Below are 72,089 nucleotides of genomic sequence, written 5' to 3'. Positions count from 1 at the left end.
GTCTGAGTCTCCCCACCCTATCTCCAGTGGGTGGCGTCCCCGAGCTGATATGGCTTCGAAACGAAAAGGCACGGCAAAAATCTCGTATCAAAGAGCTGGTCGAGAAAATTAAGAGCGAAGCCAAAAAGTGGGACGCTCGGGCTGAGGGATGGCGCGCAAGGCATGTTCAAATGGTTGATATGCATAATCTGTATAATCATGACCGTACTTTGTTCAATGGTACGCTGCTGTGGACACGTGAGAATCTGCTGGAATCCCGTGAGCGCACTTCATTGTTGGAGTCTAGGATACATCTTCTGGAAGAGGAATTACGAAAGGCTCGCTCCCTTCCTTTTCCGGGAGTTAAGGAGAGCATGTTGTGTCTTACCAGAGAAAGGGACGATGCCAGAGCCGAAGTTGGGGCTCTAAGCAAAGCCCTTGCTGCGTCTCGCGCTGAAATAGCCCGCCAGGACGAGTCTGAGAGAAATCTCGAAGTATGTATGTACAGACTTAGCAAAGGGGTATCAAAGATAAACAACGAAGTCAACCACCTTCGTCACATGGATTCGATGAAGCAGGTAGAATTATATGCCAGTCAATTTACTCTCACCAACCTTCAACTAGATTATAAGAAATTATCCGCGGAATATGACCATCTTGATGAAGCGCGAGATGCGGTTGTTAATGAGTATGAAGAGGCTTCGGCTTGTGTCGAAGGTATAACCCTATTTCATCGAGTGTGATTGTGTCTTTTCTGTGCTAACTCTCTTGTGTTGTCTTTTTCAGAGCTCAAGGGACAACTCCGCGTTGCAAATGAAAAATTTGAAAAGGCTCAATCTTCCTTAGCGCAGCAGGAAGAACAGACTAATCATTTTAAGAGTTTGGCGGCATCCCGCGAGGAGGCCGTTGGTGCTGCTTCTAAAGAAGTGAATCGTCTATCTTCGTTGTTATCCCAAGCCCACCAGCGGACGACATTTATTATGCATAAGGCTCGGTGTCAATTGGCTGAGGAGACAAACAAGATGCTGGAGAAGATTGAGCTTGGCCTTAAGACCGAGCATGGCCTCGTGAATAGCTATCCGCGTCGTCCAATACCTGCCTCCTTGCCTGGATCCTCGGGACCCTCATCTGGTGGGAGCGTCCCTTTAACTCTTCGGAACAACCCTGCTGATGGGGCGGCATCATCTAAGTAGAGACCGCGACATCATTAGCCTTCCGTTAGATTTTGCTAGTATTTTGTAAAAAGAATATTTTTGATGTGTATTCCTTGTATTGGCCTTGCCGCTTTTTGGAACCAACCTTTATGAAATGGATCATTTTTTTGATATACCTGCAATATCAGTTTGTTGTTTATTTTAAGCATTATGAGGAAGGACACTAAAAACAAAAGAAGAGTTTTTTAAGTGTTTGGGTGCGATACCGAAGGGAGGTACCTTCGTGATCGTCTTGAGACCTGTCACCCCGCTGGCGAACCCTTGGCCAGAGGATTCCCAGAAGCTGGGGGACGAGGCAACGTTCTAGGATATGGGGTTAAAATATTTACATACACCCATTCCGTCGACCCTTTGCCTTAAGATTGGTTGGGTATCTCTTTCTGCTGGGTGCCTTCCCCCTGGTCTTACACTTATGGACACTGATGGGGGATCCCTGAGAGATTGTAGATTAACTACTTTCCCCAATATTGTTGATAGGTTTTTTTTACTTGAATTTTAGAAAGCTTGTTTGATTGATAGGTTGAGGCCTGCAATTCCTCGTCCAGAGATAGAAACATGTAGAGCGGTCACGCTGCCTTCTTCTTCTGGTCTTCTTCACGCAGATGCAAAGCTGCGTTGCTCCTATGGGTAATATGGTTTAAGACACTTAGCATTCTAAGGATGCCGGAGGACCTCGCCTTTCAGATTGCGAAGGTAGTAGGAACCGTTTCCCGCAATGTCGTGTATTATAAAAAGGTCCTCTCCACGTAGGTGCTAACTTTCCCCATCTCTTTTCTCGTTGATACTATGGGATTTTTCTCAACACATACTGCCCCTCTACAAAATTTCGAAGCTTTACCTTTTTGTTGTACTCCCTTGCTAGTCTTCGTTGATAATTTTCCATCTTCTGCAATGCTGCTTCCCTTCTTCCTTCTAGATCGTCCAATCTCTCTAACATCATGTCTGTTGTGAGATTTTTCTCCCATGCTTCGGTCTTTGTGGTTGGCATGAGGATCTTTGTTGGGATGACTGCTTCAGCTCCATAAGTGAGGAGAAACAGGGATTCCCCAGTGGCAGATCTTCGTGTTGTTCTGTATGCCCATAACACATTGTGCAACTGTTCATACCATCACCCCTTATGTTCGTCTAATTGTTTTTTGAGGATAAGGGCGAGGGTATTGTTAGTGGCTTCCGCCTGTCCATTGCTTTGAGGGTATATGGGGGTGGATTTGTTCTTCCTTATTTTGAAAGTATCGAAGAGCATGTCTATGTTTTTCCCCTGTAATTGCTTACCATTATCGGACACGATTTCTGCTGGTATGCCGAACCTGCAAATGATGTTCTGGAATATGAAAGTAAACACATCCACGTATCTGATCCTGGCTAAGGCTTTAGCTTCCACCCATTTACTGAAGTAGTCCATGGATACTATCAAAAATCGTCTTTTCCCTGATCCTTCGACGAAAGGCCCGACGATATCTATGCCCCATTTTGAAAATGGCCACGGGATATCTATAGAATTTAACATTGTTGCCGGCGCGTGTATCTTTTTGGCGAAGCGCTGACATTCTTCACACCGTCGGGACATTCTTTTTCGGCTAGTGATCTCATGCCGCTATGATTCCCTGCGTCACCATAATGGATGTCGTTTAGAATTCGATGCCCCTCTTTCCGGGATAAGCAACGTAGTAACGGTCCGAGGAAGGATTTCTTGTACACGATCCCATCCCGAAGATCATATTTTCCTACTTCGGAGAGTATTTTCCTAGCTTGTTTAAGGTCCGCGGGTAGGCTTCCCTTTTCGAGAAACGCATGGATCACCATTCTCCAATCATCTTCGTTGCTGAAGTCTTCGTCTTGATTTGCTCTTGACAGGATATCTTCTTCGTCAAAATCGTTATGGATGTCTTCTCCTACCTGGTCTTCGATATTTTCTTCCACTGTATCTTGATTGGTAGCGAAGGAGAATTGAGATGCAATCGAAGGCTCATATACCCTTGTTATTTTAATAGCCTCGACGCTTTTGTCCTTCAGCATGGATGATATATATGCTCGGGCATCCGCGTGCCTGAGATCCCTTCTGCATAAGTGCCGAAACTTGATGTTCGGAATTTGTGATGCCAGTGTTTGGACCAAGGCCATGTAAGCTGAGAGGGTGTCATCGTACACATTGTACTCGAGCCCTATTTGCCGTATGACAAGCTGCGAATCACTTGTCAGTCTTACATCGGTTACCCCCATCTATATTATTACACGGAGGGCATGTACGACTGCCTCGTTTTCGAAGATGTTGTTGGTATGCTTTTTGAATTCTAACCTGAGTGCCTGTACAATCCTTTCTCCGGTTGGGGTGGTGATGACAATGCCTATTACTGCTCCTTCCTTATTTTTGGAACCATCGACGAAGACTTCCCATTGTCTTTGACTCGCGGGTTCGAGGATATCCATTGGATCCTTGCTTTCTTCCTCGGCTTCTGCTATTCCCTTAATCTCTTCGTCGTTGTCCAGGGGGAGGTCTGCTAAGAAATCCGCCAAAACTTGGGATTTTCGAGAATGTTGAATTTCATGAATGATGTTGAATTGGTCCAGGTGGGTGTTCCACTTGGCTATTCTTCCCACTTTTCCCGCGCTTTTGAGGACTGCTTCCAGTGGTGCTTTGCATGGGACCCGGATGAAGTGAGTTAGGAAGTAGGTTCTCAGCTTTTGAGTAGCCCATTCCAATGCTAGGATAAGTTGTTCGATCTTTGTGTAGTCCATTTCCGCAGAATTGAGGGTCTTACTGACGTAATAGATAGGCTGTTCTATCTTCGTATTGGTTTTGACCAACACTGCGCTAACTGCGTCTTCTGTTGCTGCTATGTATAATGCCAAAACCTCATCAGGATCCGGCTTCTGCAGGATCGGAATTGAAGCTAGGTGTTCTTTGATTTTTTGGAAGGCTTCTTCGCATTCTGCGGTCCATTCAAACTTACTCCCTTTTTTGAGAATATTGAAGAAATGTTTGCATTTGTCCGAGGATCGGGCAATAAATCTGCCCAAGGCTGCTATGGACCCGTTGAGATTCTGCACTTCTTTTAAATTCTTCGGGGATGGCATTTCTACTATGGCCTGAATCTTCACTGGGTCTACCTCAATGCCCCTTTTTGTTACCACATATCCGAGGAATTTCCCCGAGGTGACACCGAAAGTACATTTCTCTGGATTCACTTTCATGTGATGTTTCCTCATTGCTTCGAAGATATCTCTCAGATCCTGGTGGTGATTTTGCGCAGCTTACTTTTGACGAGCATATCGTCAACGTAGACTTCTAAGGTACTACCAATCCATGGCCTGAAGATAGCATCGACCATTCTTTGGTATGTTGCCCCTGCGTTTCGAAGTCCGAAGGGCATTCTAGTGTAGCAATAAAGGCCATGCGGGGTGTAGAACGCTGTGTGTGGCTGATCTTCTTCTGCCAGGGCTACTTGATTGTAGCCAGAATGTCCATCCATGAATGACAGTTCTTCATATCCTTCTACGGCTTCCACCAGCTGATCTATGCTTGGCAGGGGATAGCTGTCCTTTGGACATGCCTTGTTGAGGTTAGTAAAATCGATGCATATCCTAACCCCTCCATTTTTCTTAGGAACGACGACCATGTTGGAGATCCATGTAGGGTACTTGACTTCCTTGATGAAACCTGCGTCTAGTAGTTTCCGAAGTTTTTTTCCACTGCCTTATGATACTCCGGTGCAACTTTTCTAATTTTGCCTGAACGGGGCGTGCCTGGTTTGATGCGTAGCTCGTGTTGGATTACTTTCGGGTCAATCCCCGGCATATCTCCTAGTTTCCAGGCGAATACGTCCGCGTATTCTTTAAGTAATTTGGTTAGAGAATCTTCTCTTCTTTCGTCCATTATGGTCCCTACTTTGATCATCTTCGGGTTTTCTTCCGTTCCTATGTTGATTTCTTTTACGGGCTCTACTGGCGTGAACACCGGCTTCGGGTCCCCGAGGACTGGGACGTTCTTTGATTGCTATTTGGTATGTTTCTGTCCTTCGTTGTTGGCTGCTGAAGTATTTGTCTCTGTGTTTAGGACATTATCACCTTTTGTCAAACCCCTTCCTGTAGTTTCCTTGAGGAACAGGTCTATGGCCTTCTCTTTCGCTGCTTCTTTATTTTTAATTCTTCGGGTTTTTCGCTGCTCTTCTTGTTCGTTGTTGATACGATCCTGAGTGGCTTGGCACTCTTGCAGAGACCCGATCTCCCTTGATTTCCATTACTCCCTCAGGTGTAGGGAATCTGAGATATTGGTAGTAAGTTGCTGCCACTCCCTTGAGTTTATGTACCCACTTTCTTCCAATAATGGCGTTGTAGGGGGATGGGGCGTCTACCACGCTGAATCGTGTTTCTACTTTCATGGGCCTGCGTTCACCTGCAACACGATGTCTCCCAATGGCTTTGTGGGCGCTCCGTTGAACCCGTAGATGGTGTAATAAGAGGTCATCAGCTGTTCATCATGGAGCTTCATCCGTTTGAAGGCGTCGTAGAATAGAACGTTCACTGAGCTTCCCCCGTCTATGAGGATCTTTTTAAGGTTACATCCAGCCACTGGTAGTGTGAGGACCAGGGGGTCGTTATGGTCTTCCATATCTTCTTCGATATCTTCAGCATCGAATATAATAGGTGAGTCCATCCACTCTTCGTGCTCGTCCACCTCTATCCCATCGATCTTATACAATTCGCAGCGGTCCTCGAACTGCTTCCGTAACCTCTTTCCTATCTGTGCGTTGTAAGTGAGGGCCCTGCGGCTTCAGAACACGAGATGGTGTTGATTGTGCGGTTCCCTTCTGGAAGTTGGACTGGCTTGGTTCGTTTGGATCTATCCTCGGCGACATCCTTTCGTATGTAATGTTTGAGCTCGCCAGCATCAATCAATTTTTGGATCATTATTTTGAGGTTTTTACATTTTTCGGTCTGGTGTCCGTTGAAGCAGTGATATTCACAGTAATCTTTAGACTTCTCGGTTCTTGGGGGCTGTTTTCCCTTAGACCATGGCCACTCCAGATTTTCCCTTCCTTTGATCTCTCGCAGGATCCGAGCATAGCTAGCATTGAGCTTCGTGTAAACTTGATCTTCGAATTTTCGGTCGTCTTTTCGTCGTTCATCCCTTCGTTCCTTCATGTCTTCGTGAGGCCGTTCCACTGAGCAATTCCTTTTGGCCCCATTGGTTTGTTCTGCAGAATTGGTACGGTGAGACCTCTGCGGGTACGCCCTCGGGTTTTCACGCTGGATTTCTTCAAGACGAGCGTGCTTTTCAATAATTATTCGAAGATCTCCCTCTGTCTTAGGCACGCTTCCATGAATCTCAACAAATAGTGGACTCATTCGGTCTAATCCCCACTTGTAGCAGTTGATACTTACTGGGTCCACATTTCCCATGGCTTGGCAGATCTTGTGCCATCTGTTAGTGTATTCCATCGTGGTTTCCTTGTAGCCAATTGCCAGTGAAAAGAGCTTATCCAATCCGGTGTTAACAACCTTGTTGTACATGTAAGTTCTTAAGAACTTTTCTGCGAGTTTGTCGTAGGAGTGGATGGAGTCTGGCGGTATATTATCAAACCAAGACAATGCCGATCCCTTCAGGCTTGATGGGAAGTATCTACAGAGTACGGCGTCGTTCTGACTCCATCTAGCTAAGACACGGTTATAATACCGAATATGTGCAGCGGGATCACTGGATCCGTCATAGCATTCGAATGTCGGGACAGGGCACTTCAGTGGAATAGGGGTGTTGGCCAGGCGATGAGTAAGGGGCGTGGAGTTAGCCTCTCTCATGACCTCTTCTAACCTTCCCCCGCCTTGTCTACTTTTTAATTGCCTGATCTCTGCCATCATTTCATCACGCATCTATTCCATCGCGCGGTGGTGCCCTACGCTATTCTGCTCGTGATAGCCTGACTCTCCGTCGTTATAATCCGGGTCGGATGCGCTACTTCCCTTAGCCGCGTTTCCATTAGCTGCTACGATGACTCTTCGGTCTCGGTTTGGTTCTGGTGCCTTTGAATTTGCTTCATCGAGTTGTTGGCTTGTCTTTGTGCTTAGGGCAATCCGGTCTTTTAAATCCTGGTTTTCTCTGGCCAGCAGAGCTACAACATCTGCGTAAACCTTCTGGCTCTTCTTCAATTCTTCGAGCTCGGCCATCAATCGATGTGATTGGTTTGACCCCTGATTGGGAGTCCCAGCTCGTGCTACTACGGCCATGGTGCCACCTTCTTCTATGGTTTGCACTAAAGGTGGGGGAGGTTCAGCTTCGATTGTTGGCATTTCCAAATCGGGCGGAGTGCCCATCTGCGGTGTTAGAGCCGCCGGCACAGTTTGATTCTGCTCGTTTGTTGATGGCATTCCGAAGGTTGGAGGGTGCACGGGTTGGTGTGTTCTGGATTCATCCACCCTTTCTTTTGGTTGGTGAAATTGATTCGCAGCAAAAGTTTTGCTGGCTTCCGCAGCCTTTGGGGCTGCCGCCGTACTATACTTTGTTGCCGCTGCTCTGAGGGCCGCGGCGCAACGGAGTTAGCGTTCATAGGCGAAGTGATTTCCGCAGTGTCCTGCCTCTGACTGGTCATTTTGGTTTTGTCTCCTTTCTGCTTGCTCCGGGTGATGACCGGGGGTCCTTGGTGCTTCCTTTGACGAGGCTTTGGATTTTCCAGCTTCCTGCATCTTTTCCATCGTGGGTCCTTTTGTCGCTTTCTTTCTGCACAAGGGAATTTCAAACAGCGAGAAACAGAAGTGTCCATGCGGATCGGGTTAGTTTACGAAATTCCTTACTCCAAGACAGGGAAAAACTGCCCGAGGGCCACAGAATTTTTTTTTTTTTTTAAAAGCGGGTTCATTGAAGGTACGCGGAAATGTGAAAGGATCCCCTTGAAAATGCACGTAGATCTTTTTGAAAATTTTCGAAAACCCATCGGAAAGACAGGTCCGTACGAGATCTAAAAAATGTAAATCCATGGATCTAAGCAATAAATCTTCTAACCAGTTTAAATTGCTTCGACAGATACTGCCAGAGCTATCGAAGATAACGGGTGCGTTTTTGAATACGGTAAAGTTAACAAAAGATAAATACTGTTAGAGCTAATGAAGTAGAGCAATCATATGCTAATTTAATATGAAATCACAGGATAAGATAAATCTTTTACCGGGACGAAGTCCCTGTTTCTAGCGCCAAATTGTGAACACATAAATCACCCAGGCATAATATGTTCACAAACAATGTTCGCACTCTAGGTACAGACTCACACGGATAATACAATTGTATTGATTCCTTGGCTCAAAACCTTCGGGTTTATCATAGCCTCATCCAATAACACCGCGAGGGGCGTTTACGCAGGGGAAGATAAAGAAAACGAAGTATAAAAATAAAACTCATGGAGCGTTAGGCGAATATAAAGTGCTGAAATGTAAATAAGACTGGGATTTACGTGGTTCAACACTAAGGCCTACATCCACGGGGTTGTTGTTTCACTATGTACTTGATGGTTACAGAGATAATCGAGTGACTTTGGAGTTTACATAGGTCTGTATATTGTAAAGGACAAACTTACACTCACAATATTTCTCTCTCCTTATCTCCCTGATTTTTCCCGATCCCCTCACTCTTGGTGGAGAGGGGGTATTTATAGGGTTAGAGTGTGGGACCCATTTCTGAGGGTCGTTGGAACCTTATCTTCTTGTGTTTTGTGTCCATCACGCGGAGATCTTCGCTCATTATTTGATCACGCAGAGTCATCCTCGTTCGTTCAACGGGTTGATCGACACGTATACTGCTCAGAGTGTTTAATGCGGGTAGTTGAGATGCATGCTCGTGTCAGACAAGTGTCTTCTGCCCCTATCACGTCCATGTCAGTTCACCTTCTCTCCACCGTTGATCTTGGATTCTTTTGGGGATGAGATAAAGTAACTCTTCGGGAGTTATTTGGTGCTCCGCAGTACATCGTGTTTTCGGTACATCTTAACTTCTGCCCTTAGATTTGTTCGGGCAAGGATCCGACGTCGACGGGATGGGCTTCTTGTCTATGGGTGTGTGTCATCATGTTTTGATGACTTTGTCCGCATGCTCTCCACGTATCTTCCTATATACACGTGTTTGATGATGAAATATGTACACACAAGAAGCATGAAGTCTTTCCCTCTCAACTACTGCTGCTACTATCATGGACATCATAGGAAAATCCAGGCCAAGACCCATCCTCTAAAGATATGTAATGCCACTGGGTTTGAAATAAACAACAAACCGATCATAAATGGGAATAAATAGAACGATGGAGAAAGAGTAAATGGTTATTAGTGATACCATTGGATGGCAACTAGTCCCCGCAGTTCAAACTACCATGAACAGTAAGGAAGTCACGATGAAAGGATCTTTTTAAATAATATTAACTAATTTAACGTTAAGCCATGTTGTTCATGTCAGTTGGAAGACTCAGCATCAACAGTTTGCATAGGTGTACACATGGTCACCAAAATCTCAATTCTTGTTATAGGAAGCATTTAGACATTTTTGCTGATCTTACAATGCTGTAATCTCGAGCTATTAATGATCCTAACAAATGAAGTATATTGACCACATATTTGTACATTGTTGTTTTGATTATGATCTTATTTCATTAGTGCTTTCTAAGAGACCAGGTGTTTTCCTCTCATGTTGATTGGGGTATGACAAATTTTTTTTTTAGCCCCCCTATTTTGAAAACCTGGTTCCGCCACTGACTTTTTCTCAAAGAAGAGAAAAACAAGGCGTTTTTTTGTTGAAAAAAATAAATTTTATATTTATGGTTCCACTTTTTTTTCTCTCTAAATTAACTAATTCACACGGGAAAATAAAAAGAAAAATTAAACCTGCGAGAGAGAGAAAGAAAAAAGACAACTAAACCTAAGTTTTCCTCTCCGCGTCCTTCTTCTACTCCTCTCCCCGTTCTACTTCTCTCTGTTTAATTCATCGTCGGTTTGTTTGTTTTTTTTTTTTTTTTTTTTTGATTATCTACAAATGGTTTCTTTTACAGATTTTGGTGCGGCTCAGGGATACGATGATTCGGAGCACTGAAATAAAAATCATTGGAACAATAATTACGTAAACCCTAATTTTTGATAAACCTATGCCTACGTCCTAAAGAATGGTTCTAGGAGAGGGATTGATTTCAGTCGTCAGTTGTGGTTCACATCCAATCAATTAAAAATTGTCGCGAAGCTCGATGAACCAAGTAAGTTTATACTGGGTATTATCCTTGGGAACCCAACGCTGACCTCTTGCAATTGATCAGTATAGTTGGCTCAGTACATTTTCCACTTTATTTTTTCGTTTAAGTTTCTTGGATTACATATGCAGTTTGTGATTGTTCAACTTTACTCACTTGAGATTTTACAGCGATGGTGATCTGTCTTATTGTTGCTACTATCTCTATCATCGGGATCATATAAGGTTATGTTATTTGATTATTTCAAAGTTATTATGGGTTAGTTGTTTGTTTGTTTGTTATGTTTTTTTTTTTTTTTTTGAATGCTAAATCAGAAAGATGTGCACCTTTTTGGGGTTTAGGGTTGTCGGACTGATGCCGCGAAAAATTTTAGGATAAATTTTTGATTAGGGTTTTTGCTACGGGATTATGCACAAATATATCAATCTTTGTTACAAATGAAGATTAGAAGCTTAACTTTTTTCAACTGGAATATGATATATGTGGTCTATAAATTGTTGCTCGGTCTGTAAAGCATTTTATATAGCTTTATTAAGATATTTATGAGTCTACAAATTTACATGATTTTGCAGATCAGCATCCTGGTAAGCCAGCTTTAGACTTTGAAGCAGTTGTTGGAGATTTTGGATTAGCAAAGCTCTTGGACCAACGTGACTTTCATGTAAGCACAGCTATTCGTGGAACTGTTGGGCACCCAACCCCTGAGTACTTATCAACTGGATAGTCATCAGATAAGACAGATGTGCTCGGTTTTGGTATCTTACTGTTAGAGCTGATCACAGGTCAAAAGGCGCTAGATTTTGGCCGAGCAGTGGACCAGAAAGGTTTAATGCTTGATTGGGTACCCTCTCCCTCTCTCTCTGCAAGTGTGCAAACGGGGCAAGCATTCTTCGTTGACATAATTAATCTTGAGTCTTTGACTCAATTATCTCAAGCACTGCTCTATTTTATCTATAACATCTTTATTAATTGTTGTATCTATTTTTTGATATTTCTCATAATCCGTTCTTTATATCGCTATTGTGTTTTATTTGTTTTCTATTTTTAGTGAGGACATCCATTGTGCTCCAAAGGAACATCAAGTGGCATACTTCGGAGGTGTACGACATTGTGTTCCAAATTCATATCAGCTAAAGGTAGTACTTGGTACACTGTTTTTGATTGTATATTCGTTCCACATTGTCTATTCTAACCCAATCCTTGACCATACCATAAGAGGAAGTTCAAAGAGGTATTCAGCGGCTTATCAAGTTGTTCCGGATAATCTGGCTGAAATTCTGTAACTTAGTATTTCCTGTTTATTATTATCTAAGGTGCATTTTGGTTCGGGGTACCGGTATCAAGAACTTATACATCAAGTGTATTCCAGCAGGCGCCTACATAAGTAAGAAGCCCCAAGGTATAAATAAATATCATCCTGTTTTACTAATAGTGTTCAACAGTTTTTAGGTGTTGTGAATATCTATATTGGCAATTCACTGAACCACAGGAATGTTTCCCATCTTTTAGTGCTACGGAATTTGAGTATAGTGAATGAAGGAAACAACTTACTTCGCTGTGTGATAAAGAAGAATAGGTATCATATATAAGGCATGGATCTTTAAAATTACAGTATTGTTTTTAATCGTTTTAGATTTTATTTGGGGTGAGTGAATATATGCAAGGCAAATGGTAGACAGGGTTAAAATAGATGGTGTGGATGATTTTGGGTGTTCACATTTTGTCAGGCTTACTAATTGAGTGCATCTTAGTAACTGAACCATTTTTTTTGTTTATCTATTCAGAGAATGTGCTTAGAAATAATTTATTGTGAAAATTAAGATTTACATTTTCATGATTTGGTTATTTTCTAACCACCGTTCACCACTGTTAGAAGCATCTTAAGAATATGCCTACAAAAGCCAATGATTTTTCCAAATCTTCTAACAATGATATGATGCCGAGAATTTCTTGGCTACTTCAAATGGGAAATTAAGCCTGCCAATTATGTTACCAGGGCTGCTGGGAGCGCAAATGTTCAGGTAGGTGTTGCTAGAGATGGAGTTCCTAAAATGAAGCGCTAAAGGTTTTCGAAAATGGTGGGTTTTGCAATACATGGTTTTCTTCAGTTTAAGATACTGGCTTTTGGTTGTTAAGTTTAGTTTTTTTCTTTGTACATGAGGGAACAATTTTACTGCTGCCTAATTACTTCCCATATTCAACTTTAAACGCTCAAATCACTAACAATGGATTGTAACAATGGTACGACCAAACATAAGGTTATAAGTTACTGTATATGACATATACATTGGATTGGGACGGGGCGAGGCGGATCCGAATAACACCAAATTAAAAACCCTAAGTGATGGGGCAGGGATTTGCCTTGCAACACCAAATGAAAAATGCATCGGAACGGGGCGAGGCGAAGTCGAGCCATACCAAATTAAAAATTCAAAACGATGGGGCGAGGCGAAGCCGAACCACACCAAATCAAAAATACATCGTGACAGGACGTGGCAAAGCCTTGCAACACCGAATGAAAAATGCATCGGAACAGGACGAGGAGAAACCGAGCCATACCAATTCAAAAATCCAAAACGACAGGGCGAGGCGAAACCGAGCCAAACCAAATCAAAAACGCATCGCGACAGGACGTGGCAAATCCGCGCGACACCATATGAAAAATGCATCGGGACAGGGCGAGGCGAAGCCGAGCCACACCAAAATCAAAAATGCATCTGAACAGGACGAGACGAAGCCGAGCAACAACAAATAAAAAATCCTAAGCGACGGGGGGAGGCGAAGCCGAGGCACACCAAAATCAAAAATGAGACTTGGCAAGACAAAGCCCCGCGATACCTAATAAAAAATGAAAAATACGGTGAAAAGAAAAAAATGCCCGGTGCGTAGCACAGGCACAAAATCTAGTCATATTTTTATTCCCAAATAAAAATAGATGGAAGCATTACGCATGGGTTATTTCTAGAGAAAAGTGTTAAATTCCGCACGATCTTAACCCAGACAATGTGGTGGGACTAATAATCTCAACAATCGGCCTCACGTGTAGCCTCGTTGGGTCTAGGACGTGGACAATAAATCGGGTGATGCGGAATAAACGTGATACCATGTTAAAATATGCGGACATCCAACTCATAACCAATTAACAATGAATGGAGTGACTTATAGGATTATAAACCGTAGGATCTTAGGTCACCCAGACAATGTGGGACTAATAACCTAGATAAGAAGTATCAGTAAAAATGGAGAGACTAAGGCGGAAAGAGGGTGAGAATCAATTTGATTTTATTATAGGGACTAGGATCCAAATAAAATCATAGGATGTTAAAGATAAATACAAATAGCAACAAATAATTAAAATATTTTAACTAATCAAATCTTGTCTCGAAATGCGAGTACATATATGATGTAATATTTAAGGGTTTACGAATGCTCCCTCACAAAAGCTATCACGAGGATGACCTCGGCACAACATGGATCCTTTGTTGTATTGTACTTGATAATTAAATCAATGCAGTTTGGTGTGACCTACCGTTTCTCCGTATAAGAGAGGAAGTGCCTCCATACACCTGTAGCGAATACAAATGCAATGGGTACCAAATTACCAAGGCCCGAGTAGATCCGTATCCGATTTGGGGTTGTAAAACTGGAACCAGTAACAAACTACATATGTTTGATTTGTGCCCGTTTTATGTATCGGTATTTTTTTTTCTTAACTTGGTGTGCACGGGGTTTCATGGCGCCCGATGGCGATGCATTTTTGATTCGGTGCTGCAGAGCGAATACATTAAATAGGTGGAGTGAAGATGAGAAATATGTACGGATTTTGTTTATTTATTTATTCCACAGGAGATCTATGTCAAGAATGTGTTTTTTCCTTTTATCACGTATAATTTCTTTCCACTTAGTGATGAGATGATGGCTAAACCCATGCAATAAATGAAAATATCTCTTGGGATATTTGATAAATGGCTAATGGGGATGTTGTTTTATGCCGGTAAACAGAGAATCTTGACAGATTTGATTGATTACAATGTATTTAAGGAAAACCAAATACTAAATCCTCTAAATTGTGAGGGTGATGTAATCTTAACTTCCTAATGAACCTAAAAGGGAATTGAGGTATTATTATTATGAAAGACATTTAGAGCTAGTCTTTCGGTGGAGTCCATGTTATTCCAAGTGTGGAAAAATTGTGGAATGTCAAGTTTAGTGGTTTCTAAGTTGTCGTTTTCCGCAGAAAATCCAAGCAGTGTTCCATGGTTTCGTGGGATGCCCCGTGGAATCCAGGGAAACGTAAAACGCTAATTAGACTAACGTAAAACGCTATTCAGAATAGTGCACCAGATGACGAAAAGTGTCAATCAAAATAGCGCTCAATGCTAATCTTAATAGCGTAAAGCGCTATTCTGAATAATATTTTTTTCTTTCTAATCCTTCGATTAAAACGAGCCGTTGAAAATCTAATGGCTGAGAGAAAAACGCTAATCTTAATAGCGTAAACCGCCATTCATTTCAACAGTTTTCTAAAGCTATTCTTATTAGCGTAAAATCCTATTTTGATTACCATTTCTACGATTCCACCACTACACTTGACCTTCCATGGACTATTCCAAATGCTGAGATGGCTTGGAAGATGGAAGATGAAATTTTTCCACTATAAGACTTGCTCTTAGTGCATTCTGGTTATCACAAATACTGGTGGGTTTTCTCTTTAAAAATATTAAACTTGGTTTACATCACATTTTTAATGATAACGGGACACGGTCCATTATAGTGGATGGGGAAATTTGCTAGATAGTCCTAAAACAAGTAGTTAGTTCGGCCAGTAAAATGTTTTAATCGCTAGTCCAAAAAGGTTTGAATACATAGATTTACCTTCTTGCCCATCACAGAAAATCCCACGTTGTTTTCTTTCAAAAACCAGAAAAAAAAACTACTCCGAGACCCAAATCGAAAACCTCAAATCAAAAAAATCAAAAGCCCCAATTGTAAAAGCTAAAATCAATCATCAAAAAATCAACTAAAACTAAAAATTTAAAATCATATTAGGGAACAAAATCAAAAATCACAGAGATTCAGTGAATAAGAAGTGAGATGAAGAAGAAGAATAAAAAGAAAAGAAGAAGATCTCTGTAAGTCACCAATAAGAATACTAATATGTATGATCCTACAGTACATACTGATATGCACTGAAGGGAAATCCCATGGTGATATATGCCGAAAGAAAATTTGTGCTAGAAGGAAAAGTTTATGATTCCACATTACATATTGATATGTAATGAAGGAATATATATATTGAAGGAAAAAATGTATAGCCCAAAGTACATATCAATGTGTACCGAAGGTAAAGAGTATAGTCCCACGATACATATTGATATGTATTGTACAATTATACAAAATCTTCATGCAAAAATATCATGCTTTTAAGAAAAAATAAAAATAAACCAAATAAATATAACATCATACTGATTAAACGGTGTCGTTCGTAGAGACACCGTCGTCTTCTAATGTTGAGTATTAGATCCAGATGACAGAAGACTAAATAAATCAAAACCAATTTTTTTGATGAATTTATATCTCCTTTAACAGTACACATTGATACATACCGAAGGTAAATATGTATCAAACGAATAAATATATGATCCCATCGTACATATTGGTCCAACAAACGTATGGAAAGAGGCTTAGTTTTGTAAATTATAAAAAAAAACAGGCCTAGATTTATAAAAAGTCCATTTTTTATTGTGTTATGGTGTTCTTGATTATCTTGTAAACATCCATGAAACCTCTATTTTACCACGAAATAAAATGATACTTGATATTGAAAAAAAAAAAAAAAACGAAAAAAAGACTAACGAATTTTTGCTGAAAGGATCAATAATATATGAATCAAGGAAATCAACGTGTACACAGGAAAAAGAACCATGCATTTTTATTGCAAACGTAAAAGTAAGTAAATTTCCAACTTAATTCAATCAAATTCATTTTTTTTACTTGGTGCATTCTTTCCCACAGTGGAAATTGTAACAATCTTTCACTTCTTGTCCGGGAAGATCATGAGGAGTGCTTTTGTTGAAACAATTCAAAACTGCACAACCTAACTTGCAGTAGTTACGAGCAGAGGTAACCTTATTATCACTGGAAGAAGCCACTCCGATATTGCAATTTCTCCAGCAAATAGATTGACAAAAAGGTGCTTGTCGTGTTTTTGTACACATTGACATGCATTTTCTGTAACACCGCTGGTAATCTTCTTCGGCAAAACTCTCCCCTACAAACATTCCTAATGTTAACATTACCATCACAAAAATCATTTTCAAATTCTTCCCTTCCATCTTCTCTTATCAGTAATTCTTCCTTCCCTTCCTACAACTCACTTTGTTTATCTTGAAATTTTGACGAGATGACTGCTCTTGCAATGGCTAATTTATGGAATTCATACAGTAGATTCATGCAATAAATTTAATATGGAAAGGGCTAATTTATAGAATTCGTATCCATGCAATAAATTTAATACTCCATATGGAATGGGAACAGAGAGAATCTTGGTTCACTATATTGATTAAATGTCAATTAAGCAAATGATATTCAGATTAAATGTCATTAAACAAATGATATTTAGAAAATATACACAATTTATTAAGCATGCACGATCGAATGCCATATATCTTATTTAAAAAAAATTAGGTAGCTAGCTCAGCTGGTCATCCCCGGTCCTCAAAATTGATGTGCTCCTGGAGGTACCAGGTTCAAATCCCAGATGACGTAAATGTTTGTACCATGAGTAAAAATACCACATATTGGGCCAGAATATTGTTTTGGGCCGCAATTTAGCTGCCACCAGCCTACCCACTGAAGTAGCTACCAGCAAGTCCAAGGATCCATGAAGTCAACGTGCAGTCAATGGTCAAAGTCAACCATCGGTCAACTGTCAAAGTCAGTTTGCAAGTCGCACCTCTAGCCAATTTTCAGACATGTTTCCAGCAGCGCTGCTAACCAATTTTCAGCTAAGTGGTTTGCCGCACTGCCAGCCAGTCTCTATCCATGCTGACAAATGTACTGCCAACCAGCCTCCATCCAATCTCCAGCTATGATTTCCAGCAGGTCGTAGCATTCAAAGCTTGACAGTCAACATCAGAAAGTAGGCATGTTGCAGATTAATGCCAGGAGCCATGCAGGGCAGTTTATGGACAAGAGGCATGCAACACATGGACAACAGGTATGCAAGCAGTTTCATGCAGAATTGATACCAGCAGGCATGCAAGCAGTTTCATGCAGAATTGATCGCAGGGCATATTAATGCCATTTATGTCTATCTCGAAATTAGATGTTAAAGCTGTATAAATAGGGATGCCTTGAAAATGTTATTGTAATTCTGATATTAATAAAACTTTACTCCCCAAGGGGATTCGTCCGTGGTTGTAGGCAAAACTTGCCGAACCACGTAAAATTGGTGTCTCTCGTCTTATGTTTGTTTATGATTTTAACCCTGTTTTCTTCATCATCACCAAAATCATCGTGTTTAGTGCTTGGAAATATTTCTGGGTGCAAACATTGGCGCCGACTAAGGGGAACTACGAAAAAAGGAATTGTGTTTTCCCATTGAGAAAGTAGTAGTACAGAATGTTTCAAAATCGTATCTGTGAAAAAGCAGTTTGAATGTCTTGAAAAATCACTGATGCAGTCCAGTTGAATGTAACTGCTGCAGTCCAGTTTGATCGCAAATGTTGCAGTCCAGCTGATCGCAGTTGCTGCAGACCATATAATTGCAGATATTGCAGTCCAGTTGATCGCAACTGTTGCAGTCCAGATTGTCAGTTCGAGATTTGCTGAAACTATTACTTTTGGAAACCACCCAAACTTTATCACTACAATGGTTGTTGATACTATTATCAGGATGTTCGGTCCATGACAAAAGATGGAGAGAAAATCACCAAGATTGTTGCTAGGATGTTCGACCCGCAACATTTTCAAGTCTAAAGTTCGAAAAAATTCGCTTCCCAAATAACGAAGTCTCCACATATTCGAGTTGCAGGGTTGTCAAGTTTCCTACATCTCTAAGCGCTGGAAAACCCTAGAGAAGACCTTCATAAAAGCATCTCGAAAAGTTCCACAAAAGGCCACAAAAGTGTAGCAAAACGGCGGTGGAAAGTCCATGAGAAACGGCAATAGTCCTCAGAACCGTTGCAAGAAGCCGTTGATAGAAAAGATAACAGTTCCGAAAACTTGTCACAAAAAGTACGAAGGCAAAGACCACATTTCTGAGAAGCATCGCGGAAATTTTCAAATACAAAAAAGAAAAAAAATCTGGAAAAAGCCGGTTGCCAACCCCGGCGGCCAACGCCGGCGACCTAGTCCAGCAGAAATTCCGTTAACCCTCATAAGGTTGCGTTCACCCACGTCAGTGGTTCGGTTCACCTATTTCTCGTTCACCCTCGTCAGGGATTCTGCTCACCCACGCTAAGAAGTTGTCACCCACGTCATAGGTCTTCTTCACCCACTTCAACCACATCAGCTGCCACACTGCCACGTCAGCTGAGACCGTCTAGTCGGTGCCACCATGTCAGCATAGCCACGTCAACAAGGTAACACAGTCAACAACGACATGTCAGCAAAGTGGTCCATCCAACAATTGTCACGTCAGCACTAATGTGCCACGTCAGCGAAACCTACCATATCAACACTAATGTGCCACGTCAGCAAAACTGACCAATGAGTGACTGCCACATCATCAGCTGATCCAGTCAGCGAGTCACAGCCAGCAGTACACTATTCGCACAAAATATTCCGTTACAGTTAGCATATTCTTGATGTTGTTGGAATATTCCTGACGCCATTGGTATATTCCTAACGCCGTCAGCATCTTACTAACGCCGTCAGCATATTCCTTTCGTTCGTCAACATCGTCATCAGTAGCAGTTGGCCGGCGACGGCGACAGCAGGAGACCACCGGCGGTACCTACCGACGGCCTACCCCGGACGGCCTGTTGGTTCTGTTGTAGTGCAGCACGCGTAACTTAATGTCGTAGCCCTGATTTAGTGCAACACGACGTAACTTAATGTCGTAACCCTGATTCAGTGCAGTCGGCGTAAGTTAATGTCGTAGTCCTGATTCAGTGCATCGCGGAGCAACTTAATTCTGTAGCCCTAATTTAATGCAGCGCGACACAACTTAATTCCATAGTCTTGGATTTTTCAGCCCCACACTGTTTGCCTAATAGATTTTCGTGCCCCACTCCGGGCTTGAGCAAATTTCCCTTATTGGACTTGACATTTCACACTAATTCTTGGGCTTGGTGGTCGATCTTATTTCTTTGGTATCTACTTCATATGACGTCCGAATTGGATGATTTTTGGCTCGTTGCGATCGTATCTCGATATCCTACATCATGAAGGTAAAATTTCTACAATTTTAGGAGAATATTTTTGGACCAACCACATCATCTACATTTTTGGAGCAAGGCGCTCACCGAGCAAAGTCATTGAAAAATGGATCACGTCATCAACATGTTAATACCGCGTCTTCAACCGGGTGCCACATCAGATAATTTCTTCCATACAAGTTGCCACATTAGCAACTTTCCATCTTGTTAGTAGAAGTTGCGCCACATCAGCTTCTCTCGCCCCAACAACAATCTATTTCTCGACCTACTCCACATGCAAATTTGTTTGTTCGATAACTTCTTCACCCTACGTCCGAATTGAGCGATTTTCCGTTCGTTGAGATCGCATGTCAATTTCCAACAACATGAGGGAGGAATTTCAACATTTAAAGAAAAATTATTTTTTAAGATTAGAGCAGCGACATTAAAGAGGGGTGCAATTTAAATCACCATATGAAGCCATAACGAAATCCTCAAAGATTGATGTTGTGTCGATTTAAGTCCACAACATGAAAAGTATGCGTTTGCTGTATAGATTTTTAAATACCAAGATGCTTATGTTCGGTGATAATCATAATTGCTACAATTCATCGAGCTGATGTAGTCCAGTTCTTCAGCAAATACTGCAGTCCAGTTGATCGAGCTGCCGCAGTCCTTTTTCGTATATTTACTATAGTCCAGTTGATTGAATTGTTGTAGTCCAGTTTTCATCACAACTGCTTCAGTCCATTTTCACGTATAACTGTTACAGTTCAGCTGATCGCAGCTGCTGAAATACAGTTCCATGACAGCTGTCTTCAATCCAGTTTTGATTCAACTGGTGCATTCCAGTCCCGCAGAAAAATCTAGTTACTGGGTCAAGCCGAGACGCTAAGGTAACTACACTAGTCATCGTCGCTGGAAAAGATCAACATAGCAAGTGGACATCCTAATCGCCTCATAAACGAAGTCGCAATAACACTTTTAATATGGTACGTATACAATTTAAATATTTTCGAATCTTTTGGTATAATCATTTATACTTTTATTCAATGGGATACCTAGAATGTGGCGAGCATTTTCTCACGAGAAGATGCACAGATCTTAATTCCGCACGCATCTGGAATAGCAGACACCATTAACATCTTAATTCTGCCCCACCGCACGAATTCCAGATAGCAGAAACCATCAACATTTCATGAGCAAGATGCAGAAAGGAAATGCACCCTTGTGCGAGCATTGAGCAGCATGATAATTACTATCTTCTGGGGACGAGTTACATATCACTTCAACATGGGTGACCATCACTTGGGGGAGAGATATGTAAAACCTCATGGTCTAAAGTAACTTTTTTGGGGCGAGCTGTGTAACACCCCACACGCTTGGGGGAGAGTTACGTAGCACCTGAATACAATGTAAAATTCAGCTGTTGGGAATCGAAACAAAAAGTAACCCGAACTTCTTAATCCTCAAATGAGTTATTAAGAGGGGGTGAGAAACATACACCATAATATTTTGATGTAATTATATCAAACAATAACATTAATAACTTCTATAGTTAAGTTGATCGAACTATTGTAGCCCAGTTCAAAAGCAACTGCTGCACTCAGCTGGACGCAACTGATGCAATCCATTTTTGCTCATCAATTCTGTACTCAGTTGGACGCAACTGATGCAGTCTGGTTTTATGTAATTGTTACATTCAGGTTTATCGAACTATTTTAGTCCAGTTCCTTGGCAACTGCTGCAGTCTAGATGATCGAAGCTACTGCAATCCAGTTATGTTCGCAGCTCCTGCAGTCCAGCTGATCGCAGCTGCTGCAGTACAGTTTTTCTCGTCGTTGCTGCATTCCAGCTAATCGAAGATGCTGCAGTCCAGCTATGTTCGCAACTCCTGCAGTCCAGCTGACCGCAGCTGCTGCAATGCAGTCTTGCTCGTCGTTGCTGCATTTCAGCTGATCGAAGCTGCTGCAGTCCAGCTATGTTCGCAACTCCTGCAGTCCAGCTGACCGTTGCTGCTGCAATGCAGTCTTGCTCGTCCCGGCTGCATTTCAGCTGATCGAAGCTGCTGCAGTCCAGCTATGTTCGCAACTCCTGTAGTCCAGCTGACCGCAGATGCTGCAGTGCAGTCTTGCTCATCGTTGCTGCATTTCAGCTGATCGAAGCTGCTGCAGTCCAACTATGTACACATCTCCCGCAATCCAGCTGACCGCAGCTGCTGTAGTGCAGTATTGCTCGTCGCTACTGCATCTCAGCCGATCGAAGCTGCTGCAGTCCAGCTATGTTCGCAACTCCTGCAGTCCAGCTGACAGCAGCTGCTGCAGTGCAGTCTTGCTCGTCATTGCTGCATTTCAGCTGATCGAAGCTGCTGCAGCCCATCTCTGTTCGCAGCTCCCGCAGTCCAGCTGATCGCAGCTGCTGCAGCGTAACTTTGCTCGTCGCTGCTACATTTCAGCTGATCGAAGCTGCTACAGTTCAACTATTTTCGCAGCTGCTGCAGTCCAGTTTTGCTCGTTTCTGCTGCAGTCCAGCTGATTTAAGCTTCTGCAGTCTAGCTGATCGAAGCTCCTGCAGTCCAGCTTATCACAGCTGCTGCAGACTAGCTGCTCAATGCTGTTACTACCCAGTTTTGCTCATTACTGTAGAGGACAATTTTTTTGTGGCCGTCGCAGTTCAGTTTATCTCAATCACTGCAATCCAGTTCCGCAGCAACTATTGTGATCTAGTCGACATCGCTGCTGTTATCCTGATTCATATAACTATGAAGACATATAAAGATCGATGTCACATCCAGTAGCACATCCAAGACCATTGGAGGTCCAACAACACACAAAATTTGTTACCATCTCAACTACTAAAGTGTCACACCCTTTCGCTCGCAACTACCGCGGCTCAGTCCGTAATTGACAACAGCTTAATACCAACAACTACTGTTACCTAGTTTGGTCGAAAATTACTGACAGTCTGCAAATTCAAATTTCGTTTACAACAACATCCCACACAGATTCCAGCCGAGTGACGTCAAATATAACTCATCTTTTCCAAACAACAATTACTAGTCAAGTTCTACGCAACTACCACAGTTCAGTTTTACATCAACAGTTACAACTCACTTTGAACACCACTCCGCACCAGCATCACGCTTTCGTTGCAGACCAGTTCAGCCTTCAGTCCTGGTTTTGCATACAACAATGGTTCATAATCAACTGTTTCCCGCCGATCTTCCAATCAAAATAGCCTCACTTGGGGGCGACTTGATTATGATTTCCAAAATCAACGAAGGCAGTTTTCTTTACGCTTTAACAACAGAAATTTACTCTTGGGGGCGTCTTGATTTTCGCAAACAACAAGAGAAGGTTGCCAATCACTCTAGCAGCAATAATCCACACTTAAGGGAGAACTTTGTCATTGATCAAGAAAAATGAAATGTTCTTAACCCTCAACAAGTTGGAGGTTAAGAGGGGGCGATGTTTGTACCATGAGTAAAAATACCACATATTGGGCCAACATATTGTTTTGGGCCGCAATTTAGATGCCACCAGCCTACACACTGAAGTAGCTACCAGCAAGTCCAAGGATCCATCAAGTCAATGCGCGGTCAATGGTCAAAGTCAACCGTCGGTCAACTATCAAAGTCAGGTTGCAAGTCGCACCTCTAGCCAATTTTAAATCATGTTGCCAGCAGCGCTGCTAACCAATTTCCATCTAAGTGGTCTGCCGCACTACCAGCCAATCTCTATCAATGCTGACAAATGTACTTCCAACCAGCCTCCAACCAGCCTCCAACCAGTCTCCAGCCATGATTTCCAGCAGGTCGTAGCATTCAAAGCTTGACAGTCAACATCAGAAAGTAGGCATGTTGGCATATTAATGCCAGGAGCCATGCAGGGCAGTTTATGGCCAAGAGGCATGCAGGCAGTTTCATGCAGAATTGATTCCAACAGGCATGCAAGCAGTTTCATGCAAAATTGATTGCAGGGCATATTAACGCCATTTAAGTCTATCTCGAAATTAGGTGTTAAAACTGTATAAATAGGGATGCCCTGGGGGGGGGGGGGAAGAAAAATGCTATTGTAATTCTGATATTAATAAAACTTTACTCCCCAAAGGGATTCGTCCGTGGATGTTGGCAAAACTTGCCGAACCACGTAAAATAGGTGTCTCTCATCTTATGTTTGTTTATGATTTTAACCCTGTTTTCCTCATCATCACCAAAATCATCGTGTTTAGTGCCTGGAAATATTTCTGGGTGCAAACAGTAATATTGCAGAATTTGACATGGAAGGTAGAGTTAGCTTGCCCCCTTGCTGTCATAATCAGCCCTCTTTTTGCTTCAGCTCCTTTGGTTGGTTCCTCATGAGGCTCGTTGGTAAGCTAGCACAACAATCTGTTCAACTTATGTAGTAGTACATTGTTGGAGATTAGTTTGTTAGGTTTTCAACTAGTTTCTTGTAATACTCTTTATCCGACGCATGTATATTTACACTTACTTGAATAAAATAAAAAATAAGAACGTTAATACCAATTGGCAATTTTTTTAAAAAAGTAAAAAATATATCGGACTACTTTTGCATGAATTTTCCCCCTTTTTCTTTTTTGAATTATAAGTAAATTTCATTAGACTAGAATACAATTACACGGGGCGTCTAGTACACGTACAGTCGGCCATTAAGATTGTGTAATTGTTGGGTCCATATGATGGGCTCGATGAGGTTCTCCGAGCCCATATCGTAGTCCGTCGCTTGATTTGCTATCCCGTCCATCTTTGCGATATCAAATGAAAAATGGAAATGGGTCCAAGAACATAATTCAGTGGTATCCCATCAACTCCAGTAAGGAGGAAGTCAGGGATTCGATTCCCGGTAGAAGTTTGTATTTATATTAGTTGTATAAAAAGAAACAATATAAAAAAGTCAGGGGTTCGATCCCCGTTAGAGGTTTGTATTTACATTAGTTGTATAGAAAAAAAAATGAAAAATGGAAATGAATCCGACTAACCCGACCATCCGTATTTTTGCTACAAAAATGAAAAATAAGCCAGTCATATATATTGTGTGACGTCATAAATTAGCATGTGTAACTAAGGAAATGCATATGCTATTATGGCGCAGGTCTAATTTATATAGTATTATAAATGGAAATGAATCCGTGCAATAAATTAGAATTACCTCATGGGAGCATTAAAAATGGAAATGAATCATGTAATAAATTAGAAATACCCCTTGGTAGCATTAAAATGGAAATGAATCAATTTTCTACATTGTGTGACGTCATAAATTAGCATTGAAGGTAGTAGGATAATTTACAGTTTTATAAATGGAAATGAATCCACGCAATAAATCAAAATATCTCCTGGGAGCATTAAATTTTCTGGATTGTGTGACATCATAAATTAGAATTTCTAAGAAAATGGAGTAGGCTAATTCCTTCGTACAATGGAAATGAAACCATGCAATAAATTTTGATTATATCTCGGGAGCTACAAGAATGGAAAGGGAACTACATACTACAGAGTGCCAGTGTGGGGCTGTTTCGTCCGGGAATGAAATAAGAAAGTATTGCAAAGGTAAATACTACAGGGAACCATTATACAGTATTGCAAAGGTAAATATGCAACTTATTCATGAAATAAGAAAGTCTCGTCTAAGTTGTTTTGGCGCATTCTTTTCCACAATGGAAATTATAACAATCATCTACTTCTTGTGCCCTAAGATCTTGAGGAGTGTTTTTGTTGATACAATCCATGACCGCACAACCAAGCTTGCAGTAGCCATGAGCAGATGCTTTATCTATTCTCTGGTATGAACATTCTTCCTTACATTGATCAGGACAAATAGATGCTCCTACCCATTCTTGACAATCTGCCAAGCATTGCCCATAACACCGAGTGTAATTATCTGCAACACTCCTTCCTACGACCATTCCTAGTATTAGCATTGCCATCACGAAAATCATCTTCATGTTCTTCACATCCATTTTTTCTTATGCCTCTTGCTCTATGGCTTTGTTTCTCTTGTATCTTCAATAAGATGACTGCTCTTACATTGGATAATTTATAGTTTCATGAATGTCATTTCAATAAATTAAAAATATTTCCTGGAGCTTTAAAAATGGAAAATGAGTCGATTTTTCCTAATATGTGGTGGTGTTGTTGACGGTAGTGGGCCGGGGGAGTTGTTCATGAGGGTGTTAATTTTGTTTGACACTAGGTGTATTTAGAGAGGGTAATTTAGACCGAGTAAAAAATATGTATGGGTAATGTAAACCCTACAATTTGTTACACCAAATTATATGTATGGGATAGGTTTCGATTCCTGAGTCGGCTACAATTGTTTTGCTCTACTCGAATCCTTTTCTGCTCCCCCTAACAAAAATCGACTAAAAAGCGGTGTTGCAGAAAGCTAGGAGCAGTGGCACCTGTTTTGAATATTTTGATAATTTTCCACCAGACATTCATAGCTGGATTATGACAATACCAGTTGTAATCTCTCAATCCAATTAATAAAAAATTATTTGTATAAAAAAAAAATATGTCATTGCGAGTGCAAATTTGTGCACCCCTTGATTACCGGGGTGCACGTTCCTGCTCCTCCCATTGGTCCACGTCAAGAGATCCGGTTTCCTATCTTAATCTTTATGTTTTCCTTTTTTTTTTTATCTTAAATTATATTTAAAATACTAGAAATTGAAGTCAGCGTCCTAATTTCTCTCAATTAAATCCATGTTTATCTCTCTTCACCCCCAATTGAATCTCCACCAAAAAAATTTCTCTCTCTTCGAAACCCACTAAGAAATCACTGAATCGACAAAAGAAGAAAGAAAATGGTATGTTAATTGGCAGAGGAGATACTAATCTCTTAAGACCGAATACTTGTGGAAAGGAAAAAACCCGACAGTTTTGAATGTAAAATTTTGTATTGGTTACAAGGAATCTTTTCTTTTTATCATCAAGAACGATGAGTGTGTTCATTGGTTTTTTTCATTTTTTCTTTTTAGTATTCTTCATACATCGGAAGCTAATTTTTTTGTTCAACTATGTACATATCTCTGCTCCTGCACCTAATGAAACGCTTATGCTCGCCAGTTGGAAAGACATGTCCGAAAGTCATCGCGTCAAAGAGTAGGAAATGCTTCTTAGCCCACGTGAGATATGCGAGCATGCACACGAACATGAGATATTGCAACCCTATCTGTAGGATTGGAGCTTCAACGAAGTTAACATTAACTCATGTGAACATGCTTCATTGAAATTGTACACTTAACGTAGAAAATATAGTTTTAATTCTCTTTTTTTTTCTTGTTTTAAGTTCTGGAATCGTGTGTAGTTTTTTGTTTTCTTTGTGTTGTAGTGCAGATGATAGTTTTATCCCCACTACGACTACTACGGAAATTTTCCATATTCCGTCTGCAACAACGAATGCCAGTCTACCCATATGGCTTGTCCAAGTTCTTTTTTATGTCTGCGACAAGTCGTAACTATGACTGCAGTTTTGAGGCTTGGATGTAAGTTCATTTTTTTGATTTTGAACAAGAAAAGGTCTTTTTTTTAATCCACGGAACCAAACAGAAATGACTATTGCATTAATGCATAAAAGGAAATTGTTGATAAGAGTAAAGAAAGAAACAAGTCTGAACAAGAAAGGAATTCAATACATTTTTTTAGCATAAATCCCTTGGGAGTTTCTGAAACTAAATGTTTAAACTGAACCATAAGAAGTCTGACAAAAAATGTTGAAACAAAATAAGTTTAGATTGAGCCAAAATGATAAGAGTGAAGAAAGAAACACGTCTGTGCACAAGCACTCTTCTAAGTTCTAACCATTATTGACGTCTAAATGCCCACTATCATCAAGTACCTGTAAACAAAACGCACCAAAACTAACTGTTAGAATCTCGTTTATAAATTGATTATCACTAGGATAGTAGTTGTTGGCGGAAAAATTAGAACACCAAAATTTTATTATATGTTTAACAAATAAACCTGGCCACCAACAACAATGTCGATACCCAATTTCCCAATTTCTTTTTTTCTTGGGCAATTCCGAGTATCGTGACCTCCCTTGTCACATGTTTTGCAAATTCTTGGTTTCCTCTTTGTCGTAGAGATACTTGTACCAATAGACGTAGAGTTTTGGGAACGTGCTGCCTATTCATGATATATGGAAACAACTTAAGTGTATTGAAATATTTAGACACTAACACACACGTATATAAATTTGATGCTAATATATATACAAGTCTAGTTTTCACCTGCTGTGTCAAAAGAGATCCACTATGCAGTAATAGTCTTTGATGATCAACAACTCCTTGTGAGGCTTCTAGTCCTTCTGAATTATACACCAATTGGTTCATGGTAACTTCATCCACTGTGCGACCTGAAATGGTGTTCTTGAGAAATTTTCTAACATGCTAACACAATTAGAAATGCATAGGTAAAAAAATGGAGACTAACCTTTTTTAACTGAATTTTTTGGTACTCCAGTGTCAAACGGACCCTTTATCCGTTTCCTTGATTGGCCTCTAGAAATCTTTTTTTGTGGGTGTCGAAGTACTTCCTCCTCAATCACATTTGGTACCGGGGTCGGGGCATTTGATGTACTATGTGGAACATTAGACTCTTGTTCCTTTAGTGAACGTATGTGTGCCTCCATCTGTTGTTCCACTCTCAGCAGTGACAACTTAGTCAAATCAAATAATTCTTTTGATTGTGAACAACACTTGCTAACAATTCTTTGAGAAATATGTGACAACTCACTGTAACACTGTGTAGCAGATGGGTCGTTGTCATTTGGGATTAAATCGCCAGAAGCGTCGAACACAACTTCGTTTGTAGCTTTTTTAGACCATCTTTTTAAGTAGTACTGCGGGGGTAGATTTTTGTACTGCAAGTCATGGAAGACTTTTAGTGCATGGGCACAAATTCCACTAAATTCGAACTTCCTACAAGAACATGAAACCGAATTCTCGATGCTATTGTATGTGAGTGTACGTATCCTTCTCATATCGTCAATATCTTTTGCCTTATAAATACGAATGCCTCCATATTCTTTTTCCATTTCCAATAACAACCAACAATTAACTTGAGCTCTTCTTGAAAGATACTGAACATTTTTCGAGTATAAAATTTAGCTGCTTCACGCGCTACATTCCAATAAAAAAAACATCAGGCGATGTTTGTTGCGTTTTAAATTCCTCCTCCAATACCTTTTCTCGTCGATCAGTCATAGCCTTAGAATATTTATGAAAAAATTGTCGCGGAAGAATTTTTCCATTACAGAAGTAAGACTTCAGAAACTTGTTAATGCTCTCACTTCTCTGTGTTGTGGTTATTCCAGCACAAAAATAAGAATGACTGTAAACTTGAGCCCACTTTTCTCGCAAATCATATATCCCTTGCAACCACTCATTATTTGTAAGCTTATAATCCTCAAGCATTTTTTTCCAGTTTTTTTCAAATTCATCAATTGTTTCCGGATCATATATGCAAGATTTGAAATCTGATGCAAATGATTTATACTCAGAAAATGTTTTACCCAAATGCTTAGCTGCGTTTTGACTGATATGCCACAAGCATAATCCATGGTGAGAATCTGGAAACACTTCTTCAACGGCTTTTAAAATTCCTGGTGCTTGATCACTAAATATACTTACAGGTCTCTTTCCTTCCATAGCCTCCATGAAAGTATTAAATAACCACACCACAGCATCAGTTGATTCACCATCTATTAGTCCACATCCAAAAAGTGTTGTTTGCCCATGGTTATTTATCCCCACAATTGGTGCACAAAGCATGTTGTAATTATTCGTCCGGAACGTCGTGTCGAAACATACGGCATCACCAAATAATGCATAATCTCTTCTCGACTGTGCATCACAAAAGAAAACACCACGTGTTTCTCCGTCTTCATTTGTTCGAAAACAGTAGAAAAAATGCTTGTTTTCCTGTTTCTTTTTCTTGAAATAGTCTAGGAGACATTGTGCATCACCTTTCTTGAAGAATTCAAGCCTTTTAATCCTCTGTATAAAATTGTTAGAATCAATTCTAGTGAAGTTAAGGTTTCTAGCGCAACCAGATTCTTCACGCATATATGAGAAAATTTCTGCCGGTTTTATACCAGAATCGTACATTTTACTGATAATCCCCTGTTGGGGAACCTCGATTTTTCTTCGGGACTTCAGATAATGGGAACCCCATGCCGGTACGAGATCGTGTGTATGATTCGCGCAAAAACCGATTACCTCATACTTGTCACCATCACAAAGTTTAATCTCAAACATAGCTTTACATCCAAATCTTCGTTCAGCTCTTTTCTTCTTAGGTGTTCTAACCTTCCTGTATGAACCTTCACAATTACAAACCAAAAGTTGCCGACGAATTTTCTCGGTTCGGTTTCTATTTGTTCTTTGTATCCTCACACTAAAACCAACCTTTCTTGCGTATCTGTTGTATTATTCATAAGCTTCGTCTATTGTGTCAAATATCATTCCAATCTTTGGATCTTCTTTCGTCCTAGTTTCAATACCATCTGAAAATATTTCTCTCGTTTCATGATTTTCAACCTTTTCACAGTACTCATTTACCATTTCACAGTCACTTTCAAATCCCAAACTATCTTTTGAACAATTGCTATAATTACCATCAATGTCACCTTCATCTTCGCTAACGTTACATGATTTACTTACCTATGAAAACCATTTCAAGAGTTATATGAATCCATATATTAGCCAGCAAACAAAAAACACATATAAATCAGAAGGAAAAAAAACAGAAAAATCATAGAAGTTACCTCAATTATCGAATCTCCACGAGGAGCAATATCGACATTAGCTTCGTAAAATTCTTTCAAAATCATGTTGTTGCTGGGGTTTTGAAAAGTGATAGAGAACAAGACTGATTCAGTAGACTTTCCGTATTCTTATTCTTCTTTTTTATTTGGAGAGAAGAGAGATAAACATGGATTTAATTGAGAAAAATTAGGGCGCTGACTTCATTTTCTGGTATTTTAAATATAATTTAAGATAAAAAAAAAAGAAAACATAAAGATTAAGATGGGAAACCGGAAACCAGATCTCTTTAACGTGGACCAATGAGAGGAGCAGGAACGTGCACCCCGGTAATCAAGGGGTGCACAAATTTTCACTCTGTCATTGCTGCTCTACCAACAAGGTCATCACTTATCAAATATCTAATGTCATCTGGAGGTTGAAGTAACCGCACACGTATACCTTCCAGCTTCTCCCTCGGCTAAGTAGTCAGCTATAGAATTAGCCTCTCTACATCTTTGTTGAAAGAAAATTTCATCAAAATATTCTTTCTAAGCATTAATGTTTTCAGTCAACGCATACATGCTCCAAGGAACCTTAACTTCCTTATTGCACAGCTGAATTGCATATATTGAGTAACTTTGAACCTCCAATTTTTGATACTAATTTGCTTTGCAAGAACAATTCCATTTCTTATCACCTAAAGCTCCGCAAGATTGTTGTCATTCTTAAAAATATGTTTGGCATAACACGCAATAAAATCTCTTGGATCACCTTGAATAATCCCTCCTATCTCAGCAAAACCATGATGATTTGATGCCCCTGTAGGCAGGGACGGACCGAAGAATTTTCCTTGAGTAGGGCTAATTTATGAAATTTTTGTAAGGCGGCCGAAGTACGACGAATTTTTTTTGAAGCTTATTTGTAAGGCTAACCCTATGGTCTTCTCATCTAGCAGCTAGATTGGTCATCCACGTCAGGTAGGGCAACCTCCTAAGTCCTGTGGTATTGCTAATCTAGAAGTTATATTAGCATTCCACGTCATCTGAGATAAATAACCAGCGCTGTTTGGTTTAGCGTTTTAAATTTCAGCCGTCAGATCAAATTTTGTGATCTTTGTGATCCGTGTGATTTTTGTGAGCACTGAACCATTCAGCGTTGGGACCACTTTTTTAGCGCTAAATCATTCAACGCTTTAAATTTCAGCCATCAGATCAAATTTTATGATTTTTGTGATCCGTGTGATTTTTGTGAGCGTTGAACCATTCAGCGTTGGGACCACTTTTTGAGCGTTGAGTCATTCACCGTTTCAATCTCGCTGCTAATTGAACAACGAGCACTTGCTAGGAGAGAGAAGTAGACAAAAGTAGTGTTAACTTTTTTCCAACACTTTTTTCTTGATTTCACTTTTTGGCCAATCTAGCAACTCAATCTAGATCATATAAGTTAGCCTAAGAGTGATTAGAGTTCGGCTATATAGATACACTGGCAGAATGCATAACCAAATTAAAGTCCGTAAGTTTTTTGAGTTGAGCATCAATCAGAATCGTTGCCAGAACTTCAAAAAATATCAATCAAAATCAAAACAATATATGATTTGAGTTTGCACCTTGAACTCTTAAAGTAATCAGAAATGTATACCACTAAAAGCATTGTAAGGTTTCAATACAAGTTTCGATATTCTTCCCTAAGTGATGATGCCGCAGCTATACAATGATGCCAAGTTTTTTCTAATAAAACCTGAAACGAGCTCCAATAACTTCCTTAACATCAAAATGAGAAGATGGGGATGAATAACACTGTAGCGCCCCCTAAACTAACAACTGACGTCCTTAACATCAAAATGAGAAGATGAGGATGAATAACACTGTAGCGCCCTCTAAGCTAACAACTGACTAATCCAAGAGATTAATTAAACAAAGATGCACTAAGGATCTAAATCATATACTTAATCATTCAATATAGAAATCTGCTACAATACTAAACCCAAAACTAACCCATACACTCTGATATTACAAAATGAAAATCTCTCAAGTGATAATAATACGATAATGCGTTGTTTAACAAATTAACAAACAATACAAATATAATCGATAAAAAATATCTTCAATTCGCCCAAACGTTAAGCTACAAAAACGGATATCTTCACGCGCACCGTTTCTTTGGATAACTGAAAAACTGAAGTGAGAATGAGTGAGCACATCATCCCTAAAAGGGGTGCCCAATGGAAATAACATCTAACTTTTAAGTAATCATTGGCATGATTTGGAAAACGATCCATGTCTTCCCAATATTAGAAGACAACAACACACTGAATTAACCAACATGTATATGGAACTAACTCCTTATTTATTTCTGTGGTGACATTTACACACCGCATAGGTGACAATTACACACCAACCATTATTTCTGTGGTGACATTTACACACCGTAATACTGGTGAAAATTACACACCTAGATAGTCTATGGGTGAATGTACACACCCGTAATATTGGTGACAATTACACACCTACATATTCTGGGTGACAATTACAACCCAAATGTGCATAAAAGTATAAATGAAGGAGCGTATCCTATATACCACAAGGAAATTCTTATTTCCCAACAATTCATAAAGACGAACCAACATTACCGTTCCTTTCCAAACAATGGAAAGATTAAAAAAAATAACAGAATTGTCGAAAATCAAATTAAACAATGCATGGAATGCATAAACGAACAATGCATGAGTTTGTCAAACATAAACTTTTGTAAAAAAAACAACAATGATCACAAAAGAGTTAAAAGTATTCCCATCTCTTTTGATGACAAGACACGCCTACCTCGAGATCCACGATCCACTAGTTCATCCTTTGAATCGATCATTGTTAATAAAGATCAACTGTTAATCACACAAGAATTCAAAGAACCTAGCCAAAATGGCTCACACAAGAATCATACAAGTCTATCTAATGGTTCTAAGCCCGTTTGAGTAGTCATAAGAATATCTACAACTTTGTAGAAAGAACCAAAGGCTAAATCAGACCATAAGGGTCCAATACATCTAAATAGAAACACTAAACCTAAACCCAAGTTCACTAAACAAGCCCATTACACAAGGCTTGGTCCACTAGGATCAACTAACGGTCTCTAACAGTCAACATGGTCGATTAAAAGTCAACGTCCAAGGTCTGGTCAAGTTCAGGGTAATCGAATCGGTCAAGGTCCACTGAATCAATTCGGGTAACAAATCGGAATCACTAAGTCAGCACAGGATTGATTCAGTCAGATTGACTTAGATACCTAACTAGGCTGAAAGGCACAATGCCTAACCCTTACACAGGTCAGAGCCATTACTCAGGCCAAAGAACACTAAGGCACAATCATTGTGCAACACAACTCTTAACTATAATTCAAATAACAATACATTTATCTTAAATAAACTTCATAAATCAAATGTAACACTCAACTAAGATTACCTGCAAGCAGCTTTAAGCATTACTCAGATCATCTCAACACATTCATCTAACTCTATTTCTAAAACTTCAGTTCTATAACATCTCATACAGCTTGAGTTCAGTTCAACATGTTCACCACCAATACGGGCAATTCTAACATCTACAACTGCAGATCAAACCAACATCCCCCTGCTATATCCATAAGACTATTTCATACAGATTACCACACATACATTCACTCTGCAATCTAATTTAACACAATTACAATCTTCTCCACCAGTTCCATGATATACAGCTGCATCTCAGCTCAATACTTGAACTCCCAATCTCCTAGATAACCGACCTCCACCATAGTTTCATAACTACCTCTAAGTCCAGTAGTGCCATTCAACCACACAGATAACAATAATAACAACATCATTATCATCACAAGTAAGCTCAACCATCAACACACCACATACACTTCCCAAATCCTCTTATTCTCTGTAACTACCTTAGCATCAATACTCATCTCTACTTCAATATCACTCACAAACACATAGACTCGACAATTTTAAGCAATTAATCTTCAACTAACAAAATTAAACAGTTTAAAGGCTCACCCAATGTTTAACACCTTCTGAATTGCTCTTCCCCCAATTCAATTATACTCAATCCTTAGAATTATCGTCTTCAAATCCTAATCTCAATCACCACCATCAACTTCACCATCTGAGACTTGATTTCACATGAAATGCCACCCTAGTACACTCAACTAACTAAACCCAGTCTTTACTTCTTCTTATTCATCACTAATCATAATTCCAGTTCATATTGAGAAACCCAAATACATTGATTCCTCCTCAAACCGACTTCAGAACAACCCCACAACTTCAATCTAATCCTTACCACTTGTTTCGTCATCCAACCATAGCTCCAGTCTCATCTCTTAAATCTTCAGAACCCAAATCAACTCTATAACCCTAATTTGATTTTCTTATGATTCACAAAAACATCTTCATCTCTGCAATCAACACACGAAACCCATCTCCAGATAATTGATTTCATAATCAATATCCCGTAATTCCTCAGTCGATTCCATTTTTCAAAAACCCTAACTTAATCTTTTCTAACTCGTCACTTTTCTTAACTCAGAACCTACCACAACACAATCATCACCACCAGGAACCCTTCCTTAATCTTTCTACTCTCAGTCGATCTCAAAATCCTCACTTTTGATTCTCAAACTCTAAACAGATGAAGAACAGGGGAAAGAGAAAGAAGAAGAAGAAGAAGAAGAAGAAGAAAGAAGAAGAGAAAAGAAGAAAATGAGAGTTTATCTCTCGATTTGGCTAGGGATAAGGCCGACCAGGATTGTTAAAGGCACTCGACCAAAAGATAAGGGCTGCCAAGTCGGTTAACTTCAGAAAGACCAACTTACCTTCTTCGTCCAATGTCCGAATGACACGTTCGAGTAGACCAATTCGCATAACTTTTCGAGATCTATCTACCGATACTAGTTTCGTATCTAGGTCGTTGTTAGACTAATTCCTATTAACTAATGTTCGTGTTAAACTAATCGAGTTATTATCGACTAAGACGTTTCTTGACTAATCTAATAGCGTTGACGGGCTAGAGGATCCTTACAAACACCACTCTCAGAATGGCCCTAGATGAGCCAATGCAAAAATACCGCCTGTCTCACAGAGTAACCACCGCTTCTTCGGCATTAACAAGTTACCTCAGAATGGACTACGTAAAAAAATCAGACAAATACACATACCAAAAAAATCTCTAACCAAATCAAGGGATGGGATATAGCCTCATCTATCCCATTGCTAGGCCCGTCCCTGCGTGTAGGAAATACGAGTTTGGATGGCTCCCCAAATCCATTTTCGAAAGGTGAATAGAAATTGAATCTGTTCGCAAAGGATCCCAACCGTTGTGTCCGAACGTTTTGAATTGAAACGGTTTTCTCAACCGTCACGTCTTTTGGAATGTTGTAAAACGTTGTTCTGCAACAATGGAAAGACACAGAAAATTCTCAGTCGCTTGTACAAAAATAACATTTTCTTTTAAAGTCTTCAGAGAGAGAGTTTGGTGCTGCTTCGTACTTCGATTGATTTGTGTTATCCATGTGCAAAGCTAACATTAATAGGTATAGTTGTATCTTGGATCAACTTACTTATGGATTCGTCATTTGCATCATTAAAGCAAGGGAAGTTAAAGTTTTCAGGAAAGAGGATTACCTCGCCTCTATACACTACTTTCATTCATTGGTTTTACTGTATGCATCTTGTTTTAACATGTTTGTGTTCTCAGAGAATTCTACCACTGTTTCTGCTTTCAAAGATATGTTTACAATGGGTTGCAGACAAGGTGTCTGTGATTTTGTCGCAAACAAGACTTGTGCAAATGGGTATTGAGTTTTGGTACTCTAAGAGCAACCACAACCACGACCAAATTTGGGGACTAAACCCAAATTTGGTCTCAAAATGTGCCGCAACGGAAGGGACCAAACCCAAATTTGGTCGCCAAAATTAGGGTTTGAGACCAAATGTGGTTATCAACCCGGACTAAACGAAGATATAGTGGGACGGAAGTATTAATAGCGTATGAAAGCAGGCGAGATTTTAGTGACCGTATGAAATCAGACGAGAGTATAATTACCGTTTGAAGATGGGGCGGTGATACAATTAGCGAATGAATCAGGCGCATCTATAAACTCCGCATAACCGAACGCATGTAATACATACGTCCCAACACAAGCGTAGTTATATTGTACGCCTCAATGGGACGTTGGTATATTGTACGCCCCAATGGGACGTTGTTTTAATGTACGCCCCAATGGGACGTTGGTGTATTCACTCGTTTAGTGGGATAATACGTTATTAGAAGAAGATTAGTGGGCTAATACGTTATTAGAAGAAGATTAGCGGGCTAATATGTTATTAGAAGAAGATTAGTGGGCTAATATTTCTGTAAATTCACTAATCAGGCGGTCATTAAAAGTGCGCCTGAATCAGGCGGACATTAAAAGTGCGCATTATATCAGACGGTCATTAAAAGTGCGCCTGAAATCGGGCGGTCATTAAAAATGCGTCTGAATTGGGGCGTTTTTTATACTTCCACCTGACTAAAAAATAGTCTTCCATGGCTGTGTTTGATCACTGTAAATGCCAAAAAAGTTTAGCTTTTGGTCTGCTATTTGGCATTTGGTCGATTCCATGACTGTGGATGCTCTAAAAATCCATTGTGTGGTTTATAACCCAGATTTTCCAACAGCCCCATCACAGTTCGACTTTGCATAGTCACATTTAGGATATATCCACGGGGCTGGAACACAAATAACTCCGTGTGGAACATGCTGCAGTTGATGTGATTTATTTTTCAATTAGCGAATCTACCCCTTAAAACTATTTCAGTTGTTTTATCTATCTTAAGCAATTAGCAAACTAATTTATGCACTAGGGAATAAAGAACCACTTTATTTATTGAGTTTCAAATGCTTTTCTCATATAGAGTAAATAACTGATCGACTACATTCCGACTTATTTAATTGGTGCATTCTTTACCACAACGGAAATCATAACAATCTTTCAATTCTTGTAGGTGAAGATCTTGAGGAGCGCTTTTGTTGATACAATTCATGACAGCACAACCAAGCTTGCAGTAGTTATGAGCTGAGGTGGTGACCTTATCATCGATGGAATCCGCTCCTATTCTGCATTGTATCAAACAAATAAGAGGACATATAGTTGGTGTTGGTCCGCTTGCACACTGTGCTCTGCATAAGTTATAACACGTCTCGTTACCTGCAATACTCTTCCCTGCAAACATTCCGAGTATTAAAGTTACCATCACAAAAATCATCTTCAAATTCTTTCCTTCCATTTTAAATCACTCTTTATCTTTCTGGCTCACTTGCTTCAATTCTCTTGAAATTTTGATGGGATGACTGCTCTCTCTATTCGATGGCGAATTTATAGTGTAATTCATACATGGAAATGAATCCATGCAATAAATCAAAATATCTCTTGGGATCTTTGAAGATGGAAACGAATCCAGGCAATAAAATCATATGTCGTCATAAATTACATTTGTAAGAAAATGAATGGAAATGTTATGGCAGAATCTTATCTGTTGTCACTCCGGATCGATTACATGTAATTAAGGAAATAATATTTCGAAAATGGAAAAAATACATTTATTGCCCATGCAGATCCATCTCGATTCTCAGTGAAGATATTCTTTGGTAGCAACTTCCTAACATCAAGCACTCGTGGCCTAATGGATAAGGCGTGCAATTGTTTTCTTTTTCATTTTTCTCTTTTGACTTTTGATGTCTGGCAGGTTTATGCAATTTATTTATTTTCATTTTTCTCTTTGGAGGTCAGGTTTATGATGCTCCTGATTTTTACAAGAAAAAGGAACAACTTCAATGCAATAATGGAAATGTGCGGCATTTGCTATGTAGATTTTTATCCATACAGTTTCTACTTCATTTTTAAGAGCTTTACGGAGTTTGCCGCTGCACTCAACCACGCTTGCAGGAAGCATCATGAGCAGAAGTTTCTTTAGCAGCATCATTTTTTCCAATAGGACTGGACAATCGACCATATGTCTTTTGTGACATTATCCTCCGAACACAATTAGCATCATCAGTGAGTTAAAACTTAAAATTAAGTGAGATTCTGAATTTAGGGTTCTTGTTAAACTTCCAGATAAATGTCGTTCAAGTGCCATTATGTGTAATATTCAAAACTCATGTGTGATGTTTTAAATAGATAAAGATACTTTAATGGTGTGTTTGTGTTTGGTTGCAGAATTTTTAAGATGAGATTTGTATAATCAGGGGATCTGGTTGGATTACAACTTTCTTAGCGGGTTTAGTTGCGTGAATTTACAATTTCCATAACCAAACACACCATAGTAATTCAATTTGAAAATAAAAATCTAAAAATCTTATAGTATCGTGTTATCCATATCCCATGTATAGTTGTTTAGGTAGTTCCTTTGTAGACCCTATGCACACACCTAAAATGTGTAGCACTATCTGCAACAATCAAGGCTAGACAACATATGGTCACACACTCACATGCACTCGTTATATGTTGAATCAAAGTGGTCCATACATGTAGGAATCATTGTTATTGACTCCTCGTTTCTTTAGTCCGGCAATATCTTTTCTTTTAGGACCATCTCTTCTCATCCAACAAAATGTATATGTTTTTGGGAGATCCAAAGCTAAACACTTTAGCGTAAAAATAAATAAATCTAGGAATAAACGAACATGAGTCGTTTATGACCTGATCATCTCTGCAGAGTGCTAGATCTTTTGGAATAATGAGTCTCACACAAAAACCACATGTACAACCAATAGTTGAATACCACCATCAAGCTAGACCATGTATTCAGCCGCTATAAGAGCATGTTTGGGCATGAGAAATATGATTATTTTGCTTCTTTGGAAGCAGAAATCATAAGCCAAAAAATTGTTATTTTGAAGTCATTTTGAAATTGTATCATTAAACTAACAGGGGGTTAGTCGTGGGAGAGTTCGAGAGATTTTAATGTATTTAGGTTTTCTCCTGTTAGTCCTGAGGGAGTTTGAGGGAGTCTCTCCAAATCTCCGTTATTCGTGGGGGAGTTTAGAGGAGTCTCCTAAACTCTCTAGAAAACACATGTTAGTCGCTGGGGAGTTTAAAAAAAGCTCTTGAACTCCCTGTTAGTCATAAAACCCTACAGTACTAGGGAGTTGGTTGCTTTGGGGAGTTCGAAGGAGTTTTTAGTGTATTTTGGTCTCACAACAAATCTCTCAAAAGATTAGAGATTTGGGAAGGAGTTTGGTGCGTAGAAAACCATAGGAGAAAGAAGAGGAAACATTTTTTTCCAGGTATGTTTTTTTTCTTCTTTGATCTCCATGATTGTTTATAATAGTTTGACTTGTGTACTATTTTGATTGTTTTTCATATATTTGATCTCCATGATTGTTTATTTTGATTGTGTGTATAGTTTTTTTTGTGGGTACTCTCTCTCTGTCAAAACCCTAATTTGTGGTTCAAAAGATCTTGGTAAGAAATTGCATGATTTGATTATAATGATATCTTTAAATTCAACCGTTGGAATATGATGAAATTGGAGTATGTCGTAGTTTACCTTGTTATAGAAGTACAGTAAAATGTTCACACGGATCAGGTCACGTTTGCTACTGCAAAGCTTGCACAATATATGACTATGTTCTGCTGAGTTTAAATCCCGAATAGGGGACTGATTCCTATTTATCTCATTCTCCGCTTATCGGACAAAGCTGAAATTTTAGTATGATGTTTGTATATATGAAGTTTACCTACTGTAGAAATTTCATGAAGTTCTTATCACTTTAGGTACACCAAAGTGTGAGAAATCCGGAACTGAATTACGTATGCACGTATTGAAAGTAGTCGGGTTCTGAGTAATGTATCTTTTTAATGAACCGTTGGAATGTTATGATTTTTGAGTGTGTTGTGGAATATTGAGTTTTAAGTGTACCATAAAAATTTAAAGAGGATCAGGTAAGTATTAGTACTGCAAAGATTGGACAATCTGAAACTGTGTTTCGGTGAAACAGAATTCCTTTACAGCTATCTTCATAATTTGTTATGTCATCATGCATTAATTGGCTTGCTAGTTTGCATGGGTGTCATTGAGAATCACTATCACTTGTTAAGTCATCTTATTTAGACACATACATATCTTCTATTCTATATGCCAAAGTTCAATACAGTGGCGTACTTCATTCCGTATTGGCGTGTTTTAGCCAATTCATACGGTGCTTTTTTTATAATGATATCATTAAATTTAACCGTTAGAATATGATGAAATTTGCGTATGTCGTAGTTTACCTTGTTATAGAAGTACAGTAAAATTTTCACGCGGATCGGGTCACGTGTGCTACTGCAAAGCTTGCACAATATATGACTATGGTCTGCTGAGTTTAAATCCCGAATAGGGGACTGATTCCTATTTATCTCATTCTCCGCTTATCGGACAAAGCTGAAATTTTAGTATGATGTTTGTATATATGAAGGTTTTCTACTATAGAAATTTCATGAAGTTCTGATCACTTTAGGTACACCAAAGTGTGAGAAATCCGGAACTGAATTCTGTATGCACGTATTGAAAGTAGTCGGGTTCTGAGTAATGTGTCTTTTTAATGAACCGTTGGAATGCTATGATTTTTGAGTGTGTTGTGGAATATTGAGTTGTAATGTACCGTAAAAATTTCAAGAGGATCAGGTAAGTATTAGTACTGCAAAGATTGGACAATCTGAAACTGTGTTTCGGTGAAACATAATTCCTTTACAGCTATCTTCATAATTTGTTATGTCATCATGCATTAATTGACTTGCTACTTTGCATAGGTGTCATTGAGAATCACTATCACTTGTTAGGTCCTCTTATTTAGACACATACTTCTCTTCTATTCTATATGCCAAAGTTCAATACAGTGGCGTACTTCATTCCGTATTGGCGTGTTTTAGCCAATTCATACGGTGCTTTTGTTGCAAGGAGTTGCTAAGGGATTTTATTTGATTAACAATTTGGATAAGTAGCTCTGCGTGTTAGTACTGTGTAATCTAGTATCACATTTTTTTATCATGTTTACATTAGACTGTTTGGTGTTATTACTATCCTTGCTTTGTGAAGTTCTAGTATTAGTCTAAGTACTAATGTAGCTAACATGTCACACCATAGAATGGAAAAATCCAGCCAACCTGCTGAAAACAACAAGAAGAAAAAGAATGTTAGGAAGAATAAGAATACGGAACCGGAAACGGAAGTGACTACGAATTACAAACAATGGACAACTCGAGAGACTGAGAAATTATTGGAACTACTGGTAGAAGCTACACTTGAGAAGAAGAAAGACACTAGTGGATGTTTTACTAAGAGAATAGTGGAAGAGGAGATACTTCCAAAACTTAACCAAGCATGTGGTTGTGACAAATCTTTTGAGAACTATAAAGGGAAACATAGATGGCTGAAGACTAGATTTGGTCAATACCAGGATTTGTTTAAATCTTGTACTTCTGGATTCGGTTGGGATGATGCTAACAAGATGATTACTGGATCCAACGAGATGTGGAACAATTACTTTGAGGTATGTGTGTGTTACTTACTGAAAACTAAATTTGATATTTTTTTCTTCTATTTTGTGCAGAGTTCTAATTCATGCTTTATCCTTTATTTATTTTTTGTATGTTAACAGAGCCATCCAAACCAAACTAACTTAAGGGAAGATAATGGTAAAGACTATGATGACTTGCTTATTGTTTTTGGGAATAAATGTGCTTCTGGAAAAGTTACAGTTGATCTTACCCATGAGGGTACAAGTGCTAGAACCTGTGATAAGGAAGATGAACAAGATGATTACTTCGATGTTGATTATACTCAACGAGAGCAATATGATAATGATTTTAACGTATCATACGTGGGATATGGCTTAGAGGAAAGTGATGAACAAGATAAAGATGAAACTCAAGATATGAACACAAAGAAAATTCCTGTCATAAAAACGGCACCAAAGAAAAGACCAAGGTATGACATTGGTGACTCTTCTACATCAACTAATCCTACTGGGAAGTCTGATTATCTAGAGAAATTGATTGTCAACAGTTCATCGATTGCTTCTTCTATTGATTCAATGCATGCTCTTATTGAGAAAGAGAAAGAAGACCGTAAAATTGAAAAAGAAATGCGCAGAACTGATAAGGATAAGAAAGATAACCAAGTATGGGATTTTGTTTATGGCATGAATGAAATTTCTTTGGAAGATAAGCTGAAAGTAATTGAAATGCTGGACAACAATCACAAGAAGAACTTATTCATACGTTTTACTCCTGAAGAGAGAAAGTTGTGGATTGGTTCAAAGTTAAAAGCATAAACCTGTCATCTTTGCAAGTTTCTATTAGGTTTAATGGGCTTTTAGAGTTACAACATTTGATCGTTTTTCTTCATAACTATTAGTATTTAATTTTTCTTTTCTCCTAGTTGAGAACTTATTGTTATGGATTGATTGCTACTAATTTTTATGGGTTGACATCTTTATGGTTATTATGATTGAATTTATGAACTTTATATTCTATATGCTTATTTTCTATATACATATACTTTTATGCTTTTGAAATAATGATGATTCTAATAAAAAAAAGTACTTTTATCATCTTTTTAGGTGAACATGTGTTATTTGGATTTATCTACTGATAGTGAAGATAAAGCCTTTGATACAGAAGAAGAAAGCAGTGATGATGAAGAGGTAAGCAGCAATAATGAATTTGAACTATCCATATTTTTGAATATACTTTCAGCGGTGCATTCATGGTTGATGGATATAATCAAGCAATTGCAATACATACAAAGTTAGGGTATTGAAAGACCAATGAGACGCCCAATTACTTTGTTTGGATATAACTATATAAGGAGAGTTTTGCGTCAAGACCCAGAAGACTTTCGAAGAAGTTATAGGATGTACCCTGATATTTTTCTAAAACTATGTTGTATCATTAGAGAAACTACATCATTATGTGATACAAGATGTGTTTCTATTGAAGAAATGCTTGGTACATTTTTACTCGTTGTTGGCCAAAGTTCACGATATTGCACAATACGTGACACATTTGGCCGCTCTCGGTGGATAGTTAGTAAAAACTTCAACAGGGTGTTGCGAGCTTTAAATTCTATAGCTTCGAGGATGATGTCTAAGCCAACAAGTGCAACTCCATTTAAAATTCGTGAGAGTACACGATTTTATCCTTACTTTAAGGATTGCATTGGAGCTATGGACGGTACACATATCCCAGCAATGGTAGAGAAAAGAAATGCAGCGGTTTATCGGAATCGACATGGAATTACATCTCAAAATGTGTTAGCGGTTTGCAACTTCGACTTGGAGTTCATATACGTGCTCAGTGGATAGGAAGGGTCTGCTCATGATTCGAAAATACTTAACGACGCAATGACAAAAAGAAATGGACTGAAAATACCGCAAGGTAATTTTACTTTTATCTAATGTGAAGTTTTGAGTTTTTTGGTTAAGTTATATTCGAGTTCTACTTGACGAAGTTTTCTTTTTGTGTTTTATTCAGGTAAATATTACTTGGGGGATGGTGGGTTTGCAAACCGACGATATTGTTTAACACCATTTCGTGGCCAACATTATCATTTGAAAGAATTTTCTGGTACGGGTAATCATGCGAAAAAGGCTGAAGAATTATTTAACATGCGTCATGCTTCTTTGAGGAATGTAGTTGAAAGATTTCTTGGTGTTGTGAAGTCTCGTTTCTTGATCTTTAAGTCTCAACCTCCATTTCCGTATCAGGTGCAAGCGGAGATAATGACAGCTTGTGCAGGCCTACACAACTTCTTACGAAAAGAATGCCGTTCAGATGAGTTTCCGGTCGAGGAAGAGGAAGATAGCCATCCATCAACGCTTGTAAATGACGATGAAATTTTGACACAACAAACTCAAGAACAACAACGTCAAGAAGCTAATGCATGGAGAAAGAGTATAGCGGATGATATGTGGGAAAATGTTCGTGAACAAAGGGTGTTAGAATTGTATAGAGACCGTTAAATTGAAGGAAAAAAAATTATCTCGTTGCACAAAATAACATACTATTGATACAGAGATATGATCATTTTCATTTATTTTTTTCTTTTGATTAAAGATCAATGTTATTTGCAAATAAGGGTTTATTGTTTCTTAAAAGAGAATGAGTTAGGAGTGAACTCTCTCAAACTCCCCCAAACTCCCTCTAATAAACTCTCTCAAACTCCCTACACTCCCCCAAACTCCCTGAACTCAAAAACACAAAACTCTCTCAAACTCCCTACACTCTCTCAAACTCTCTCAAAATCCGTGAGATTTAAAATACACTCAACTCCCCCGAAATCACTCGAGGACTAACCCCTGTAAATTTTTGCGACCGTATGATCGGTATCCAAACACCAATCAGTGTTTTAGGTGTGTTGTGTTGCTCATTGGCCATTGCCCCAACATTTCATTAATTTAATAAAACGTTTTGGAATCTATGATTGGGGAACACGTGTGAGAACGTGATGAATAACTGACTAACTCTGACTGGACTCAGAAATATGTGTGAGAAGAAGAAGAAAGTAGAGTATATATGGAAATTAGCATCTAATCTAAGGTTCTTCTTTTCCTTCTTTTAGATGATAAAAGAAGCAAAACTACAGTAGGACGGAGAGGAGAGAAGACACAACTTTAGTAAAAGAGAAAGCTGCTGTTGCTGCATGCAACAGTACTCTATACAGCTGAACTGAGGCATATATAATGTCACGCGTATCCAAAGAAAAACAAAATCTGAGGCATCAACACAGTCATAGCATGGATTTCTGTGCCACTGTCCTTGTTCTTCTTCTTTTTTACCTTATTCTTACTAGCTGGTCAGACTTCTCTAACAAGTGAAGAAGAAAAGCACCAATCCATGATGATTTCAAAACACTTCTTTTGATTAGTTTTAAATTCTTGTATACATATTTTCATGCCATAATTTTGGGGATCATGACTTGGAATTGGAATACTGATTGCTTTAGTACTCGAGTATGTATGCTTATTGTGCAATCTGCGACCGGCCATACAATAACTTCTAATGATTTCTCGATATCTGCTATCACTGATTGAGTGAAAAAGAGCACTAAAGAGAGTTACTTGACTGCATATATTGGTCCCTACAGAGGACCAGAGGTGATTTAATTAATTAACTACTCTCATACGCCCCTACAATGCATATATGTGTGTCTTAGGCGCGCTGGATATACCTTGGGCAATCCTTTCCTTGGAAGCGGATAAAAATGGTCCATTGTTTGGCGAAAACTCATGCAATTTTCTAGTGATGTAGGGCTATATATTCTTGGGTCACTGACTATATACATACCAGAAAAATCTTAACATCTTATTCAAAATGATGGATGCATGAATGTTGACGAAAAACCAAAAAATGTGTAAATGATTGATAAAACGAAAACATAGCTAGCTAACTAGACCCAGGATGAAGAACGTTAGGTACTCGACCGACCTCAATATTAGTCACACATCACTACACAATCATGCATCTCTGTTTGTTGAGCCCATAATTGCAGTACTTTTACATTCTTAACAATGAAATCTTTCTAAAACTATGTCCAAAGCAGTAGAGTGTATATGCATAACTGTCGATTTATTAAGCTAAATGATTGCAGCAGTAATCTTGACTTACTGATGGGAATAACATTTGAAACTACCTTTCAACATTCAACATTAGTTTCTTATATAATATAAATACACATACAAGTGCTAATTGCTCTATGCTATTGCAAACCCTTATATACACCAGCCAAAAATTCATGTCATAGAATGAACTGATTAATGAATTATTCCTCCATGATCAGAGTTTTCTTTTGACGAAGATCGAGAAAGCCGAAAACTTACTTTGCACATTCATGAGGAATTATATCTTAAAGACCTCAAAACAATTCAACATAATGACAGGGTGTTCAGCTTTCTAAGAAAAACATAAGATATATACTACTCTTAGAAACCATTGAAAGAATCACAAAAGCCACCATTTTGAACACACATAAATATGCCTTAATGCTAGTTTGCTGATCTCAATATCAAAAATAAGTATTTAAATTGGTTTTGCAACACAATCGAAATGGATATCGATCCCATCGGTAATGCAAAACAAATGGAATGCAGTTAATTACTTTAACTTGAACCGTTGAACGATGAACTCCCTCATGAGATGCATAATCATTAGCATTAATACACTTCTTTGGATGATCGATTCATTTCTAACAACTACGTACTTTGTTTTAACTAATCATACACCCCCATTTTTGTAAACACGTTCATAGAATACACCCGGAAAAAAAAAATTGATAAAAAAAAAGCAGCAAATTGATGAAAACAAAGAAGCCTATACCATTACCTCTAGAAGTAGTAATTCACTTGATCACTTGTATAAAACCGATTGATATGTATCCCATATGGCGCCATTGAATCTTCTTGAAGGTTAATTGATTCCAAGTAGGTAGATATATAGTTGAGTTCTTGGTTAAGTCGACTAAACAAGAAGTGTCTAAAAACTACACGAGATGAGTTGTGGAAGATGAAGTGAAACCAGAAAGATCTGTCCATGCAGCAGTTCCAGCGCCACCACCACCACCACTTCCCCAATTATATTGGTTGTCATTTCCTTGACTATTGCTATTGCTATTAGCATTCGTTGTATCACCCATAAATTGTCTTGATAAATTCAACCCTGCTGCTTGATTTTCTTCCATTTTCACTGAACTAGCAAGGGAACCGGTTGGTCTACCAGTTCTCATAATTTGACTCATATTTTCGACAACACCTTGGTATGGATACATGCCCGACTGTGGTGGTTCCAAACCACCTAAGAAAGGAAATTGCTGCATTTGCTGAAGTCTCCATTGCTCAATACCTCCCGTACTCGATAAAATGTTAGCACTACCACCACTTGAACTATTTCCCATCTGAAAATCCATAATGGTACCCATGGCGCCACCATGTTGGCCCGAGGACGGTGTCTGAATCCCACTAAAATTCAAACCCAAACCAGGTGCACTACCATAATGATCCGTAAAATGGTGTAAAGAGCTCATGAAGGGTATTTGGGGCCGCGGTTGAGATTGAGGAGTAGTACTCATCATATGATGACTGAAAAGATTGTTATCGTTAGTATTCAAATTAGTACTATTTGATGGGATGGAACTACTTGTAGTAGAACTATGGCTTTGACGTTGTTCACTATTTCCCGGTGATTTCGAACTGGTACTTTTGCTTCTCTTATTTCTCCTACAGCCTCCACCAACCGGAACATTTCTCAACGCTCCACCTCTAGTCCAATACCGTCGACATGTCTTACAGAAGTGACGAGGTTGAGTTAGGCTATAATTATTGAAGTAACAAAACTTTGTATTACTCGAATCACACCGTGGGCATTTTAGTTGTTGCTCTGGTTGTGGAAGCTTAGCTTGTCTAGCTCGATCGGCCATTGAGCCAGGCCTAATCGAGCTTGCACCGACACCACCAGTACCACCCACCGGAGCCGCAGTTTGTAATTGTAATGGAGGTTGAATAAGTTGCGAATGATTTTGACTATGATGCTGCTGTTGTTGTTGCTGAAGCTGCTGCTGCTGCTGCTGATCAATACCAATTCCTTGTTGATTATTATTTGGTATCTGTGAAATAATAAAGCCAGTAGAGCAAACAAAAAATAACAAAGATAATTAGAACTAAAGAAAAGGAATGAAATATGTGGTATATTCATTATCAAGAAGACGAAGAAGATAATAAGAAGAATATCTGGATTAGATCTTTAAGATTTTTGAAGAAAGAAAACTAAAACAATATACCTGTTGTTGCCAGTTGGGTGGATCCAAATAGACTGGAATAGATGTGAAAACCATGGCTCTAATTTGTTGTGATGATCTTTCTTTCTTTCTTTCTCTTTTGTATAAAGTTTTTAATGGGGTTTGTTCTTTTCTTTTTTTATGTAGAGAATGTTCAACACAAGTAGTAGTAGAGACTAGAGAGATAGAATTGCAGAAGAGAAGAGAAAGAAAAGAAGGTGGTGATGGAGAAATAAAGCAGCAAAGGGTTTTTATTTATTTATCTTTCATTCTCTCCCATTTCTTTTTGTTTTTTTTTTTAATTTCATTAGGGTTTGAATGATCATGACATGAAGGAGTTAGAGGATGGAGGGGCCAAACAAGTTCCTTAGCATCAAAGGTTTTGTTTTTGATGCAGTACTACTGCTGCTTCTCTGTTTCATCACTACTAGCTACAGCTGATAAACTCTCTAAAGCTTATTTGTTAGGTTTCTTAGTGGTTTTCTTTGTTCATGTCATCCAGTATAGTATGAGAAAACCTCTATACGTGTAAAGTTTGGATGGCAAAAAGACAGCAAACATACAAAATCATCGTTAAAAACACAAAAAATAATGCAAAGAGAAGATCTTAGAGATGCATGATTCCAAGAGATTTTTTGGTCTGTTTAACACTTGGTAAGTGTTTTGGCTTAGCAGTGATAGGTGAGTGCAGAAAGTGAGATTCCAATATTTTTCCCATGGGGTCGAATAAGCACAAGCACGTGGGCGGGTGTTTTCTTTTTGAAGGGACCAATTCAGCTTCTCATCTGTTGTTTCTTTACTTGTACCGAATTTGTTTTTATATAATTTTTCGTTTTTATATAATTTTCTGCCGTGTTTAGAATTCCAGTTCTTAGTGAAAATAAGTATCTCATCAAATGAGATAGTAGTAATATTCTTGGGCATTGGTATCACGATCTGAATTTGGTGACTAATAGATATTTCCAAACATCAGGTAAAACAGTAAGGATGTGAACCTTACATATCTTGATACAACTACTAAGAATCTGACCAACTCAAATATTGGACACCAGGTAAGAGAGATTATTCTAAGAGCTTGCATTATAATAGTCATCTCAAGGTGATGTTTGAGATTTAAAAGGAAAAACTAAAAATTATTGAGTTTGAATGTCTAATTATCACTTTTAAACATACTCAAAAACCCACAAAACTACCTTTGTCATTTAAAACAAATTCATTCAACAAAGTTCATAAAAATTGAAAGGTACAAAAAGAACAAGGGATTAATTTTTGAACCCCAATTACTTTCTTCTACTTAAATCTCATTTTTCTTTTTGTTTTTCTTTGGGGAAAGGTTAAACTTCATTTTCTTCTTTTAGTTACTATTGAAGTGTTGATTAAAGTCCATTGGATGAACAATCTATCTAGCAGGAGTATCCAAGGGTTTGAATGGAGTGAAAGAAAGAAGGTTCTTTACAATTCTTTTGATGATGGGATTGGCGCGTCTATTCTCTCTTTGCAGCTGCATGGTCATGGTGGTATTCCCAAACAAAGATTTCTTCAAGGTGATGACTTTGCTTTATTTTTCCTAGTTTTTTGCAGTATATGTCTCTCTTCTCATTTTCAAACTCTTTTATGACTAATTTACCCCTGGGTCCACTAACTTTGAAACTTTGTCCTTTTTTGTTTACTTGGTAGTAGAGCCGGCAAACAAGCCGAAACTCGCGGATAAACCCGTACCTGGCCCGTAAAAACCCTAACCCGGCTTGGCTGGGTTATAAACAAATTGGGTTAGGGTTAGAGAAATAGTGGCTTGTAGAAAAACGGGTAAACCCGTCCCGTCACGTGATACCCGCAAGTTCACCCGTTAACCCGCAATTTCATTCCCTATATTACGCCGTGCGTGTCCAGTCCCCTCTGTATAACGTGTGTAATGTAATGTTACTGCGTTACTTGTCCCCACTCATATAAAAAAGAAAACCCTAGCGGTAGTCTTCTTCTTTTTCTCCTTTCTTCTTCTTTTTTTCCTGACAGACAAAATAATAGCTGCTCAATGTTTTAAAAAAAAATGGCTCCAGAAGAAATTGGCGGTGCTGCTTAAGAAATCAGGGATGAAGGTCGTCATACGAAGAACAAAAGAAGAAATTGGTAATAATGTAGGAGATGCTGCTATCAAGGGTTTGAGATTCACAACAAGAAGAAGAACGAAATTACGATTCGATCTTTGAATCTTTTGTTATTTGTGATGGGTATCTATTGTTGAAGAAATTGGAGATGGGTTTCAACAGTTATCGAAGAATTTTGAAGAAATGGATCTGTGGTGTTATGAAATTACTGTTAATGGATTAAGGTGAGCTGAGATAGTGAAATTCGAGTTTTCAGAGAAATCATGAAAGGAGGGGAAGGAGTTGGTATATGTTGAGACATGGGTTGTGTTCGATTTAGTGAAGAAGAACTGAGAAGAAACAGCAAGTGCATGTGCAATAGATTGAAGAGGGTTTTGGAAGATGAGAAGGGAGTGATTGAGTCTGTTAATGGATTGAACTGTGAACTAGATGTATGTTTAGGATGTTGAATGATTGCAAGGAAGAGCTGTTAAAAAACAGCCGGAAAGTAGCCAGAAACAGACTGAATTCTGCCGAATTCAGTTCAGGTGCGACTCGGTACACTAAATCGGGGATTCAGCCGACTAACACCAACTGACTCTCTCCCACTTGACCCCTTGACTGACGTTGACCTGAGTTGACTCTCCAGAAACCAGCTAACCCGTGAGCCCGCAAGCTTTACCCTTTACGGGCGCGGGTTGAAGAAATGACGATCCGTGAAGAATAGCGACCCGCAAGCTTGGGACCGTGTTAACCCGTACCCGTATAACCCGTAACAAGCCAGCCCCGCCCCGCCCGTTTGCCAGCTCTACTTGGTAGGAGCATATAGGTGATGTTGTTTACGTGTACTCACATGTAAAGGAGGTGTACTATCTATTGGATGATTAGTCGGTCAACATCAGGTCAATATACATTGACCTAAAATTGATCTCTGTAAACTTGTATCAAGTTAATTCAATCTTGCTGGAGGTGTGATCTCGGTTTTAAAGTCAGACATTTAAATTCTTCTAGATTCGCTCATGTAGTCGACATGACTATGAGTATTGTTGAAAAATATTATCTACTCTCTCCGTTCCGATTTACTTGACGTTGTAAAAATTTTCACGGACTAAGAAATATCAGAGAGAGGAAAATCTTTCCAATAATACCCATATTAATTCCTACTTAAAGAGTTAAATAACCTAGTTTTGTGCTTCTAAAATATACGGAAAATTATCAATCCCATAGTTATGTATTTGGGATGTACAAGATTGAGTATATATCCTCCATGAGGTATATTTAAAAATTATAGAGTAATTGTTTTTGTGTTGATTACTATGAGAATTGATTCTCTGGTGTGATTCCAAAGCAGGGGTAGATTAGTGAAAATCGGAAAAAAAAATTAAAATTATCAAAATAATTTGGAACACAAAAGAAACCCTATAAAAGCAAGTAAAATGGAACGGAGGGAGTATAATATTTTATAACTCTATATCTGTATTCATATCTCTTTAGATAATTAAGGTTAATTAAAATATTAGTTATAAGAAAATCAAAATTTACTTATTTTTCATTCCTAATCCTGATGAAATTCATGTTCTATAGCTGTTGCAATCTTATTTGGTACACCCTTATTCATTTGAAAAGGGTTTGCTTTTTTTCATGACTATTGTTGCATGGCAATGTGGCATGCATATTTGAAAGGTATATTGATCTTCACTACTATATTAACAGAAATTGATATGGAAACCTTCTTTCAAGTAACGACCATGTCGTAGCTAGCTAGGCCTTGGAGTCAGCAAAGTAGACCCACCGCCAAAACTACAAAAAACGACAACTCTTGGTTCTTCCAACTAGACTTCCACTTCGCAGTATCATACCCCAACCAAATATGTCTGTCATGTGTAGTGTTTTCTGGTATCGTCATTACCCTTTCCCATCCAATTGTAAAATATTTGGACGGTAGAAACTTATATCCCTTTCTTAGCATAATGATAATTGGGTTAATCAGCTAGTGTCATTAAGCACTTGAGTGTATAATAAACATTATGCATGTTTAAGTCGTTGGATTTGTTATAGCGAGAGCATGCAATGAGTAGAAGTACAAATGCATGGTAATTATGTAGTTAAGTATTTCGTTGATTTACGAAGACCATCTTGATTGTAATGCTTCAAAAGAAACGCCATCTTGATTGTTGATAAGATGGTTTATGAGTAAGGTACCGAATAATCATAGTTATTCAAGATACCCAACCGGTCGGATAACCCAGCCTACTTACCCCTACATAGTACTAGCTTATCCTTTGCCGGTCAGAAACAAAATAAGAGTGCTAATTAGTTGTGCGTAGCATCAAGAGGGAATATATAATTGTCAGAGAGAAAGAGAGCAAGATCGTAGTGTAGTGCAGTGGGGTATAATTGAATATGGGTGGAATTTGCATGTTGTATTATATTTATATCTCCGACCAGGGTATCAATCATGTAGTCTTATATAATTATTATTCAAAAGCAGATTTCGGCTTTGCTTATTTTCTGGTAATGCGCGTAATTGCTTTATACTACTCTGATTGACTGATTGAGATACGTATCTACATATCTTATATAATTGGTTCACAGATGAACACCATTGCTCACATCAGCTCACTGTTTGTGCCACCCTCAATAATTCTTACGACGCTTGGTTTAGTGGTGCTTTATTCGCCTATACTCAGAAGTAGAATGTCACCGGATTTTTCTAACCAAATGCAAGTTTGTTGTCCACAGCGTCAGCATGTAATATACAGAATAATTGTCTGTGAACTAAACGGCAAAATTAAAAAGAAAGGTATGAAGCAGTATCTTAGACAGAATTATAGGTAATACTTCTCACGTGCATGGAAATGCTGAACTGTTATTAAAATGATGATGAGGTTGTAAAATAGTAGCTAGCTAGTACAAACTGAAAAAGGAAGAAGAAGAAACAGAGAAGCAGCAGTTGGTGGTGTAGGAATCTAATTCCCTCATCTTCTTAATGGACAGAATATAACTTTTACACATTTTCATGCAAAAAGTGCTGCCACCCGATTCCCTCATTTCCCTCTTCCCTCTAAAGCACATACATTAACATGGCATTGAACACAGGGTTGTAAAGTAGGAAAGAGGTTGAGCTAGTATAGTATGTATGTACCAAAATTTCTTGTTTGGTCCTAGCCCATATAGTTATTTATAATAGGGTTCAACCGAAATTTTTTTTTATTCGGAGGTCCAAAATTAATTAAAACATGGAAATGTCCATAATGCCCATTACTACCAAACGTGTGTGTCTACACTGCTTACAAATTTGAGTACATATCTGGTACATTGCTTAAAAATTCGAGTACATATTTGCTACACTGCTTACAAATTTGAGTACATATCTGTCTGAGTACATATCTGTCGTACTGCTTACAAATCCGATTATATATCTGAATGCTTACAAATTCGAGTACATATTTGCTGCACTGCTTCCAGGTAGAGTACAAATCTGTAAGAATCAATGATAAATAAATTAGAAAATGTATTACATCACATACATTGTAGGATCATACAATGTAGCAACCCAACCTTCTATGTACCTCCAAATCCATTTGCAACACACCTTCTTTCAAACGTCACAACCAATTTGTAACTTCATCAAGACCACCACCGATTTCACAAGCTTGCAAATCTGAACCAACAACAACTCATGTTCCTATCATTCAAAATTTGTCATTTCTTGCAATAAGTTCTGAACTGCAGCTCCAGATCATCTCCATATCCAATTTCAGTACTGAATCAAACTTAACAAAGAGCATCTATTTCAGTATTTCATATATGTACTGAATCAAACATAACAAGGAGCACTTCCTATGAGTATGCGATATATGTACTGAAGATTCATGAACTACAAATCAACAGTATGACAACAACAGGTGACAGATCTATGAAAAATAAGAGAATCGAAAGACATATTACAGTATTTCACATAAGTACTGAAGGGTAAGACTAAAAAAGGAGCAAAAACATAGCAAATATCACTTCCTATCAGTATTATACATACATACTCATGGATCGAACCAAAAAAATTGGAAAAACTTCAAATAAAACAAAATTAGAAGAGTTTTGTATCAGTACGCCATATATGTACTGTCAATTCATACACGAAAAACAACTGTAACAAACCTAAAAAATGTTATAATGTTGAACCAATGATAAATCACAAATAACCGCTACAGTTTTAGTTACCTGTAACCCTGGGAAAACAACATTGTTAATCGCAGATTCCATATCAACCCAAAGAACAGGATCTTTCTTGAAAAAAATCATGCCACCTCTGGGACCTCGTAATGACTGCAAATTGAAACAGAAGACATAGTAAACAACATGACCCTTGAGCCTAAACCAATAAAAACAAATGCTGCTTGTGTTGGTGTCAGTAGTTGCAGTCTTGCAGACTTCATGAATGGGACTAGGTGTACCTTGTGAGTGGTGGTTGTTACAACATCACAGTATTCAAATGGGTCGGCAAGTACAGATGCAACAACGAGACCACTTATGTGAGCCATATCCATCATGAGAAAAGCCCCAACAGAATCTGCAATCTTCAAGAAACATAGCAGGAAAGGAAATTAGGTGTGCGTAATGGGTTAACTAGTATGATTCTCTGATCACTAAGAATCACAACTGTTGACAATCAAAAGATATGTGTATACCTTTATCATTCGAGGATAATCGAAATCACGAGGATAAGCACTAGCACCAACAATGATGAGTTTTGGTCGAAAGAGGGTGGCAGTTTTCTCAAGCATATCATAATCAATAAGGACTGCAAGTGAATTTGGTAATGAATGCAAATTATCAACGAATTATAAATGAACAACAATAGACCACATAGTCATTACACAATATAAGAATGCAGAGCAGCACCTGTTGATTCATCAAGACGGTAGGGCATCGATTCAAAATAAATCGAAGTCCCAGATACCCGTTTTTTAGGAGTCATAAATCCATGTGACAAGTGACCTCCATGAGGAAGATCCAGACCCTGTGCCATTTACATGAACAAATTAATACAGCCCCATATTTTGAAAGGAGAGTTGATTACATCCCTTAGAGCGTCCATTGTGGGTGATTAAACCCAAATATTTGATCTTTTGAACATACGTAGTGGAACGTACTATCGATCAAATTTTGATCGACGACTAAAACCGAGAGTATATTTGGTCTGGGACCAAGACTAAACCCAAATATAGTCGAGTGTTGGTATAGTCTATGCTCCACATCAGGCGTTGGTATAGTCTACGTCCCACATCAGGCGGACGTATATTCCACGCCCCACATCAGGCGTTGTTATAGTCTACGCTCCACATGGGGCGTACGCAAAGTCTACGCCCCATTTTTTTTTTTTTAATTTTATATGGGGCGGGCATTATACCCCCGCCCCATTCTTTGTTTTCAAAACAACTTTAATGGGGCGGGCTTTATATCTCCGCCCCACTTCTTTCATTTTTTTTTATTTTTTTTAGAATCTCCCCAATCAGGCGTTGGTATAGTTTACGCCCCACACCAGGCGAACGTATAATGTACGTCTGACCAAATTTAGTCTTTCCACCGTAGCGTCACACACCAGACTAAACCCAAAATTTGGTCTTTTTTTCCCTCTTTGATCTTTGGTTATACTCGCACCATTGCAGTTTCTCTTAGGGGTTCAAAACTGATTTCAAAAAATTGGAGAGAAAGAGAAAGAGGCCTCAACTTACCATAATACGGTCATGTGGGTTGAGAAGTGCAGTGTAAACTTCAAAGTTAGCAGGAGAACCATACAGAGGTTGGACATTAACTCCCATTTCTTTGGGTCTAAGTGAAATGCAGCCAAAGCCCTTTGTTGACAAAGTGTCTCTAGCTCATCAATGTACTCATTGCCACCATAGTACCTACATTGCAGAATGAAATGATCAAATGCATTTCAATACAAATACAAGGAAAAAATACAACATTAAGCACCATATTTACCTTTTACCATGAAGCCCTTCTGAATACTTGTTTGTGATACAAGAACCCACAGCTTCCATCACTGCGCGAGATGTAAAATTCTCTGAAGAAATGAGCTCCAAGCTGTTAAACTGACGATTCTTCTCACTATAAATTATTGAACGTACTTCAGGGTCTGCCTAACTTGAGAAGGTAATCTATCCGCAGTAGTAGTACCCAACTTGGGAAAAAAAGTTGAAGAACCTTTAGTAAAAAGATTGGGTTGTTGTACAGCAGCACCTATTATTGCAGCTCCACTGTATGCCTGCATCTTCTTCACTTCTCCTTAAACATAACAAGGAGTTCCTATCAGTATGCGATATATGTATTGAAGATTCATGAACTACAAATCAACTGTATGACAACAACAGGTGACAGATCTATGAAAAATAAGAGAATCGAAAGACATATTACAGTATTTCACATAAGTACTGAAGGGTAAGACTAAAAAAGGAGCAAAAACACAGCAAATATCACTTCCTATCAGTATTATACATACATACTCATGGATCGAACCAAAAAAAATGGAAAAACTTCAAATAAAACAAAATTAGAAGAGTTTTGTATCAGTACGCCATATATGTACTGTCAATTCATACACGAAAAACAACTGTAACAAACCTAAAAACCATAAAAGCGTCAATCAAATCGATTTGATTATCAGAATACAATCAAAAAAACAAATCAAAAGAAGAAAACCGAACAAAATAATCAAACAAGATGATTAGAAAGCATACCTGGAAACAGAAAACAAATATTCTCCTCTTAAATCATAAGAATTTTATATTAGTACACCAAATATGTACTGTCAATTCATACACAAAAAAAAACTGTAAAAAACCTGAAAACAAAAAAACGTCAGGAAAATCGATTTCATCTTCATAATACAATCAATAGAAGAAAAACGAAAAAAATAATCAAAGAAGATAATAAGAAAACATACATGGAAACACAACAAATCTTCTTGTCGTAAGTCATAACGATGCATCTTCTTCTTCTTCTTCATTCAAAATAAGCTAGGTTTCTGTCAATACAAGATATACGTACTGTTGTTTCATACAAAAACAAATCTAAAAACAACAAAATGGAACTAGTTAAATCAAATCTAATAACGAAATGAACCAAAAACGTGATTATTCATCTAGATCTAGTAAATAATCAAGAAATCAAACATGGAACTAGTTAGATCAAATCTAATAACGAAATGAACCAAAAACGTGATTATTCATCTAGATATAGTAAATAATCAAGAAATCAAACATGGAGATCAAAATCTTAATCAAACACCACAACGATTAGACCATGGATCGAACAAAAAAAAAACTGGAAAAACTTCGAATAAAACTTGCAGAGCTCGAACAAAAAATCGTTGTGATGATTAATATCGTAAGAACAAAAAATCCACCTACCGATTACACTTGCAGAGCTCGAACTCATGAATCGAACAAGGACCTCAAATAATCTTCACTTGCAGAGCTCTTCTCTGAAAACATAAATTGAGAGAATGAAAAAGAAATGAACGTGTTTCTTAGCTTAAAAAAACTTGCGGGGTGTTTTGGAAATTATGATAATACGTCACATGTGTCCCGCACGTGTACAGGACTTAGACTTAAAATATTAGGTCCAGTTTCATGTTTTCTTTTAATTATGGATCTATGCTTACTGGGCTTTAGTGGGTGGACCTGCCATTAACTAAGACTACCATAACAGTACCTATTGGTAATTCCTAGATATATGTATTCACAAACATATATACTGTGTGTCTTCAGCAGCTTTAATCTATAGTATACACGTATAACCACTCTAGCTAGAACTCATGTAGCCATGTCCTCTTCTGGATCTTCTTTTTTCTAAAAAGGACGAAGACGGAAACAAGATTTGAAGGTCTAGGTGGGCTGAGACTTATCAATGATATTTAACAAACCACAGACTTACAAATTTGGTTAAAAGAGAAATCGCATTTGGAAGTTTAAGGTAAACAAAAATTCTCATTTGTAGACAATCTCACAGACTCCACAAAAACCGATTAGAGTCATCTTTCAAAGCTAGCTTTAGTAAAAAATAATATATTGTCATCTCGTTTTGAATTAGATGTTGGTAGATCAGAAATTTTGCAAGGACAGACTTACGTTTGATAGTCCAGTACTTCCAAAGGCCATGATGATGCTACACATAAGTTATTACCTAGCTAGCTAGATGTGCGAAGCAGTGACTTGACAGTGTGAATGTTTCTCAAATTTATAGCGAGATAACTATTGTAGCCATGCATATGGGTGTAAATAATGCTGGAAAAGCTGAGGCTATATTCATTTACGAATATTCTCTGGGAATCAAGTAAATGATTTTTTTTTAAAAATCAACTGTCACGTGGTTAGGGCCTTACGAGCTTGAAGATAATATAAGTAAAGTCTAAAAAGAATCCATGTATAATGTACACAGCTAGATAGCTAGAACATATACACAACTGTATCGATTTCATGCTTATTTGTATTTTAGAATCTTACACACTTTATATGTTAACGCGGTTTTGTTATATTCCCTTTGCTCTAAACTACTAATATCTCCCACCCAAAATAAGGAAAAGTTGCGATCATTTCTCACTTAGAATAGTCTTAATCAGTTAATCGCACCTTGCATGCATGCATGCATGTGTAAGCATATTCACTCGTCCATGATCCATTCCACCATATGCAGCTAGCCCAATTGTTATTCATCCGGATTATTCCATGTTAAGCCTCAACCTTTGATTTAGAAATATGGATCTATAGTATTCGCAAATTACTTTAAATCATATTTTTCAGATGGTTTCCAACCATGGAATGACAATAAGTCACGGGGTTTGGTAACACACATGATTGATAAGCAGCCAAAGCCAAACATATACTCCCAGAAATAGAGATCTCGCGAAGGGAGCCATGGTTGTTGTCAATGGCTACCAGAATGCCCAAAACCAAAGTTGGAATCGGTTGGTTCAATTAATTTAGGAACGAGACCTGGAAACATTAGTGGAAGCGACATATTCTCCGTATTAATTAAGGAACTAGACCGAGAGAAGTGACATAATTTCAGCAGTGGATATTTATGTTAGCCAATTAACTCCATATTTTGGTTATGATGTTGATACAATATTGTTTCCTGTTCATTCACCCGACTAGATTACAATGAAAAATAATTTGAGTTTTCGATCATCTGCCGATTAAATGTTACTATTGAGTGTCTACAGAGATACTCGTGTGCACCAATAACATAAGAAAGGAACAAGTACCTGCAACGTTAACCGGGCGATTATGAGTAGATTCAGTTGTTAAATTGTCATGATACCAGAGTGCCTACAACCATTCTGGGGTGTATTTAGCTTTTAGTAAAATTAGTTAGTCGTTTTTACTTCGATTAACTCTGTTTTAAATTTTACTTGTACGGATGCAATCCTAGCACGCGTGCAGTCCGTGATGCTTAGGATTTCTTCTGGCCCCTTTCTCTTTAATAACCTGTATCGGAAACACAATTATTATCATGAAGATTAAGTTAATGAAGGAAGTACAGTGGTACTGAGTTACTTGAATGCTTAGAGTACCATCTCATCTTCCCTATTACATCATAGAATAACTCAGTACATCACATTTGGTATCACCCAGTCGATTCCTCTCTCTTTTTCTACGCCATGACTGGTTCAACTATCAAAGATGTAGATACCACCACCCGTAAACTATCTCAACTGATGAAGAATCTTACAGATCTACACACCTGTGATGCAGCAGAGCGTATGGAAGCTGCTCTAAGACAAGATACCTTACTTGCTTCTTTGGTTAAAATCTCTGAGGAAAACCAGGCTATGTTTAATGCACTTACTCAAGTTATATCTAAAACACCACCAGATCCACCTGAACCTAATTCTGAAGAAGGTTCAAATAATACCCATCGAAAGAATCCTTTCAATACCTTCTCTAAAGTTCCTAAACTAAACTTCCCTAGATTTTCTGGTGCTCGTAGCTGGATCCGCAAGTGTGAAAGATTTTTTCAGATCCATTCCACTTCTGATGAGAAAAAGACTGAAATTGCTTCTTTATACTTGGATGGCAAATCTGATTCATGGTTTCTGGACTTCCTTACTGGTAAAACATTCATCTCTTGGCCTGCTTTTGTAGAACCTATTTGTAGTCGTTTTGAGGATCTTGGACATGATAATTATGTGGGTTATTTTAACAAGTTATCTCAACTTACTTCCGTTGAAGAATATTTTGTGCAATTTGAGCAGCTAAAAGCGTTAATGTTGAGTAAAAATCCTCACCTTACTGAAGATTACTTTATGTTGAGCTTCATTAGTGGATTAAAAGATGTTTTAAAGAGTTCTGTGCAGATGCACAAACCGACCACCCTTGCTCAAGCATTTTATTTGGCTAGACTACAAGAACTTGCTCTCTCATCACAATCCTCAACCTCCGAAACCAATCCATCTAAACCAACACCAACCACCTTCACTTACACAAAATTTACACCACCAAGACCACCTATAGTTCCTTCCACAATGGGTGTTTCTCCTTCTACACCTATCCATCAAAATTCTATACCACCAACTAAAACCCCTTATGTACCCCCAATCAGAAGACTCATTTATGACCAAATGAGTAAAAGACGAACACAAGGCCTTTGTTTCAATTGTGATGAAAAATACCAACCAGGGCATAAATGTAAATCCCAACAATTATTTATGATGGTAGCTGACCATAAAGTAGATGATCTGGAACCTTCACCTCCTCAAGCTCCTAGTGAAGACCAATTAGTTGACTCAGATATGGAGATTTCTCTCCATGCCCTTACTGGCAATGTCAATCCTGACACCATTAGGATCCCAGGATTCATCAAGAAAAGAGCATCACTGTCCTAGTGGGCACAGGTAGTACTCATAGTTTCGTTGATACTGCTCTAGCAACTCAATTGGGTTGTGAAGCTCAACCAACTGCTCACATGTTGGTCACTGTGGCCAATGGAGCTAAGACTGGGATCTGTCCACAACTACAGTGGAAAATACAACAATAAAAATTTGCTACAGATTTAAGATTAATTCCTTTGGGAGGGTGTGATATAGTTTTGGGTGCTAATTGGTTGAGAACTCTTGGTGATATCACTTTTAATCTGGCCAAGCTATCTATTTCTTTTCTTCACAAGGGTCAAGTAATAACTCTGCAAGGTAATTCTACTAAACCCACAGTCATGCTACTTAGTGGTAACGCTATGAAAAAATTTATCAAGAAAAATACTCCAGCTCTAGTAGGCCAATTCTTTTCTATTACAATGACTCATCCACCTGCTACAATGCCTACACCAATGCAGGAGTTGCTCAACAACTTTTCTGATGTTTTTGAGGAACCAACACAATTACCACCACCAAGAATTCTAGGCTATCAAATCAATCTTAAACCAGATTCCCAACCTGTCAATCTCAGACCCTATAAATGCCCATATATACACAAGTCAGTGGTGAAGTCCTTAGTACAAGAAATGTTAAAAAATGGGATTATTCAAGATAGTCATAGCCCTTTTGCTTCACCCATTCTCCTAGTGAAGAAGAAAGACAACACTTGGAGGTTTTGTGTTGAATTTAGAAAGCTAAATTCCATAACTATCAAAGATAAGTTCCCCATACCTGTAATTGATGAGTTATTAGATGGATAACATGGAGCCAGAACATTTACTAAGTTGGATTTAAGGGAAGGGTGTCACCAAATCAGGGTTCATGCACCTGATATACATAAGACAGCCTTCAGAACCCATCATGGCCACTATGAGTTCAAAGTTATGCCATTTGGCCTCACAAATGCACCTGCCACCTTTCAGGCACTTATGAACTCTATATTGGGTCCCTATTTGAGAAAATTTGTTCTTGTGTTCTTTGATGACATATTGATCTATACCTCCAATATCCAAGAACATGTTCAACATCTGTCCTTGGTTCTTTCCTTGCTCAGGGAAGACAAGTTATTTGTCAAATTCTTTAAATGTTGTTTTTCTCAAGACTCTCTAGAGTACTTAGTACACATTATTACTTCAAATGGAGTGGCTGCTGATCCTGAGAAAATTGCTTGTATGAAGTCTTGGCCTATTCCTACTACTCTTAAACAGTTAAGAGGTTCCTTAGGCCTCACAGGATATTATATAAAGTTTGTGAAGGGAAATGGTAATATAAGTAATTCTCTCACAAATTTATTGAGGAAGAATTCCTTCTTGTGGTATCAATCAGCTGAAGATGCTTTCAACATCCTTAAACAGTCTATGTGCACCACTCCTGTCCTTGCCCTTCCTGACTTCATCAAAAATTTATAGTGGAAACTGATGCATGTTCTAGAGGCATTGGTGTTGTTCTCATGCAAGATGGTAGAGCAATTTCCTTCTACAGCAAACCCTTAGGGCCAAAGACTTTAGGGGTATCCACTTATGAAAAGGAGTTACTGGTTGTGGTTAATGCAGTGACCAAATGGAGACACTATCTCACTGGTCACCATTTCATCATCAATACTGACCAGCAGAGCATCAGATACTTTATGAAGCAGAAGATTACCACTTTACTGCAACAAAAATGGCTCATCAAGCTTTTGGGATTTGACTACACAATTCATTACAAAAAGGGGTTGGATAACAAAGCTGCTGATGCTCTTTCCAGACTTCCTCATACTGATTCCATACCAACTTGCAGTGCTATGGCCTTATCTGCTCCAGATTGTACTCAAGATATTATCAATAGTTACACCAATGATTCAGTGGCCTCTTCTCTTATTCCACAGCTCTTGGTTAACCTCTCTGCAGTGTCTAACTTCACATACTTGGAGGGCATTCTAAGATTCAAGGGGAGAATTTTGTAGTTGGATCTTTTCTGAAGACTACATCCAAGTGAAATGAAATACTAAAAACTACTAAAACATACAAGATTCAACTATGAACAAGATGTAAAGAACATGAAATGTAAAGATTGACACACGCATATAACGTGGTTCGGCCATGAAGACCTACGTCCACGGGAAAAAAGATGTTTTCTTATTGATTATAAGGTCTTACCCTTGAAAGAGTTACAAATCTCTTCTATATTTCTCACTTCTCTGTCTAGATCTCTCTCAGGAATTCTCTGTAGAAATACCATCTAAGATTACATAGGTTGTCCATCTCCTTCTACATGGACTGGTATTTATAGGCAAAATAAACTCGTGGTGGTCTGATCGTCCGAGTTCGATGAGCTGTCTTCCATCGTCCTGGCTCCCTCGGACTGGATCTATATTATCCCTCGTGATGGCTAATCTGGTTCTTTCTCCGAGTAGTCTCGCTCTCCTTCGCCTCGTGCTGCTCTTGTATGGAGAACCTCGTGCTCTATCACCTATGGGTAGTAGTATTGATCGTCTGAGTCTTCCGTCACGATGCAGATCTCCCCACGTCTTGTTCTTATCCTTCATTAAATGCGGTCCTGCTTTTTATACTTGACCGTCTGAGCAGATTAGACCTTTATTTACACGCGTCACTCATGTGGTGCTCGTGCAGTTGCATCGACTGAGACAATTTCTCCTTTTTAGAGGATGATTAAATGCTCCTACCTTGTCATCCTGTCACGTATTTATTCCTTGAGATGCTGACACGTGGCTGTCGGGTATTTTACCCACACATTTTGCTCCTTTTCTTTACAACTTTCCGAGGGAATGATAGGAAGAAAACTATGTATTTGTCCCACCTTTCTTGCCACGTGTATATTTTTTGGATAGCTTTAAGATTCCTGTCGGTTTTCTTAGGTTCTCCGGGGGAAGGATATCTTTCCTTTTATACTCTTCCTCCAGGATTCTTATCGTCTAGTTAGTCGTGCCTTTGACCTTCTTGGGTCCAAAGAAACCGTTGGTTTTTCAAGGATCTCCTCCTCTATTTAAGAAGAGTTCTTTTGTGATATGGGTATGAACTTTCATTTTGCTCATTTTTTCCTTCAGTTCGTTTTTATAGAAGACTCATATGTTCGTGGGCCCTTTTCCTCCTCGTCCCCCGTGGTGGCGAGGTGTTTGTTCATGTTTTCTTCATCATGATGGTATGTCCTCTCATTTATGTGTTGCTTCTGGATTTCTCGCTCCTGATTTTAGATCATCACCAACGTCTTCTTGGAAAGACCTACCTTTTCGCATAACGTCTTTAGCCTCGTCTGTTCGTCTAGTGACTGAACTTCCTGTTGTAGGATCTTGTATTTATCACTATTTTTCCTTTCACCGGCATGCTTGGAAACACTTCATGTATTGTTTTCCTTCTGATGATTGGCCTTGGGAACACTTTATGTTGTGCACGTTTTAGCTTAGAAGCATTTGCTGCTGGAGGTGCTGGGGTATACAATACTGTTTTTGTATTCAAACGTATATATATATATATATATATATACCTTGCCCCTGTTTTATGCCGCAGCACTGGAGGATGGCGATGTAAGCGAGGGGATGGTGAATTAGTTGAGAGGGACGACCCGAAGTGTTTTCTCCGGTCCGAGGTGTATGTGTTCAGAGGGGTTCGTCTATGCCCCAGTGGACGGTTGTTTCTTCGGGCGAGGAACTGATGGTTGATTCTTCCGCTGTTCCAGCGAGGTGTGGGTGTGATTCTCCTGTCCGAAGGATGGTGTTATATTGTGATGTAGCTGTAATTGCTTTGCTGTAATAAAGAATTGTGTGTTTGTTTTTATGACATTTTTGTGTCTGAGTTCTGGTGACTCGTGGGCTACACTTCCTGAGTATATTTTATGTGTGTGTAAGGGGTGATACCTCGGTCGAGTGATACTTTGCCCCGGACAGAGGTGAGTATCCCGATTCTGGGCATCTCCTACTGTATAGGACATCACCCGATTTCATGATCATAATGGCATTACCTTAGGTCTTTGTCCGTGTCAAGTAGCTTAGGTAGATTACCCGCATCATTCTTAGAGAGAATGTAAGATGTGGCTAGCACCGTGCCATAGTTGTGTACAGACTTTTATGATATGTTTAATCTATATGCACATACAAAAAAAACATACAAAAAAAAAAACTAAAGTGAAGCCAAAATAACAGAAAAAACCAAAAAAATACGATATAACAATAAAAGAAACGGAAGAAAAAAAATAACACAAAAAGAGGAATTTTATTATCTTCAAAAGAGAGTTTGATAAACTCTTGGTACATTCTAGCAAAATTCTATGACCTGCGTACAAGTAGGGATCATGCCTTATTCTAGGACTTGTGGGGTGGTCCTGTTAAGCATTGTAAGCTTTTAGGTATTTAATGTTCCATGGGCGTTCAAGCATTGTAAGCTTTTAGGTGTTAAGCATTGCTGAAGCTGCTGCTGCTGATCAATACCAATTCCTTTGTTGATTATTATTTGGTATCTGTGAAATAATAAAGCCAGTAGAGCAAACAAAAAATAACAAAGATAATTAGAACTAAAGAAAAGGAATGAAATATGTGGTATATTCATTATCAAGAAGACGAATAAGATAATAAGAAGAATATCTGGATTAGATCTTTAAGATTTTTGAAGAAAGAAAACTAAAACAATATACCTGTTGTTGCCAGTTGGGTGGATCCAAATAGACTGGAATAGATGTGAAAACCATGGCTCTAATTTGTTGTGATGATCTTTCTTTCTTTCTTTCTCTTTTGTATAAAGTTTTTAATGGGGTTTGTTCTTTTCTTTTTTTATGTAGAGAATGTTCAACACAAGTAGTAGTAGTAGAGACTAGAAAGATAGAATTGCAGAAGAGAAGAGAAAGAAAAGAAGGTGGTGATGGAGAAATAAAGCAGCAAAGGGTTTTTATTTATTTATCTTTCATTCTCTCCCATTTCTTTTTGTTTTTTTTTAATTTCATTAGGGTTTGAATGATCATGACATGAATGAGTTAGAGGATGGAGGGGCCAAACAAGTTCCTTAGCATCAAAGGTTTTGTTTTTGATGCAGTACTACTGCTGCTTCTCTGTTTCATCACTACTAGCTACAGCTGATAAACTCTCTAAATCTTATTTTTTAGGTTTCTTAGTGGTTTTCTTTGTTCATGTCATCCAGTATAGTATGAGAAAACCTCTATACGTGTAAAGTTTGAATGGCAAAAAGACAGCAAACATACAAAATCATCCGTTAAAAACACAAAAAATAATGCAAAGAGAAGATCTTAGAGATGCATGATTCCAAGAGATTTTTTGGTCTGTTTATACACTTGGTAAGTGTTTTGGCTTAGCAGTGATAGGTGAGTGCAGAAAGTGAGATTCCAATATTTTTCCCATGGGGTCGAATAAGCACAAGCACGTGGGCGGGTTTTTTCTTTTTGAAGGGCCCAATTCAGCTTCTCATCTGTTGTTTCTTTACTTGTACCGATTTGTTTTTATATAATTTTCCGTTTTTATATAATTTTGTGCCATGTTTAGAATTCCAATTCTTAGTGAAAATAAGTATCTTAGTAAATGAGATAGTAGTAATATTCTTGGGCATTGGTATCACGACCTAAATTTGGTGATTAATAGATATTTCCAAACATCAGGTAAAACAGCAAGGATGTGAACCTTAGATATCTTGATACAACTACTAAGAATGTGACCAACTCAAATATTGGACACCAGGTAAGAGAGATTATTCTAAGAGCTTGCATTACAATAGTCATCTCAAGGTGATGTTTGAGATTTAAAAGGAAAAACTAAAAATTATTGAGTTTGAATGTCTAATTATCACTTTTAAACATACTCAAAAACCCACAAAACTACCTTTGTCATTTAAAACAAATTCATTCAACAAAGTTCATAAAAATTGAAAGGTATAAAAAGAACAAGGGATTAATTTTTGAACCCCAATTACTTTCTTCTACTTAAATCTCATTTTTCTTTTTGTTTTTCTTTGGGGAAAGGTTAAACTTCATTTTCTTCTTTTAGTTACTATTGAAGTGTTGATTAAAGTCCATTGGATGAACAATCTATCTAGCAGGAGTATCCAAGGGTTTGAATGGAGTGAAAGAAAGAAGGTTCTTTACAATTCTTTTGATGATGGGATTGGCGCGTCTATTCTCTCTTTGCAGCTGCATGGTCATGGTGGTATCCCCAAACAAAGATTTCTTCAAGGTGATGACTTTGCTTTATTTTTCCTAGTTTTTTGCGGTCTATGTCTCTCTTCTCATTTTCAAACTCTTTTATGACTTATTTACCCCTGGGTCCACTAACTTTGAAACTTTGTCCTTTTTTGTTTACTTGGTAGGAGCATATAGGTGATGTTGTTTACGTGTACTCACATATAAAGGAGGTGTACAATCTATTGGATGATTAGTCGGTCAACATCAGGTCAATATACATTGACCTAAAATTGATCTCTGTAAACTTGTATCAAGTTAATTCAATCTTGCTGGAGGTGTGATCTCGGTTTTCAAAGTCAGACATTTAAATTCTTCTAGATTCGCTCATGTAGTCGACATGACTATGAGTATTGTTGAAATATATTATCTACTCCCTCCGTTCCGATTTATTTGACGTTGTAAAGTTTTTCACGGATATTAAGAAATATCAGAGAGAGGAAAATTTTTCCAATAATATTCATATTAATTCCTACTTAAAGAGTTAAATAACCTAGTTTTGTGTTTCTAAAATATAGGAAAAGTTATCAATCCCATAGTTATGTACTTGGGATGTACAAGATTGAGTATATATCCTCCATGAGGTATATTTAAAAATTATAGAGTAATTGTTTTTGTGTTGATTACTATGAGAATTGATTCTCTGGTGTGATTCCAAAGCAGGGGTAGATTAGTGAAAATTGGAAAAAAAAAATTAAAATTATCAAAATAATTTGGAACACAAAAGAAGCCCTAAAAAAGCAAGTAAAATGGAACGGAGGGAGTATAATTTTTTATAGCTCTATATCATTTTAGTGTATTCATATCTCTTTAGATAATTAAGGTTAATTAAAATATTAGTTATAAGAAAATCAAAATTTACTTATTTTTCATTCCTAATCCTGATGAAATTCATGTTCTAAAGCTGTTGCAATCTTATTTGGTACACCCTTATTCATTTGAAAAGGGTTTGCTTTTTTTCATGACTATTGTTGCATGGCAATGTGGCATGCATATTTGAAAGGTATATTGATCTTCACTACTATATTAACAGAAATTGATATGGAAACCTTCTTTCAAGTAACGACCATGTCGTAGCTAGCTAGGCCTTGGAGTCAGCAAAGTAGACCCACCGCCAAAACTACAAAAAACGACAACTCTTGGTTCTTTCAACTAGACTTCCACTTCGCAGTATCATACCCCAACCAAATATGTCTGTCATGTGTAGTGTTTTCTGGTATCGTCATTACCCTTTCCCATCCAATTGTAAAATATTTGGACGGTAGAAATTTATATCCCTTTCTTAGCATAATGATATTTGGGTTAACCAGCTAGTGTCATTAAGCACTTGAGTGTATAATAAACATTATGCATGTTTAAGTCGTTGGATTTGTTACAGTGAGAGCATGCAACATAGTTTATGGTAATCATGTAGTTAAGTATTTCGTTGATTTATGAAGACCATCTTGATTGTAATGCTTCAAAAGAAACGCCATGTTGATTGTTGAAAAGATGGTTTATGAGTAAGGTACCGAGTCATCATAGTTATTCAAGATACCCAACCGGTCGGATAACCCAGCCTACTTACCCCTACATAGTACTAGCTTATCCTTTGCCGGTCAGAAACAAAATAAGAGTGCTAATTAGTTGTGCGTAACATCAAGAGGGAATATATAATTGTCAGAGAGAAAGAGAGCAAGATCGTAGTGTAGTGCAGTGGGGTATAATTGAATATGGGTGGAATTTGCATGTTGTATTATATTTATATCTCCGACCAGGGTATCAATCATGTAGTCTTATATAATTATTATTCAAAAGCAGATTTCGGCTTTGCTTATTTTCTGGTAATGCGCGTAATTGCTTTATACTACTCTGATTGACTGATTGAGATACGTATCTACATATCCTATATAATTGGTTCACAGATGAACACCATTGCTCACATCAGCTCACTGTTTGTGCCACCCTCAATAATTCTTACGACGCTTGGTTTAGTGGTGCTTTATTTGCCTATACTCAGAAGTAGAATGTCACCGGATTTTTCTAACCAAATGCAAGTTTGTTGTCCACAGCGTCAGCATGTAATATACAGAATAATTGTCTGTGAACTAAACGGCAAAATTAAAAAGAAAGTTATGAAGCAGTATCTTAGACAGAATTATAGGTAATACTTCTCACGTGCATGGAAATGCTGAACTGTTATTAAAATGATGATGAGGTTGTAAAATAGTAGCTAGCTAGTACAAACTGAAAAAGGAAGAAGAAGAAACAGAGAAGCAGCAGTTGGTGGTGTAGGAATCTAATTCCCTCATCTTCTTAATGGACAGAATATAACTTTTACACATTTTCATGCAAAAAGTGCTGCCACCCGATTCCCTCATTTCCCTCTTCCCTCTAAAGCACATACATTAACATGGCATTGAACACAGGGTTGTAAAGTAGGAAAGAGGTTGAGCTAGTATAGTATGTATGTACTAAAATTTCTTGTTTGGTCCTACCCCATATAGTTATTTATAGTAGGGTCTAACCGGAATTTTTTTTTATTCGGAGATCCAAAATTAATTAAAATATGGAAATGTCCATAATGCCCATTACTACCAAACGTGTGTGTCTACACTGCTTACAAATTTGAGTACATATCTGGTACATTGCTTAAAAATTCGAGTACATATTTGCTACACTGCTTACAAATTTGAGTACATATCTGTCTGAGTACATATCTGTCGTACTGCTTACAAATCCGATTATATATCTGAATGCTTACAAATTCGAGTACATATTTGCTGCACTGCTTCCAGGTAGAGTACAAATCTGTAAGAATCAATGATAAATAAATTAGAAAACGTATTACATCACATACATTGTAGGATCATACAATGTAGCAACCCAACCTTCTATGTTCCTCCAAATCCATTTGCAGCACACCTTCTTTCAAACACACGTCACAACCAATTTATAACTTCATCAAGACCACCACCGATTTCACAAGCTTGTAAATCTGAACCAACAACAATTGATGTTCCTATCATTCAAAATCTATCATTAACATGGCAGTGAACACAGGGTTGTAAAGTAGGAAAGAGGTTGAGCTAGTATAGTATATATGTATTCACAAACATATATACTGTGTGTCTTCAGCAGCTTTAATCTATAGTATACACGTATAACCACTCTAGCTAGAACTCATGTAGCCATGTCCTCTTCTGGATCTTCTTTTTTCTAAAAAGGACGAAGACGGAAACAAGATTTGAAGGTCTAGGTGGGCTGAGACTTATCAATGATATTTAACAAACCGACTTCACAGACTCCCAAAAACCGATTAGAGTCATCTTTCAAAGCTAGCTTTACTAAAAAATAATATATTGTCATCTCGTTTTGAATTAGATGTTGGTAGACCAGAAATTTTGCAAGGACAGACTTACGTTTGATGGTCCAGTACTTCCAAAGGCCATGATGATGCTACACATAAGTTATTACCTAGCTAGCTAGATGTTCGAAGCAGTGACTTGACAGTGTGAATGTTTCTCAAATTTATAGCGAGATAACTATTGTAGCCATGCATATGGGTGTAAATAATGCTGGAAAAGCTGAGGCTATATTCATTTACGAATATTCTCTGGGAATCAAGTAAATGATTTTTTTTTTAAAATCAACTGTCACGTGGTTAGGGCCTTACGAGCTTGAAGATAATATAAGTAAAGTCTAAAAAGAATCCATGTATAATGTACACAGCTAGATAGCTAGAACATATACACAACTGTATCGATCTCATGCTTATTTTTATTTTAGAATCTTACACACTTTATTTGTTAACGCGGTTTTGTTATATTCCCTTTGCTCTAAACTACTAATATCTCCCACCCAAAATAAGGAAAAGTTGCGATCATTTCTCACTTAGAATATTCTTAATCAGTTAATCGCACCTTGCATGCATGCATGCATGTGTAAGCATATTCACTCGTCCATGATCCATTCCACCATATGCAGCTAGCCCAATTGTTATTCATCCGGATTATTCCATGTTAAGCCTCAACCTTTGATTTAGAAATATGGATCTATAGTATTCGCAAATTACTTTAAATCATATTTTTCAGATGGTTTCCAACCATGGAATGACAATAAGTCACGGGGTTTGGTAACACACATGATTCATAGGCAGCCAAAGCCAAACATATACTCCCAGAAATAGAGATCTCGCGAAGGGAGCCATGGTGGTTGTCAATGGCTACCAGAATGCCCAAAACCAAAGTTGGAATCGGTTGGTTCAATTAATTTAGGAACGAGACCTGGAAACATTAGTGGAAGCGACATATTCTTCGTATTAATTAAGGAACTAGACCGAGAGAAGTGACATAATTTCAGCAGTGGATATTTATGTTAGCCAATTAACTCCATATTTTGGTTATGATGTTGATACAATATTGTTTCCTGTTCATTCACCCGACTAGATTACAATGAAAAATAATTTGAGTTTTCGATCATCTGCCGATTAAATGTTACTATTGAGTGTCTATAGAGATACTCGTGTGCACCAATAACATAAGAAAGGAACAAGTACCTGCAACG

At 38.3% G+C, this 72,089-nt stretch overlaps 2 protein-coding genes, 1 long non-coding RNA gene and 1 pseudogene across 5 annotated transcripts; 1 reads left to right on the top strand and 3 right to left on the bottom strand.

The window, feature by feature from the left end:
- Positions 1-10,218: 10,218 nt before the first annotated feature.
- On the top strand, positions 10,219-12,613 carry LOC113307920. 3 transcript variants are annotated; one of them, XR_003339371.1, is made up of 6 exons: positions 10,219-10,411; positions 10,576-10,629; positions 10,978-11,246; positions 11,454-11,541; positions 11,719-11,804; positions 12,402-12,613. It is a non-coding gene; the product is annotated as an uncharacterized LOC113307920 (long non-coding RNA). The 3 variants fall into 3 exon arrangements; XR_003339370.1 differs by having other exon boundaries at positions 11,454-11,804; XR_003339369.1 differs by having other exon boundaries at positions 10,978-11,804.
- Positions 12,614-28,908: 16,295 nt separating this feature from the next.
- LOC113309856 (protein FAR1-RELATED SEQUENCE 5-like) lies at positions 28,909-30,045 on the bottom strand. The gene has a single exon (XM_026558372.1). It carries the CDS (start codon positions 30,043-30,045, stop codon positions 28,909-28,911), a length of 1,137 nt encoding a protein of 378 aa, XP_026414157.1.
- A 16,629-nt stretch (positions 30,046-46,674) lies between these two features.
- LOC113313706 (dof zinc finger protein DOF2.4-like) lies at positions 46,675-48,831 on the bottom strand. The gene is made up of 2 exons (XM_026562502.1): positions 48,372-48,831; positions 46,675-48,197 (listed from the first exon to the last, which is right to left on the bottom strand). The coding sequence occupies exons 1-2, from the start codon at positions 48,423-48,425 to the stop codon at positions 47,079-47,081; spliced, it is 1,173 nt and encodes a 390-aa protein (XP_026418287.1). The 5' UTR covers positions 48,426-48,831; the 3' UTR covers positions 46,675-47,078.
- Positions 48,832-54,679: 5,848 nt separating this feature from the next.
- On the bottom strand, positions 54,680-60,040 carry LOC113309854 (annotated as a pseudogene).
- Positions 60,041-72,089: the final 12,049 nt, after the last annotated feature.

Source organism: Papaver somniferum, chromosome 9, assembly GCF_003573695.1.
Source record: "Papaver somniferum cultivar HN1 chromosome 9, ASM357369v1, whole genome shotgun sequence".
Lineage (NCBI taxonomy): Eukaryota > Viridiplantae > Streptophyta > Magnoliopsida > Ranunculales > Papaveraceae > Papaver > Papaver somniferum.
Note: the sequence above shows the minus strand (reverse complement) of the source record. Positions and strands in the feature narration are given on the sequence as shown.

What these genes read in the sequence shown, in the direction of transcription:
- LOC113313706 (XM_026562502.1), bottom strand. Translation starts at nt 48,425, where the DNA reads ATGGTTTTCACATCTATTCCAGTCTATTTGGATCCACCCAACTGGCAA. An exon ending in CACCCAACTGGCAACAACAG is followed by an intron (nt 48,198 to 48,371) that starts GTATATTGTTTT and finishes ATTATTTCACAG; the next exon opens with ATACCAAATAATAATCAACA.
- LOC113309856 (XM_026558372.1), bottom strand. Translation starts at nt 30,045, where the DNA reads ATGTTTGAGATTAAACTTTGTGATGGTGACAAGTATGAGGTAATCGGT.